We start from the raw sequence: 70,682 nt of genomic DNA on the forward strand, positions 1-70,682 counted from the left end.
ATTGAACTAAGACCTTTACCTTGCCCAGAGCTCCTCTCTCTGGGTTTCTGGCCCCCTGAAAGATGAACACTTCCTCCCCCAAGGTTGGAAGAGCTCAGAAGGGTCAGCCCTTCCACTGTCCTGTGGCCTTCCCAGGAGGCCTCCCAGGACATGGAGGGCCTTTTCTTTCCTTGTAGTTGGTCAGCTGGCCAGGATTCTGAACAACTTCACCCCCCAACTCAGCAGAGTCTCTGGCTGCTTCAGAGCCTTATAAGATAAAATGCAGAGTGCATAAATAATGAAATGTCTCAGGGCCTGCTAGCTTCAGGCTGTCTGTGCCAGTACATTCCATATATTCATCTAATCTCAGCAGTTCTAAAAACGTTATAATACCATTTAATTAGCACCCCCCCAAATGAAATACTTAGGTATAAATCTAACAAAATATGTACAAGATCTATATGAGAACTACAAAATGCTGTTGAACAAAATCAAAGAAAAACTAAATGGGAAAGATACTCCATGTTCATGGATAGAAAGACTCAGTGTTGTCAAGATGTCAGTTCTTCCCAACTCTGTAGATTCAAAGCAATCCCAGTCAGAATACCAGCAAGTTATTTTGTGGCTATTGACAAACTGATTCTAAAGTTTATATGGAGAGGCAAAAGACCCAGAATAGCCAACACAGTATTGAAGAAGAACAAAGTTGCAGGACTAACATTACCCAACTTGAAGACTTAACTATAAAGTAACAGTGATTAAGACAGCATGGTATTGGTGTCAGAATAGACAAATAGATCAATGGAACAGAATAAAGAGCTCAGTAATAGACCCACATAAATATAGTTAACTGATCTTTGACAAAAGAACAAAGACAATACAATGGAACAAAGATAGTCTTCTCAGCAAATGGTCTTGGAAGAATAGAACATCCACGTGCAAAAAATGAACCTAGAAACAGACCTTACACGTTTTACCAAAATTAACTCAAAACTGATCCCAGACATAAATGTAAACGCAAAACTATAAAGCTCCTAGAAGATAAAATTGGAGAAAACCTACATGACCTTGGGTATGGGGATGACTTTTTAAATACAACACGAAAGGTTTGGTCTTGAAAGAAATCATTGATAAGCTGGGCTTCATTTAAAGTTAAAAATGTCTGCTCTCCAAAAGACAGTGTCAAGAGAATGAAGAGACAAGCCACAGTCCAGGAGAAGATATTTGCAAAAGACATGTCTGATAAGGAACTGTTGCCCAAAATATAGAAAGAACTCTTAAAACTCAACAATAAGAAAACAAACAGCTAGTTTAAAAATGGACCAAAGGCTTTAACAGACACTTCACCAAAGAAGATATATAGATGTCAGATAAGTGGAGGAAAAGATACTCCACATCATATGTCATGAGGGAAATGGGAATTCAAACAATGACACCACTATACACCTATTAGGATAGGCAAAATCCAGAACCCTGACAATACCAAATGCCAGTGAGAATGTGGAGCAAGAACTCTCACTCACTGTTGGTGGGAATGCAAAAATGGTACAGCCACTTTGGATGATTTTGGGGGTTTCTTACAAAACTAATTCTAACTATTCTTACCGTATGATCCAGCAATCACACTCCTCGGTATTTACCCAAAGTTGTTGAAAGCTTATGTCCACATGAAAACCTGCACCCAGATGTTTATAGGGGCTTTATTGAGAACTGTTTTTAAAACTTGGAAGAAACCAAGATGTCCCGTAGTAGGTGAAGCAGTAAATGGGTGCCTCCAAACCATGGGTTATTCAGTGCTAAGAGAAGTGAGCTATCAAGTCATAAAAAGATAGGGAGATAAGTTAAATACATATTGCTATGTGAAAGTAGCCAGTCTGGAAGGGTTATAGACTGTGTGATTACAACTGTATGACATTCTGGAAAAACCCAAACCATGGAGAGAGTACAAAGATCAGTGGTTGCCAGGGGCTGGGGGAGGGAGGGATGACAGAGCACAGAGGATTTCTTAGGGCAGTGAAACTACTCTGTAGGACACTATAATGGTGGACAACTGTCACGTTTGTCCAAAGGTATAGAATTTACAACCTCATGAGTAAACCCTAAACTGTGGACTCTGGGTGATTACGATATGTCAATAAGATTTATGAATTTGTGACAAATGTACCCTCTCTCGTGGGGGATGTTGATAGTGAGGACGGCTGTGTGGGGGGGGTATGGTAAACCTCTGCTTTCTGTTCAGTTTTGCTATGAACCTAAAACTGCTCTAAAAACCTGGTTAATTAAAAAAAAACCTAGTATATATTTGGCTCTAAGACACTGAGGTGTGGTTGCAATCATCATCTGCTCTGACTGTCCTTCGTTTGTGGCCCAGGTGTAGTAAGAAGAAAACTGAAGTGTGTCTTTATTACCTATAGTTGGATGGCTCCTTTCCTATTTCTGACTTTCCTTCTTTCCAGGTTCCCGTGAATCTTCCTGTTGATGGAATGCTCCTCTTGGGCAACCTTCTACCCACCCACTCAGTATCTAAATCAGACTCCTAACACTTTCCCTTGCCATCTGTCACCCCTCCTGATCTGTGTCTCCTTTAGTGGAATCATCGGTTCACACGTTAGTTCATGTGTACATGTGTTCGCCAGAGATCTGTTGAGAAACCCTTTGGCGTCAGGCTCTGTGCTAGGCACTGGGGGCCCGGCAGTGTGCAGGATGAGGCCCTGCTTTGGGGGAACCTATATTCTGCTGAAGGAGGCAGACATAAACAGCTCCTCAAACAAGGAGAAGGACTTGGATAGCGCTAAGGGTAGTGAAGAAGAGTAATAGGGAGAGAGGGGTGAGGCTCTGGGCTTATTCTCTTGGCTGTCCAGGGGAGGCCTCTCTGGAGAGACCCCTTTGTGTGCAGGTGTAGATGTCATGAAGGAGGCCTCATTATCCTCAGCTACCAGTCACAGGGGCAGACTGACCTTCTCCTTATCTTTTATATCTTCTGCTTGCTGTCCATTACAGTTGACAGCACTTCTGTTGAAAATGCATTATTCCTTGTTTACTACAATGTTCCTCTAACATCCCAGCCACCATTTGCCCCCTACTCCAGACTGAGCTCACCATCTTCCTGTGCTCCCCAAAGATGCACCTCTTGACTATATATATGTTTTTTTAATAGATGGCTCCAGAGTGGTAATGACTCAGGCCCTAGCAAAATGAACACAGAATTTTTTTTTTTAAGATTTTTTATTTATTTATTTGAGAGAGAGAGAGCACAAGCAGGGAGAGGGACAGAGGGGGAGTGGCAGAGGGAGAGGGAGAAGCAGGATCCCCATTGAGCAGGGAGCCTGATACAGGGCTCGATCCCAGGATCCCGGGATCATGACCTGAGCCGAAGGCAGACGCTTAACCGACTGAGCCACCCAGGTGGCCCTGAACACAGATATTTTCAGGACTAAATTACTTTCACTGGCCTCAAGACATTTTTTCATATATCTGTGTTTTTTCAAACACAATGCCCGGGGCGCCTGGGTGGCTCAGTCATTAAGCGTCTGCCTTCAGCTCAGGTCATGATCCCGGGGTCCTGGGATTGAGTCCCACATCGGACTCCCTCCTTAGGGGAGGCCTGCTTCTCCCTCTCCCTCTCCCACTCCTGCTGCTTGTGTTCCTGCTCTCGCTGTCTCTGTCTCTGTCAAATAAATAAATAAAATCTTCAAAAAAACAAAAAAACCCACAATGCCCAGTGCATAGCAAGTCAGGCAAAAAGCTCCATGATCTAGAACCAGGAAAAAAGCTTGCAAAGATTTCAGACAAATTGTAAGCAGCAGATGTAGACTGTTAACTAGCTAGACTAATTATGATTAACAAAATAAAAGCAGGCTTTAAGATACCTTTAGGAAACAGAAAATTATGAAAAACAATATAGCAGCTTTGAAAACAATCCAAATCACATTTCTAGAAATAAAAATGTGTACAATAACAACAACAAACTCAAACAAACAGGTTTAACAGCAGATTAGATAGAGCTGAGTATGTAATTAGGGAACTTAAGGGTAAAGTCTGAAAAAGCTAAACATAGTGCAGTACAGAGAAACAAAGGATGGAAAATAAAGGGTAAGTGACGTTGAGACACAATGATGAGGTCTGACACCTGTGAAAGGAGAAGGGAAGTTCATTTCCAGAAATTTCCAGGCATTTCAACACGTTTAGTCTCCAGCTGTGCAATAAATACAAAAAACACTTGACTTAGTTGTGAAGAAGCTAAATCTAATTCTTTAAAATAAAATTTAAGAGGTCTTATTTAGCATTTTATGTGCTGTGGATTTTTGAGATGGAGAATTCAAGTTGGCAGCCAGGTCATTGTGCAGATCCAAGTAGGCAGAACTTAGGGGTCATGACTATAGAATACAGCCATCGGGGGGCCCCGGTTGTCCTGTCACTGTGATTTCAGCAAGCAGATAAACTCAAGGAAAACATCTGCTTGGACTCTCATGGAATCCTCACTCGCTAACTGATGGCCTTTGTGACAGTTGATGCTGCACCTCACTGTCCGTCAGACAGTTAAGATGGCTTCCCTTTGGGCTGTGGTGAGGGTAGAAAAAGATCTCTCAGTACGGCCCCTAGAACAGAGCATGTCCCGTGCTGGGGACTCTGCGGCCATGAGCAGTGACAGCAGAATCCCAAGTTTGTGTGTAAGGTGAACATGCAAAAATCACTAAGAAACATCTGAGCAGGAGATGAGGCAGAGAAAACAGAATATAAAGTCCAGATATCAAAACAAGTACACATGGGCCTTCATATGATGAAGGGGCAATTCAGTCAATGCCGGGAAATGATCCTTCCGAGCCACCGGCTAGCCAGCTGGAAGAAACGAAGTTTGGATCTACATCAAAATCTTGTGTCGAGGGATCAAATATTTTAATCTAGAAATGAGAACCTAGGGTTGCCTGGGTGGCTCAGTTGGTTAAGCAGCTGCCTTCGGCTCAGGTCATGATCCCGGGGTCCTGGGATGGAGCACCACCTCGGGGACTCCCAGCTCAGTGGGGAGCCTGCTTCTCCCTCACCCTCTGCCTTTCCCTCCCCCTGCTTGTGCACGTGCTCTCTCTCTGTCAAATAAATAAATAAAATCTTTAAAAAATAATAATAAATAAATAAATAAATAAAATGAGAACCTGGGGGGGAAGGAGAGGAAGGCTTTTCCAAGCAAGACAAAACTCAAAAGCTGCAAATAGAAAAATCAGATATGTTTTTTAATTGTACAAAGGGGAAAAGTCCGTACTCAAAAATGGGAAAAAATTTTTATTACCTATGATAAGGGACTGATTAATACAGAATCGTAAAAGCTGTCATATACAATTTAGAACTGCATAGCAATGTGTATAGTAAGTTTCCATTAGTGTGAAAGGGGGGGCTTCATACCATATTTAGGTGTGTAAGAGTGTCCTCTCCATCCTCAGCTCCTTGTTATTTGGGTTACTTTGCATTTGAGTGTGTTTTAAAGGGAGACCCATTTTATTTTATTTTATTTTATTTTTAAAGATTTTATTTATTTATTTATTTGAGAGAAAGAGAGACAGAGAAACAGCATGAGAGGAGAGAGGGTCAAAGGGAGAAGCAGGCTCCCCGCTGAGCCGGGAGCCCAACGTGGGACTCGATCCCAGGACTCCGGGATCATGACCTGAGCCGAAGGCAGTTGCTTAACCAAATGAGCCTCCCAGGCGCCCAGGAGACCCATTTTAAATGGCAGTGCTTTCCCAAGTAAATAATAAGGTGAAAATCAAGAACAGTAAACATTATCCTAGAAAGCCCTTAAGATGAAACAAGCATGCACAAGCCATCCAGGTGTGTTTTGGCAAACTTTTATCAAAAGTACAGGTAACACAGCTCAGCAGTTCCACTTCTAGGAATTTGTTTCATTTATTATTTTAAAGTAGGCTCTGTGCCCAGTGTGGGGCTTGAACTCACAACCCTGAGATCAAGAGTCACGTGCTCCACCAGCTGAGCCAGCCAGGCCCCCAACACTGAGTATTTGTTGTTGTTGTTGTTTTATTCATTTCACATGAGTGAAATGTTCTATGTGAAAGATTTTTGTCACAGTGTTAGTCCTAACAAGAAGTGGAAAAGAGGGCACCTGGGTGGCTCAGTCGTTAAGCGTCTGCCTTCGGCTCAGGTCATGATCCCAGGGTCCTGGGCTCGAGTCCCACATCGGGCTCCCTGCTCGGCGGGAAGCCTGCTTCTCCCTCTCCCACTCCCCCTGCTTGTGTTCCTGCTCTCACTATCTCTCTCTCTGTCAAATAAATAAATAAAATCTTTAAAAAAAAAAAAAAGTGGAAAAGAATCAAATGTCTGTAGTAAGGAGCTTGCTAGATAAATCATGGTCCATGAACACTGTCAGATCCTTTGCGTCTGTTGAAAGAATATGGAAGCACTCTGTTTACACAAGTGACAGACTTTCCAAGATATCTTGACAAGCAAGATATGGGGCAGGGTGAGAGTGTGCTCCAGTTTGTTAAAGCGTGTGTGTGTCGCGGGGCATAGATTCTTATTTGGTTGGGTATGTATAAAGAAATTCTGGGGGCACCTGGGTGTCGCAGTCATTAAGCATCTGCCTTTGGCTCAGGTCATGATCCCAGGGTCCTGGGATCAAGCCCCGCATCGGGCTCCCTGCTCCATGGGAAGCCTGCTTCTCCCTCTCCCACTCCCCCTGCTTTGTGTTCCCTCTCTCGCTGTGTCTCTCTCTGTCAAATAAATAAATAAAGTCTTTAAAAAAAAAAAGACATTCTGGAAGGACACCCAAGAAATCAATAATTCTGGTTTTCTGTAAGGCAAAAAGGATATGGGGGTAAGGGGGTGATCATCACAATATACCTTTTAATACACTTTTTAAAAAAATTGGACTATAGAAGTGTATTATCTAGTCAACAAATTATTTCTCACAGCTACTACAAATTAAAAAGACTAACAAGAGAAAAATTGGCAATTTATATGACTAGATGATCGTTCCTGAAAAAGAAATATACACAAACCACAAATGGCCTTTAAACCTATGAAAATATGCCCAAGCAATCACTTTAATGAAAGAAGCAAATAGAATAATACTAAGACCTTTTATCCCCTAGCCACAGATAAGCATAGATCAAGGAGCTGGATGATATGATGCTTTAGGAATTGTATGGACACATAGGCATTCTCCTATGCTGCTGGTGGGCATGTGAACTGCTGTAACTTCTCTGGAAATAACTATTAAATCCAGAATTCGCAAACCCTCTGATTCACTAATTCACTTCCAGGCGTTCATTTTAAATCCACCTCAATATTTATGCCAAGGTGGATGCACAAAGGTATTCATTGCAGCATTGTTAATAGTGCAAAAGACTAAAAATAACCCAAACTGCCCTCTACACCTATTTTATTTTATTTTATTTTATTTTATTTTTTATTTTTTTATTTATTTGAGAGAGAGAGAATGAAAGACAGAGAGCACGAGAGGGAAGAGGGTCAGAGGGAGAAGCAGACCCCCCGCCGAGCAGGGAGCCTGATGTGGGACTCGATCCTGGGACTCCAGGATCATGACCTGAGCCGAAGGCAGTCGCTTAACCAACTGAGCCACCCAGGCGCCCCCCTCTACACCTATTTTAAAAATACGTCCATCCAACAGTCAAAGCCTGGGTGTGTTTATGTAGGAAGCTTTCTAAGATGTTCTAGCACAAAAGGTAAGTTGTGGAACACCATGTACAATCTATCTTTTGTGTCAGAAGGCTGGCGGAAATATACGCAGGTTTGCATATGCAGAGACTGGCTCGGAGGGCGGGGAGTGACAGTGGCTGTCTCTGGGGAGGGAACCCCGGGCCTCAGGTGAGGGAAGAGCTGCGAAGATGAGCCAATGGCCCAGAAAGCCCAGGGACCCATGAGGGAATTGAGGGGGCGCTATGTTGTGTCAGTTTCAGGTGCGCACCCTAGAGATTCAGCAATTCTACACATTACTGTTAGCGCTCACCTCAGCTAGTTACCATCTGCCACCATACAAAGGTATTACCATATTAAACTGTACCTTCATCCCTGTGACTCACCTATATTACAAGTAGAAGTTGGTGCCTCTTCATCTCCTTCACCTAGGTCCCCTGCCCCTCCACCCCCACGCCCCTCTGGCAACCACCAGTTTGTTCTCTGTATTTATGAGTCCGTTTCTGTTTTTGTTTGTTCGTTTGTTTTTTAGATTCCACATAGACGTGAAATCATATGGGATTTGTTTTTCTCTAACTTAGCTTCATTGAGCATATATACACTGTAAGTCCATCCATGTTGTCACAAATAGCAAGATTTCAATCTCTGTTATAGCTGAGTGTATCCTGTTGTACATACATACACCACATCTTCTTTATCCATTCCTCTACCCATCAACACTTAGGTTGCTTCCATATCTCATAGTGCATATTTATTTTAAAAAATTTTAACGTAATGTGGGTTTATAGTATGCTCATGCAAATGCAGCAGTGTTTTTGTTTTCATGTGTTTCCTTCTTGCCTTCTTATATGCATAAACGTCCACTTTTGTTCCTGCATTTTCACTTAACATGCATTTAATGTATGTTTTCCATGTATATTACAAGCAATATATAATCTTTTTAAAAAGATTTATTTATTTTAGAGGAGGAGAGAGAGAGTGTGTGCGCAAGCGAGCACAAGGGCAAGGGCAGGGGGGAGAGAGAGAGAGAAGCCTCAAGCAGACTCCCTACTGAGCAGGGAGCCCAATGCAGGGCTCGATCCCAGGACCCTGAGATCATGACCTGAGCGGAAGGTAGATGCTTAGCTGACTGAGCCACCCAGGCGCCATAGTAGTATATAATCTTGATAACAATCATTTTAAGTTCCTGAGTAGAGTTCCAAGTGTTTAAACAGTAATTTATTTAAATAGTCATTCTGCCTTTTATTAACCTCATAGATTGCTTTACATTTTTCACTGTTAATATACATAGCATTTCCTCCTTAGAAAAAAGATAGTGTACATCAGAAATGGAAATTATGTCTTTTTTTAAGATTTTATTTATTTGTTTGAGAGACAGAGAGTGAACGAGAGAGAGACAGAGGGTGAAAGAGAAGCAGACTCCCACTGAGCAGGGAGCCCGATGACGTGTGGCTCGATCCCCGGACCCTGAGATCATGACCTGAGCCGCAGGCAGACACTTAACTGACTGAGCCACCTGGTCACCCTGTCTTTTTTTATTTTTAAATAATGGAGGCTGCTGGGGGGAATTTGAGTAGCCATATTTGTTATAAACCTGCTGAGGTAGGGAATGGGGTTGGGATACAGGCGATGAGAGCAAAATCAAAACAAACCCTAACTTAACCAAGGAAGGGAAAACCTTATACACTGAAAACTATAAAACATTGCTGAAAGGAATTAAGGAAGTGACCAATAAATGAAAAGACATCTGTTGTTTGCAGATTGGAGGTTTAATATCATTAAGCTATCAATACCACCGAAAACAGTCTACAGATTCAGTGCAAGCCCTATCAAAATCTTGGTGATGTTTTTTTGCAGAAATAGAAAAATCCAACCTAGGGGTGCCTGGGTGGCTCAGTTGGTCTGAAGTGTCTGCCTTCAGTTCAGGTCATGATCTCTGGGTCCTGGGATCAAGCCCCACATCAGGCTCTCTGCTCAGCGGGGAGTCTGCTTCTCCCTCACCCTCTGCCCCTCCCTCCCCCACCTCGTCTTCTCTCTCTCTCTCAAATAAAATCTTAAAAAAAAAAAAAATCCAACCTAAAATTCCTGTGGAATCCGAAGGGACTCTGAGTAGCCAAAACAATCTTGAAAAAGAAAAAGTTGGAAGGCTCACACTTCCTGATTTTGAAACTTATCATAAAGCTACAGTAATCCAGGGGTACTGGCATAAAGCCAGATTCCGTATATATCCATGGAATATACCTGAGAGCCCAAAAAGAAACCCTTGCATATATGGTCAAATGATCTTTAACATGGGTGCCAAGACCATTCAATGGGGAAAGGATGGTCTCTTCAACATGTTGGGAAAACTGGACATCCACATCAAAAGAATGTAGTTAGGCTCTTCCCTAGCATCATATACAAAAAACTAACTCATAATGGGTCAAGGACCTTAATGTAAGTCCTAAAACTGTAAAACTCCTAATAGGAAACATAGGAGAAAAACTTCATAACACTAGATTTGGTAATTTCTTGGACATGACACCAAAAGCATAAGCAACAACAGCAACAAAAATAGATAAATGAGACTATATCAAACTTAAAAACTGTTCATCATAGGACACAATTAGCAGAGTGAATAAAGCAACCTATGGAATCAGGGAATATATTTGCAAACAATACGTCTGATAAGGAACTAATATCCAGAATACTTAAAGAACCCATACAACTCAGCAACAACAAAACCAGACTATAAAATGTGCAAAGAACTCGAACAGACATTTCTCCAAAGATGATACACAGATGGCCAACAAGCACACGTGATGCTCAACATCACTAAGAATTAGAAAAATGCAAATCACACCACAGTGAGATACCCATTAGGATGGCCACTATATAAAAATTTAAAAAGCAAAAACAAAACATGTTGGTGAGGATGTGGAGAAATTGAAATACTTGTACACTGTTACTAGGAATATAAAATGGGGCAGCCACTATGGGAAACTGCATGGTGTTTCCTTAAAAACTTAAAAATAGAATTACCATATGACCCAGCAACCTCTATTTCTTTTTTTTTTTAATTTTTTATTGTTATGTTAATCACCATACATTACATCATTAGTTTTAGATGTAGTGTTCCATGATTCATTGTTTCTGCATAACACCTAGTGCTCCATGCAGAACGTACCCTCTTTAATACCCATCACCAGGCTAACCCATCCTCCCACCCCCCTCCCCTCTAGAACCCTCAGTTTGTTTTTCAGAGTCCATTGTCTCTCATGGTTCGTCTCCCCCTCCGATTTCCCCCCCTTCATTCTTCCCCTCCTGCTGTCTTCTTCTTCTTTTTTTTTTTCTTAACATATATTACATTATTTGTTTCAGAGGCACAGATCTGAGATTCAACAGTCTTGCACAATTCACAGCGCTTACCAGAGCACATACCCTCCCCAGTGTCTATCACCCAGTCACCCCATCCCTCCCACCCCAGCCTCCACTCCAGCAACCCTCAGTTTGTTTCCTGAGATTAAGAATTCCTATATCAGTGAGGTCATATGATACATGTTTTGCTCTTTTTGACTTATTTCGCTCAGCATAATACCCTCCAGTTCCATCCACGTCGTTGGAAATGGCAAGATCTCATTCCTTTTGATGGCTGCATAATATTCCATTGTATATATATACCACATCTTCTTTATCCATTCATCTGTCGATGGACATCTTGGCTCTTTCCACGGTTTGGCTATTGTGGACATTGCTGCTATAAACATCGGGGTGCACGTACCCCTTCGGATCCCTACATTTGTATCTTTGGGGTAAATACCCAGTAGTGCAATTGCTGGATCGCATGGTAGCTCTATGTTCAACTTTTTGAGGAACCTCCATACTGTTTTCCAGAGTGGCTGCACCAGCTTGCATTCCCACCAACAGTGTGGGAGGGTTCCCCTTTTATTCCCCGCCAACATCTGTCCTTTCCTGACTTGTTAATTTTAGCCATTCTGACTGGTGTGAGGTGGTATCTCATTGAGGCTTTGATTTGGATTTCCCTGATGCCGAGCGATGTTGAGCACTTTTTCATGTGTCTGTTGGCCATTTGGATGTCTTCTTTGGAAAAATGTCTGTTCATGTCTTCTGCCCATTTCTTGATTGGATTCTTTGTTCTTTGGGTGTTGAGTTTGATAAGTTCTTTATAGATTTTGGATACTAGCCCTTTATCTGATATGTCATTTGCAAATATCTTCTCCCATTCTGTCGGTTGTCTTTTGGTTTTGTGGAGTGTTTCTTTTGCTGTGCAAAAGCTTTTTATCTTAATGAAGTCCCAATAGTTCATTTTTTTTTTTTTTAAGATTTTATTTATTTATTTGAGAGAGAGAATGAGATAGAGAGAGCATGAGAGGGGGGAGGGTCAGAGGGAGAAGCAGACTCCCTGCTGAGCAGGGAGCCCGATGCAGGACTCGATCCCGGGACTCCAGGATCATGACCTGAGCTGAAGGCAGTCGCTTAACGAACTGAGCCACCCAGGCGCCCCCCAATAGTTCATTTTTGCCCTTGCTTCCCTTGCCTTTGGCTATGTTTCTAGGAAGAAGTTCCTGCGGCTGAGGTCGAAGAGGTTGCTACCTGTGTTCTACTTAAGGATTTTGATGGACTCCTGTCTCACATTTAGGTCTTTCAACCATTTGGAGTCTATTTTTGTGTGTGGTGTAAGGAAATGGTCCAGTTTCATTCTTCTGCATGTGGCTGTCCAATTTTCCCAACACCATTTGTTGAAGAGACTGTCTTTTTTCCATTGGACATTCTTTCCTGCTTTGTCGAAGATTAGTTGACCACAGAGTTGAGGGTCCATTTCTGGGCTCTCTATTCTGTTCCATTGATCTATGTGTCTGTTTTTGTGCCAGTACCATACTGTCTTGATGATGACAGCTTTGTAATAGAGCTGGAAGTCCGGAATTGTGATGCCGCCAGCTTTGCTTTTCTTTTTCAACATTCCTGTGGCTATTCGGGGTCTTTTCTGGTTCCATACAAATTTTAGGATTATTTGTTCCATTTCTTTGAAAAAAGGGGATGGTATTTTGATGGGGATTGCATTGAATGTGTAGATTGCTCTAGGTAGCATTGACATCTTCACAATATTTGTTCTTCCAATCCATGAGCATGGAACGTTTTTCCATTTCTTTGTGTCTTCCTCAATTTCTTTCATGAGTATTTTATAGTTTTCTGAGTACAGATCCTTTGCCTCTTTGGTTAGATTTATTCCTAGGTATCTTATGGTTTTGGGTGCAATTGTAAATGGGATCGACTCCTTAATTTCTCTTTCTTCTGTCTTCTTGTTGGTGTATAGGAATGCCACTGATTTCTGTGCATTGATTTTATATCCTGCCACTTGACTGAATTCCTGTATGAGTTCTAGCAGTTTTGGGGTGGAGTCTTTGGGATTTTCCACATAAAGTATCATATCATCTGCAAAGAGTGAGAGTTTGACTTCTTCTTTGCCGATTTGGATGCCTTTGATTTCTTTTTGTTGTCTCATTGCTGTGGCTAGGACTTCTAATACTATGTTGAATAGCAGTGGTGATAGTGGATATCCCTGCCCCGTTCCTGACCTTAGGGAGAAAGCTCTCAGTTTTTCCCACTGAGAATGATATTCGCTGTAGGTTTTTCATAGATGGCTTTTATGATATTGAGGTATGTACCCTCTATCCCTATACTCTGAAGAGTTTTGATTAAGAAAGGATGCTGTACTTTGTCAAATGCTTTTTCTGCATCCATTGAGAGGATCATATGATTCTTGTTCTTTCTTTTGTTAATGTATTGTATCACGTTGATTGATTTGCGGATGTTGAACCAACCTTGCAGCCCAGGGATAAATCCCACTTGGTCGTGGTGAATAATCCTTTTAATGTACTGTTGGATCCTATTGGCTAGTATTTTGGTGAGAATTTTTGCATCCATGTTCATCAGGGATATTGGTCTGTAATTCTCCTTTTTGATGGGGTCTTTGTCTGGTTTTGGGATCAAGGTAATGGTGGCCTCATAAAATGAGTTTGGAAGTTTTCCTTCCATTTCTATTTTTTGGAACAGTTTCAGAAGAATGGGTATTAATTCTTCTTTAAATGTTTGGTAGAATTCCCCTGGGAAGCCATCTGGCCCTGGGCTTTTGTTTGTTGGGAGATTTTTGATGACTGCTTCAATTTCCTTAGTGGTTATAGGTCTATTCAGGTTTTCTGTTTCTTCCTGGTTCGGTTTTGGTAGTTGATACATCTCTAGGAATGCATCCATTTCTTCTAGGTTATCTAATTTGCTGGCATAGAGTTGCTCATAATATGTTTTTATAATTGTTTGTATTTCTTTGGTGTTGGTTGTGATCTCTCCTCTTTCATTCATGATTTTGTTGATTTGGGTCATTTCTCTTTTCTTTTTGATAAGTCTGGCCAGGGATTTATCAATCTTGTTAATTCTTTCAAAGAACCAGCTCCTAGTTTCGTTGATCTGTTCTACTGTTCTTTTAGTTTCTATTTTATTGATGTCTGCTCTGCTCTTTATTATTTCTCTTCTCCTGCTGGGTTTAGGCTTTATTTGCTGTCCTTTCTCTAGCTCCTTTAGGTGTAGGGTTAGGTTGTGTATTTGAGACCTTTCTTGTTTCTTGAGAAAGGCTTGTATTGCCAAATACTTTCCTCTTAGGACTGCCTTTGCTGCATCCCAAAGATTTTGAATAGTTGTGTTTTCATTTTCATTGGTTTCCATGAATTTTTTTAATTCTTCTTTAATTTCCTGGTTGACCCATTCATTCTTTAGTAGGATGCTCTTTAGCCTCCATGTATTTGAGTTCTTTCCAACTTTCCTCTTGTGATTGAGTTCTAGTTTCAAAGCATTGTGGTCTGAAAATATGCAGGGAATGATCCCAATCTTTTGGTACCGGTTGAGACCTGATTTGTGACCTACGATGTGATCTATTCTGCAGAATGTTCCATGGGCACTAGAGAAGAATGTGTATTCCATTGCTTTGGGATGGAATGTTCTGAATATGTCTGTGAAGTCCATTTGGTCCAGTGTGTCATTTAAAGTCTTTATTTCCTTGTTGATCTTTTGCTTAGATGATCTGTCCATTTCAGTGAGGGGGGTGTTAAAGTCCCCCACTATTATTGTATTGTTGTCAATGTGTTTCTTTGCTTTTGTTATTAATTGCTAATTGGCTGCTCCCATGTTAGGGGCATAGATATTTACAATTGTTAGATCTTCTTGTTGGATAGACCCTTTAAGTAGAATATAGTGTCCTTCCTCATCTCTTATTATAGTTTTTGGTTTAAAATCTAATTTGTCTGATATAAGCATTGCCACCCCAGCTTTCTTTTGGTGTCCATTAGCATGGTAAATGGTTTTCCACCCCCTCACTTTCAATCTGGGGGTGTCTTTGGGTCTAAAGTGAGTCTCTTGCAGACAGCATATAGATGGGTCTTGTTTTTTAATCCAATCTGATAGCCTGTATCTTTTGATTGGGGCATTTAGCCCATTTACATTCAGGGTAACTATTGAAAGATAGGAATTTAGTGCCATTGTATTGCCTGTAAGGTGACTGTTACTGTATATTGTCTCTGTTCCTTTCTGGTCTATGTTGCTTTTAGGCTCTCCCTTTGCTTAGAGGACCCCTTTCAATATTTCTTGTAGGGCTGGTTTTGTGTTTGCAAATTCCTTTAGTTTTTGTTTGTCCTGGAAGCTTTTTATCTCTCCTTCTATTTTCAATGACAGCCTAGCTGGATATAGTATTCTTGGCTGCATATTTTTCTCATTTAGTGCTCTGAATATATCCTGCCAGTCCTTTCTGGCCTGCCAGGTCTCTGTGGATAGGTCTGGTGCCATTCTAATGTTTCTACCATTGTAGGTTACAGATCTCTTCTCCCAAGCTGCTTTCAGGATTTTCTCTTTGTCTCTGAGACTCGTAAGTTTTACTATTAGGTGTCGGGGTGTTGACCTATTTTTATTGATTTTGAGAGGGGTTCTCTGTGCTTCCTGGATTTTGATGCCTGTTTCCTTCCCCAAATTAGGGAAGTTCTCTGCTATAATTTGCTCCAATATACCTTCTGCCCCTCTCTCTCTTTCTTCTTCTTCTGGGATCCCAATTATTCTAATGTTGTTTTGTCTTATGGTATCACTTATCTCTCGAATTCTGCCCTCGTGATCCAGTAGTTGTTTATCTCTCTTTTTCTCAGCTTCTTTATTTTCCATCATTTGGTCTTCTATATGACTGATTCTCTCTTCTGCCTCATTTATCCTAGCAGTTAGTGCCCCCATATTTGATTGCACCTCATTAATAGCCTTTTTGATTTTGACTTGGTTAGATTTTAGTTCTTTTATTTCTCCAGAAGGGTTTCTCTAATAACTTCCATGCTTTTTTCAAGCCCAGCTAGTATCTTTAAAGTGATGATTCTGAACTCTAGATCCGACATCGTACTAATGTCCGTATTGAGTAGGTCCCTGGCAGTCGGTACTACCTCTTGTTCTTTTTGTTGAGGTGATTTTTTCCGTCTTTTCATTTTGTCCAGAGGAGAATAGATTAATGAGAGAACAAAATGCTAACAGGGTAACAACGTCCCCAGAAAATATACTCTAAACAAATCAGAAAAGACCTGAAGCAGGGGGAAAAGAAAGGGAAAGAGAGAAAAAAGAAAAAGAAAAAGATAAAGATAAAAACAAACAAAAACAGAACAAAACAAAAAAAACCAGAATATGAACAAATATGATCAGGCTGGTACATAGATCAGTGCCACACACTAGATTTTGCGTGTATTTTGGTCTGTTAGAAGAAAGTGCCTCCCAAAATTTTAAAGAAAGAAAAACTTATATATGTACAAAAATAAGGGTTGATATGATGAAGGGATAGAATATGACTGTAAAGATGAAAATTGTAAAAAATTTTATAAAAGGAATTGATAAGAAGTTGTTTGAAACAAGAAAAAAGAGGATTTAAAAAAAAAAAAGGGAGAGAATGTGATCAGGCAGGAGTGTAGAAAAAAACCATACACTAGAGATTTAGGGTATATTTTGATCTGTTAGAAGAAACTACCTCAAAATTTTAAAGAGAGAACAACTTATATGTATATGCCAAAAATACGGGTAACTACTATGAAGGGATAGAATATGACTCGAAAAATGAAAAATAAAAATGTTTTTTAAAAAAGGGATTGATAAGATGTTGGTTGAAAAAGGGAAAAAGAAAAATTAAAAAAAAAAAAAGACAGTTAAAAAAAAAATAGTAACTTTGAAAGACTCAGGAATCATGGTAAAAAAGCCATGAATTCTATGTGCAGTATTCCCCTAGCGCTGGAGTTCTGCCGTTCTCACTGATCGGTAAACTTGGTCTTGGCCGGCTGTTCTCGCTGATCTTCTGGGGGAGGGGCCTGTTGCCGTGGTTCCCAAATGTCTTTGCCGGAGGCGGAATTGCCCCGCCCTTGCCGGTCCGGGCTAAGTAATCCGCTCGGGTTTGCTCTCCGGAGCTTTTGTTCCCTGCAAGCTTTCCGTACAGCTTTGGAGGCGGAGAGTGAAAATGGCGGCCTCCCAGTCTCTGCCCCGGAGGAGCCGAGAACTCGGGGTCCCGCTCCTCAGCGAGCCCCCAGAGAAAAGCAGTCAATCACTCCCGTCTCCCCAGTCTCCGGCCGCACTCCGTGCTCCCCCGGCCTGTGACCGCGCGTTTCTGTCTCTGGCACCCGACCCCGGGTGGAGTCTCCAAACCCAGCAGATCCCCGCGGTGCGCTCCCGCACCTCTCCTCCCGGGGGAAGAAGGTGAGTCTCCCCGGATCTGCCGCTTGTTGGGTCCCTGCTGGAGGAGCAGTGGCCCGACTGTGCCGCGGATCACGGTTTATGACAACCCCGAGCTGAGAGCCCGCGCCTCGGCTCCGTCTCTGCAGCCGGCTTCCCTGCTCCGATACCTGGGAGCTCTGCCGCACTCAGGCACCCCCGGTCTTTCTGTGACCCCGAGGGTCCTGAGACCACACTGTCCCATGAAGTTTCCACCCCCTGCTTAGCCACTGGAGCGACGTCCCTCAGCGGAGCCGACTTCTACAAGTTCCGAGTTTGTGCTCCGCGGCTCTATCACTTGCCAGAAGCGGCCGACGGAGGCCCCTCCCCCGCCGTCTATCCTCCCGAATATCGCCTGGGATTCACTTCTCCGCACGTCCTACCTTCCAGAAAGTGGTCGCTTCTCTGTTCAGAGAGTTGTTGCTCTTCTTTTCTTCGATCTCCTGTTGAGTTCGTAGGTGTTCAGAATGGTTTGATCCTTATCCAGCTGAATTCCTGAGACCACCAGCAACCTCTATTTCTGGGTATGTACCCAAAATCATTGAAAACAGGGTCCCGAAGAGATGTACATCCATGTTCATAGCAGCATTATTCACACTAGTCAAGAGGTGGAAATAACCCAAGTGTTCATCAACAAATAAATGGATAAACAAAATGTGGAATGTACATATAATGGGATATTAGTCAGCCTTAAAAAAGAATGAAATGCTCTCATATGCTACAACATGGATGCACCCTGAGGACTTTATTCTCAGTGAAATAGGCTAGTCATAAAAAGACAAATAGTGTATGTTCCACTTGGGTGAAGTTCTTTTCTTTCTTTTTTCTTTATTTTATTTTTCTTTATTTGAGAGAGAGTGAGCACAAGCAGGGGGAGCAGCAGAGGGAGAGGGAGAAGCTGGCTCCCTGCTGAGCAGGGATCCCAGGACCCTGGGATCATGACGAGCCAAAGGCAGATGCTTAATCAGCTGAGCCACCCAGGCACCCCTTCAGTGAAGTTTCTAAAGTAGTTGAATTCATAGAAACTAAGTAGGATGGTGGTTTCCAAGAGCTGGGGGTGGGGGAAGGGGAGTTGATATTAATGCGGACAGAGTTTCAGGTTTGTAAGACAAAAAGGTCTTAAGATCTGTTGCACAACAATGTGAATATACTTAACACCCCCGAACTGTGCACTTAAATGTAAATTATTATTAAATGTAAATTTTTAAATTTGGAAAAGATAGTAAATTTTATGTTATGCATTTTTTTTTACCACAATCAAAAAGAAAATGAAAACAGAACAGGACATAAAAGCTCAATCTCCAAAATCAGGTGAGCTAGACAAAGGTGAGACTCTTGGTCAATGAGACCAAGCTCCACCTTAATGAACTGATGCACTTGCTTAATGTCACTGTGCGGAGCAGCTGGAGAGTGGCTTCTGAGTGTTGCTGGAGAGCTGCCCAGAGGTGGCGTCTGAACTGAAATGTGCCATACTCCAAGTCCTGGGAACTGTGGAGACCCTGTCTTCTGACCTCCCTGATTTAGGACACAGTGGGGGGACGAGTGACCTGGAAGAGTAAAGCCAAACTGTCCGCAGGACATGTGTCTCCAGACTCCCTGGATGGGGCCACACAGGAGCTCCTTAGGAGGCAAAGATGATGGTGGAGGAGGGTCAGGGTAAAGGCCCTTCTGACAGCCCACAGGGTGATGGGTATCCTGGGACTGGGGGAGGGGACTGGTTGGGGCCTCTGGGCTTTTCAGGAGAGGAGAAACAGGAACAGAGAAGAACTGTGGAGCCCGCGCGGACTCTGGGAGTGGGAGTGGGTCTCCGGTAGAATCCTACCAACCTGGAACACTCTTTCTACAAAGGTGACCAACTGCCCTTGGAGCCTTAACTTGCCCTTGGCAGCCTGAGGCCACTATGACTGCCATGTATTCCAAAGAGCAACAAAAACCTGATGGATGTCTGGGATGTAAGTCTATAGAGAGCGGCTTGGGTGTCTTCTGGGAAGCTTTCTTCAAACACCTGCCAGACTCCCACCCTGGCACCCCCGGCCTCCCTGTGAACAAAAGGACCTGCAGACCTGTGACCCTGACCATGGGGTTGGGGGCACTGTCCTTGCTCCATTTCCCCCAAATCAAGCCCTGAAGTGAAGGAGGAAACAAGAGGTGGAGGACCGTGCTGGGCTGTGCAAACCACAGGGGCAGCAGGACTGTCCTGGAGGAAGCAAGGAGCCTTATGACCTTGGCCCTGCGGCGTTGACCTCCAGCTTGGACCCTGCTAGGACTCGGCTTTGACGTTTAGAAGGTTCAGGGCATGCTTATCTTTGTAGCCATTTCCCCTTGTGAGACATTAAATTGGCGGCTGAGGCTGCCAACCCTTAAGGGACACAGTGTCCACGGCTCCTGGGTGGCTCAGGCAGTTAAGCCTCTGCCTTTGGCTCAGGTCAGGATCCCAGGGTCCTGGGAATCCCTGCTCAGCGGGGAGCCTGCTTCTCCCTCTCCCTCTGCCGCTCCCCCTGCTGTGCTCTCTCTCAAATAAATAAATACAATCTTTAAAAAAAGGGGGGGACACAGTGTCCTCCGTGGGGAACAAACCCTGCTCATTTCTCCTGGCCCCCTGTCGGCCGGGCGGAGGGAGCATCCCTCCTGGGATGCAGGCCCAGAGCTCGTGGGCGCCGCCCCGCGCACCTAACTGGTCCGCACCTGCCGGATCTGCAGGCACCTGGCCCGCCAGCACCCGCCCGGCCCGCGCCCGGCCCGCACTTCCGTCTGGCCCCGTCTGCTCGCCCTTTGCTCTCCTTCCCCGCCGCCGGCCGCTCCGAGGGTGCATCTCTGTCGTCGCCGGGCCCCTCGAGGCTCGCTCCGGCGCCAGAGAGCTGCACCTGGAAGATGCGCCCGGGGACTGCTGGTGAGTGCGACCCCCACCGCAGGAGGAGGGCGAGGGGACTCCGGCAGGGGAGAGCCGCCCCCTCGCCCTTCCTGGGAGGCCCCCACCCCCCGCGCGAGCCCGAGGGCGGGGCAGGTGCTGGGGCCGGGTCTTCCCCTAGCCCTGGGATCAGAAATGTGGAAAGCGGCTCGGGCGCGGGCCAGTGCGCTGGGTTTCCCGTGCAGATAGTCCCACACCGTCTCCCGGCTCCGTGAGTCTGATGCTTTGCCTGGAAAGTGGGTAGCAGGTGCGCGCAGGCAGAGCTCCAAGCGGAGGGGGCTCCGTCCACGGGGGAGGGCATGTGCCTGCCGGGATGCCCCCCCCCCGTCCCGACCTCATGCGCCGCCCGCAAAGGGCTGCCAGCTGAGAAGTAGGGGCCCTTGTGGGCTCCACCTGGTGCCGCTCTGGCAGGAGTCGGGGGTCACTAGCCACAGGTCAAACTGACCAGCCCAGGAAGTTATGAAGAGTGAGGGACAGTGAGGCAGCCTTTTTAAGTCGGGGGGGGGGGGGGGGGAGGGGGTGGGAGGTGGGGACGGATGAATGTGGAATGCCCCATTGACACTGATAAAATTTCTGCTAGCATCTCTTTATAAGGCCGTTTTTATGTTTTCGAAACATCAAATTACTTGAGAAGGCTTGGGAAAAATAGGAAAAAGGGAAGAAGAAACAAAAGTCATTCCACCAGTCATGTCGCCTCTCAAAGCCTGCCTTCCTGGCGGCGACCTCCATCAGTGGTCACTTGCCTGCCTGCCTCGCCTTATAGGGCGCTCTGGGGGTCCGGGTTAACCTGCCCACCTTTGTGCTTCCTGTTTCCTCCCTATAATCTGAGGAATCTGGATTCCTCCTGGAGCAAGGCAGCATACCTTGTACAAAAATGGGAACTTCAGAAATGGAAGTTCTCTGGGCTTCTTTAGTGGCCTCTCCCCCTCCCCGGAGGGCAGCTTGTCTGCCTGGAGGTGGTAGACTAAACCATCCTCTTTTGTTGGGGCACACCCTTCCAGCTGTGTGGTCATACTCCAGAAAGTTCTAAACAGCACCTTTGCTGCTTCATTTCCAAAGTTTGGAAAGACAGATTTTCAGATTTTTCTTTATTGTGTGAAATAGTCATGTTCTCTAAAAAACTGTTTGTTTATGAACAGCAGTGTTTTTGGTAACTTGTGTGGATTGTAGGATAAATGGGTGGAAATATATGTCTCTTTTGGGGGGAGAAAACATCTCCCTTGGGGCATTACTTTCATGATAGCTATTTTGGAAGATTTTTTTTTTCATTATTTCTATATTCTTATAGCATTTTGCTGGCTACTTGGTGGAAAATGCTGAATATTCTTAGACTGCTTTCCCCTACCTACACATTTTTCACACATGGCCCTTGTGAGTCGTTCATGGCCCATGTGGTCCTTTTGCATAAAGCTTTGACATAACGTCAGATCTGTATTTATATGGACGTGTGTGCGTAAGAGAGAGTCGCCTGCAGAAGCTCAGAACCATGTTACTTTGGATTTTGTGAGCTCAGGATTTGGCAACATTCTCAGATGCAGCATTTTCCTGGATACTTTGGTCAAGCCCTTGGGTGTGTCCCAGGTAGAAAGTTCACGGGAGGGACGTTCAGATGGAATGGATGAAGTAAGTTAAGCTGCCACCACCCTTCACCTATGGGGCAGCTGCCTGATAGTGGTCATCCTAACTCCTCAAAATAGGGCGTTGGTGTGTGAAACTTACCAGGCAGGTTACCTTCCAGACCTACTATGGGGTTCAGGTGTGACATTTCCCAGCCTTTCTGCCAAAAAGCCTCAGTCAAAAGGACAGTGACAACAGTGGACACTGAGACAGGCAGAGCCTGAAGCCACAAAGCAGCCAAGTCCCGAGGAGGGTGAGTAGGGCTCATCCACCCTCAGCCCTCTCTCACTCCCCCCTCCCCGAGGCAAGAGGTGCAGGTGAGGCTGCCTCCAGGGTGAGGGGATTTGGGTTCATGTTGGCGAGGCTGCTAGTGACAAACAGCTTCCTCATCGTACTTTATGTTGAAGGAGATCCCACCAGAGAAAGTGTGTTCTTAGGGGTTCAGAGTTGCCTTCTTCAGGGTCCCCAGGTTGGAGGGGTAGGGGGTGCCCTGAGATCCCCTTACCCGTAGCCTGGCTTAGTGTAAATTGGTTTTAGGACTGCTGCCTTCTCCAGTGTAAGTGAAGGGTCCGGGCCAACCTGAGACCCCAAGAATCTGAGGTGGGGATGAGGGTAGGACACACGCAGGCACACATACAGGATGAGTGGGGGGTCTCTGAAGAGGAATTTCACTGACTCCCTGTCCTGCTCGGAACTGGCCTTTGCTCTAACCCTCCCATGTGACACTTGCTGGTTGGAAGCCCATAGGAGGACATGTGTGTCAGCTGCCGCTGATGACTTAATTACTTTACAAGAAAAGACCAGATCCTGGTTACAGGATCACAGAAGGTTCCTGAACTCAGCATACTTCCTCCCCGCCCTTAGCTCCCCTTGGAAGCTGCTGGACCCCCTCCCACACAGGGCCAGGGAGCCATCTTAGCTGAAGTCTGGCTCCCACCTTTCCCAAATGAGTCCTCACCTGTGCCCCGCTCGGGCGCGGGGTTCTTCTCTGCCGCCCAGGGTCTAAGCCTATTTCACAAACTGCTCCGGGTCCTACCTGGTGTGCACTCATCCCAGGGACTGACGTAGGTGTCCAGCCCCGAGACTGGCTGAGCGTTGTCCAGGCTGCCAGGCCTGCTCTCCCCCGGCAGCTGGATACTTCCGTGACTGTAAGGCCTGCCCACCGGCTGCCGGTCTAGCTCCCTGCTGGCGGGGGCCACCAGACTGTTGTGGTGGGCTGGTCCCAGTCTCTGCTGCCTGATGTGCCCTCCCGCCTGGAGGTGGTTCTGGCTCTAGGTCTTGGCTTCTCTCGGCCAGCCCCAGAAACCAGCTGCCCCCAGCCGGAACGTCACTGGCTCCCCCTCACCTGAAGCACGGGTACTTTACAGCCTTCCTGGGAGCGCTGGAAAGTGGCCAGGTTTGGGAGCTTACTGCCTTGCAGGGCAGGCCAGCCACAGTTTATAGTTGTGCCTACAAGGACGCTTGGGCCGTTTAGTCATTCCTCGTGGTCCTCCCTGTCACTTCCGTTCGGGTGTCCTTGTTCAGCCGGGGACAGAATCCTGTCTCCCTTCCGTGTAGCTGCCCTTTACACATGTGGAAGGTAGCATCGTGTTCTGTTTCGGTGTCCTCCAAGCTAAACAGCAGCTGTGCTCAAAGACCTCACACGAGACGTGGTGACTAGAAGGTCCTGCAAAGAGTCTCTGGTTTGCCAATTGTCCTCTTTAAATATGACACTTGGACAAAATGGTCCAGCTGTGATCTGATACACGCAGGACACAGTGGACTACTGTTGCCTTTGAGCCAGACGCTGTTGGTGCTGACTCCGTTTCCAGCAGTCATTCCACACTGCTCACTCGGCGTGCATCCAGCAGAATTTTCTGGAATCTCTGTGACCCATGTCTTGGTGTGTGGGCACAATCCTGGAGGGGGACGACCCTTGGTGTGCAATGCCAACAAGGCATGTGAAGGGCTGACGTGAGGGTATGTGGGAGTCTGCGCCGAGGTAGGGGGAGCCGTGGAGGAAGAGAGAGAAGGCCGGAGGTCACGGAGGAGAGCAGAGGGACAGACTCAGGCAAAGGTACGTGGCAGGACAGGGCCGAGGCTCCAGTGGATCGGTGTGACCCAGCACAGAGCAAACAGAGGAGTTGCAGGAATAGAGTCAGCCATGCCCATGGCTCTCACTTTGTTTCCTGTGGCTGGTTTTCTCAGCTTTGAGGTGTCCTTTGGCCCTGCAAACTTCAGTGGCCACCCTGTCCCACCCCTGCATAACCTTCTAACAACTTTAGGGGCCGCATGGTTTGGAAAATAGAAGAACATCCTGGATGTGGAAGTGCACACTTGAAAAAGACCCAACTCGTCCCAGTGAAACCTAAGCGTCCCACCCTATTCCATCAGCGCCACCCCCTGAGCTCACCAGTCGCCCCCAAGCACAAGCACATGGACTGAAGGACACATCCCCTGTGGACGGTCCAGAGATCTGGAGCACCAGCCCAATGAGGAGGCTTCTGGGTGGAAGACTAGGAGGGCCCCAGCCTTAGAGTTCTGGGCCTCTGCTCCCTGGGGTCACGGTTCATCACTGTCCTCTGACATCTGTGTGTTAACTACCAGAAAGGTGCCCAGCCTCAAGCTTTGGGAGTCCAGAGTTCTTGAGTCTTATTATGTCATTGGTCACATAACCAGCTCAGGTTCCCTTTCATCTTCCTCCTGGAGGTCAGACTGCCAGCCCTCCAATCACATGGCCAGCCCGTCCCTTAAAACTATCTAAGGACCTGAGGACACTCCTCCACCCCTGTCACCTCTTGAGCCTAGACTCAGATGTGGTCGAAAGGAGCCTCTTATGAATAACAGCAGACGCTCCTAACAGATAGGAGATAGCAAGGGTTTTAGGCTCTCTGTGCCAGGAACTGGGACAAAGCTGAGATACAGTCTTTATTACATCCCCTCTGATAAGTCCACGCGTTGTCTGGAGCACAGCGGGGTGTGGAGTTTTTACTCACTGCCAGCGAGAGGGAAGAGTTAACGATGGTGGTGGCCTGGCAGGGAGGAGGCAGTAGAGATGAAGAAAAGTCTATGGAGGTGAGATTTATGGTTTTGGTAAACCCAACGAGACTGGCTGATGGATTCCATCAGGGCTGGGAGGGGAAGTGTGAAATAAAGGAAGAATCCCAGGTATCTGGCACCTGACCCCAGCCCATCCTGACCCCACGTCTGGCCCATCCACTGAGATCCACAGGAGCAAATCTGGGGAGCGGAGGAAAAATGAAGGGTTTTCCTCTGGGACATCCCAGGGTACTGACAGGTTGGCAATTGGGCAGCCCTGTCAGGAACTAGAGGATTGTCTGGGCGAGCTAATCCTGGGATCCGGAGGAGAGGCCCAGGCTGTGCCCTGGGAGGGAAAGCCAGCAGAGAAGGCCAGGACGTGCCCACAAAGTGGGAGCCCTGTCAGGAGTGTGGGTGTCAGCCAGGGAGGACATGCACAGGGGTGCCTGTCATCGGGGGACGGGGCACTGGAAGCACCGAGGACTTGGGAGGCTTTGACCAGCACAGCTGCCCTGAGCCATGGAGTGGGAGGGGAGGCCTGGAGGCTATAGGAGGGGTTGGTTATTTCCAGGTGCTTGGCCCGAGTGCGTACCCGAGTGAGGCAACCACAGGACATTGTGGGGTCAGGTGTGAGGTCCCTCTCCTCCCCTCCCTTCTCTTTCCTCCCTCTCCTTTCTCTTCTCCCTCCCTCCCTCCCTCCTTTCCTTCCTTTTCTTAGTTCTTAGGACTGGACCTATGAACACATATTTAAATGCTGATGGAGAAATTCCTGTTGTCCTCTTGTGCTGGGCCTGCAGCCATTCTTGCCTTGTGGCCCTTGTGGTGATCCTGAATCGAGTCCCGATCTGTGAGCTATTTAAGGGGGTAAAATCAGAAAGGTCTGGTGGCAGGTTGTCTGTGAAGGGATGGGGAGCTGTCCCCTAGGCCTCCTGTGACCTAGGAGTAATGCCTTTTCCTTAAAAAATTGGGAGGAAGGTACCAGAGCCAATCGACCCGAAAGATTACCTCCAAGGATTTGCTGCTTCTGCAAAACTTGGGTTTCCCTGCAGGCCAGTCTGTGATGATAATGACAGGTTCGGTGGCTTTTCCCAGGGTCATGGGGACCCTTTGCATGTTCACAGGGCGCCAGGTGCTATCCTCAGCATAAACAAAACAGACCCTGCCCTCTGGACTTTGCAGTCCACTTCCAAAAGCCTCCTCACAAAGGAATGAGTCACTTTTGGTCTGTGTCAGGCATGTTGGGTCACGAGGCCACTAATGAATCACTGATGTTAGCATCCGAGGAAGCTCTAAAACCCAGACCAACAGCAAATATAAAAACTTGGCATAGAAAGCATTCATCTCTTGTTTCTATTATCTGTCGCTGTAACCTCAAATGCGTAGTCTTAGCAATGCCAGCTAAGCCATCGTGGCTTCATTACAGCCACCGCGGGCCCTTACCCACCTGCCACTTCCCCGGGACGAACCCCTCAGAGCGCCCTGCAGACGCTGATGCAGGAAGTGGGGTTAGGATGGCACCTGTCCCCTGGGCATCCACAGTGGTGACTTGTCTGTCCCCAGGCACTTTGAAGACGGCGTTCTTCTTCTTCGCCTCCGTATGCGCCTGGTATTCCGGGTACCTGCTCGCAGAGCTCATTCCAGAGGTATCCCTGACCAGTGCTGTTTATAGCATCTGGAGCATCGCCGAGAAGCCCCGCCTCAAGGGTGAGTACCACAGCTCAGCTGCGGGGTGTGCGGGTTCTGGCCTCAGCTCTGCCCCAGCTGGCCATTTTATGTTGATGATGATGATGATGGTGATGATCACGAAAGTGAAGAGGAGGGGAAGGGTGGAGGAGCGGGAGGAGGAGGAGGAGTTCCCACACCTTTCCAAGGTAGATACCCCTGCTTATCCCCCCATGAGACCCCAAGGCAAATTATGATGTTAGGAGAACAAAGAAACTTCATTTCCAAGATGTGTTAAATAAAAATATGCATTTGGAATACAACTTAATTTGGGAATGAAGTGAAATCACAAAATCTTCATTAGAATCTCCATTGGAAAATAGGTGGGACACTCAAGGAGTAATCTATACCCCTTTTTGGAATCTCATTGTAAATAGGTATGCTGGCATATTTTTAATACAGAAAAGATTATAGAAAATTAATTTGCACAAATATAAAGAACTGGGTGATGATTTGGACACTGCATTCCTCCGTACCTGTGGAGTACCCAGGGTAATGGTAATCCCTGGCTTTGGGCAGGGTTCAAGGATGAGCGTAGCTGCTGCCATCAGCATGGGAACCTCTGTTACTCTTGGCTCAGCAGAGTGACTCTGACACCCTCCTGGGAGTGTTTGTTCTAAACGTCCCAGTGACTCCTCACGTCTGGTCCGATGTGAAATGAAGGAGCATGTTGACGTGTGAGATCAGTGTTGGGCATGGAGAGAAAGGGGCTGAGGAACCAGAGACACATACCGAGCACTTGTCCCCATGGCTGAGCCGCCTGGACTGAGCCCACCTGCGCTTGGCCCTGATGTACCACCCTCATCTTGGGCTTTCACCCTAATCCATGGGTTGCTTTTCCACTTCATAAACTGTTCTCTTATTTTTTTTTAAAAAAAAGATTTTATTTATTTATTTATTTGCCAGAGAGAGCACACGTGTGCACAAGCAGGGGGATCAGTAGGCAGAGGGAGAAGCAGGCTCCCCACTGAGCAGGGAACCCAATGCGGGACTCGATCCCAGGACCCTGGGATCATGACCCGAGCCAAAGGCAGACGCCTCACTGACTGAGTCACCCAGGCATCCCTAAACTATTCCCTTAAAATGACCCAACTCCCTGTGTGGCCTCGGAGGCCCTACAATTCTGGCTTTGGGTTTTCTGAAGTTAATTCTTACCCTGCGAGTCTGTGCTCCCCTGGGTGCATGCCATCCTCACGTTGTATGCTGCCCCCCGACCCCTGCCCTGCCGTCTCTACGAGATTGTAAATCTGAGCTCATTCCGAGTCCCCTGATTCTCCCTGGGTTTCTAGACCTGCCCCCTCTCTTCCTTCTCCGGACCCTTGGCTGTTGTTTGGAGTCCACGTGCCGACCGCTCCGGGTCATCCTATTCCTCATACTGAATGAGAGGACTTCACATCAGTCTAGCTCCTTCATGAAAGAGGCTTGCTCGCCTGGAAGGACAGAGAACCCCGTGGCTCCCTCTCTCCCCACAGGCCTCAGTGTCCCTCCACCCTTCCCCCCCACTGGCATGGGCCAAGGCTGCTCAGGTTTTATTTTCTCCTGCCCCATCTCCCCATTTTCCATGCCAGTCCTCCCCAACCCCTCTGAGGTGTTTCAGGACATCTTTATGTTTGAATACCTCATCGCAGAACCAGCTGTCCTATTTTATGGACGTGTATCTTGGTGCCAAAAGGTGCTGCCCTCTCAGTGGGGCGCAGGGGGCTGTTCGGGGCAGGCTGCAACTGTGAACACCAGGCCTTTGTCCCCGTGCCCCGCCCCCTCTTCTGTAGCTCTCACATTTGTGCCTTGCCCGTTTTCTGTGAGATGGTTCTGTTCTTGTTGATTTGCAGGGAGTTTTTTGTATACGTCTGAAGCTGTCAATGCTTGTTCCCCACATGGCACGTATCACAGTCAGCGGTGATCTGTCCTAGCTTGCTTTCCATCTCTTGCATTCACCGTATGAGAGCTACTCTGTTCCCTGCCGTCCCTGTAGGGCTGAGGACGGCATGCGGTGTTCAGCAAGTACTTTGTCAATAAGTGTCTGTATAATGAGAATTTGTGCATCCGTGGACGAGTGAGTGGTTGGACTCCACATACACCCCCATACACAGCTGGTGACCCCAGGCCTCGAAGGTCGGTTTCAGGAGAGTGAGTAGAAGGAGAACCCTGTTGAAATTTTCTCCCGTATACTTCAGATGTGAGGTCATTGAATCATTTTCTTAGAAGCTCTGGTGAGACGGAACCGAGCCAACCAAATCAGCCCTGTCGAGCCACCTTCCTAGATTCTCAGCCAAGATGGAATGAGCTGACAACCGCTGAGCGGCTGCGTCGCAAGAAAAAGCCAGAAAAACTACGTTTAATTCTAATTTTGCCACTGACTCGTTGTCATTGCCTTTGGGATCCCTCCTGTGTCATGCGGAAGGGACACTGCCGGTGTCTCTATGTCTGAGGCTCTTTCTGGTTCCAAAATGAACCCTCCCTGGCAGGGTGCTGCGTCCTCCAGAGAACCACGCTAGCTGGTAGGGCCTTAACAACCTTACCTGGCTCCTGTTTCCATGCCCGCGCAGCAAGGGCACAGAAGCAGCCAGGCCACTGTCTCTGGGGGGACATGGGGACAGAGGTCCAGGGGAGGAGACACAGCACCGCGCCCACACAGCTCTCTGTGGGGTTCGGCATCCTTCCACATTGGCACCACCCAGCCAGACGAACTGGTGTGCTGACAGTCTGTCCCACTTCACCGTCCTCGGGACACCCAAGAAATCATGATCACTGACTGTCCAAGAGACCAGCACTCTTCGGGTGTCTTCTGGGCTTTTATTTCTGCAGACTGGACTTTAATCTCATCTAGAACAATGAGGCAAGTTGACATGGCTGAAATGTGACCGAACACACTCCAGTAGCACCCTTCTTGTTTGCCTGGCACACACAGCAGGAACACATTTCTGGAATCACCTTCCTCATTTAAAGGGGTGAGGGCAGTCATGGTTCCCAAATCAGGAAGTATTTCAGAAAGACAGATTCCTGGACTCCACTCCAGGAAATTAAGAATCTATGGGTTCAACATGGAGCCTAAGAACCTATTTTTGTTTTAGTGAATGTAAGGATAAGAAATAAGGTAAAAGGGCGCCTGGGTGGCTCAGTTGGTTAAGCGACTGCCTTCGGCTCAGGTCATGATCCTGGAGTCCCGGGATCGAGTCCCACATCGGGCTCCCTGCTCGGCAGGGAGTCTGCTTCTCCCTCTGACCCTCCCCCCTCTCATGTGTTCTCTGTCATTCTCTCTCTCTCAAATAAATAAATAAAATCTTTAAAAAAAAAAAGAAATAAGGTAAGACTTCCCTCAGCAAGAGAATGATTTCTAAGGCTGAAGTTCACAGCAGGAGGCCCGCCATGTTGGAGCCACATGGCCGATCAGGGCCCTGGGTCTTACTTAAACCAACAGGCAGGCTCTTCAGGAGACAGGGAAGCAGGATACTGACGAGCAGGCCCGCTGTTCCTCCTGGCTGGGCATCAGCTCCTACATATTCATGTGGGCTTTACTGTTCAATCTTGGGGAAAGAAATTTCAGGAAAATGTGCCGAGGACCTAGATGTAGCACAGTATCTGGTACTTAACAGATATTTTTGGAACAAATATCTGGGAATTAGGGAGTGAATCTGGTGGGGAACATGGTGGGGAAGAGGCAGGGTTTGGAAAGACTCTGTCTTCTGAGAAGATGTGTCTACACCTCCACACCCCCACCCCGAATAAAGAATATGATCTTCTTTCTTTGGTCCCATAATGACAGTGTGGGTTTCTAGGGAATGGGTAGAAGGTTAAACGAGCCTTTTTGAAATGCACAGACTACCCAACTGTTCCCAGGCACTGCGAGAAAATACCACCTCCATGTCATCCCTGGTCACTAGATCCACGTTGTCCTTGGAGAATCTGATGAAAATCAAGTGCCTCCCTTGTGGAAAATGCACCTGTGCATACCCACATGAACGGCACCCGCATTTTGCTGGGGCCTCTGAGTGGCAGGGCTGTAGGTTTGGAAGACCTGCCCTCGGCACTCCTGGCAAGGCATGGGCTCCGGCGCCCGGGGATGCTGGCTGCCATGTGGACAGCAGGGCCTTTGCCTGGACTGCTGCTGACCGCACAGGATGAGGAGGTGATGGGAGATTATCCATATGAGCCTCCCAGGGATGGCGGCACTGGGAAACTCCAGCTTCAGGCCTTTGGGAGAATTTCCAGGGTAAGGGTGGGAGAGATGGGCAGGCTGAGTCTTGTCCAGTACTGTGCTTGCTCTGCTGGACTGGTCACTTTTTTCCTGTCTCTGAGCCCCAGCCAGGTGGAGCAGAGGGGTCACCAGCAGGAGGGAGAATAGGTAATAGCTCAGGTTGGGACCCAGCCCACACTGCCCCACTAGTCCCTATGTTTCCTCCTGACCTGCTTCACCCAGGTCCCTCTCCCACGTAGGGTCCTGGCTCCTGGCTTTAAAACAAAGCAAAATACCTTTTCCTGTTACCCTCGACACTTTGGTATTAATCTGCTGTGGTTCTGTCTCTAAATTACCATATCCTGTGGGGGTCAGGAAGTACGATGTGCCCTCATGGCCTTATCTCTTGAGATCTGTTGGGTACATGGGGGACCATCCACCTCTGCCAGTCAACACGTCACACCTGTCAGCATGCCCAGCACATTCAGGACAGATTTAGGTCCTTTTCATCATTAGGTTGAGAGGCTCACGTGGCCAGTACAGTCCTACAGCCTGTGATGATGGCGAAAGGACCCGCAAACAATGTCCTTCTCTGAGAGCAGAGGGTGGGTTCCATTTGGGGAACAGCAGGGTCCACCCAGAAGTGAGCGAGTCTGTGTGCTTGTTAAGGGGATAGCGTTCCCTACAGTAAGGCAATGCAGGTAACAGGTAGAATAAATGTGGATCCATCCCACTTTAATAGGGGCGCCTCGGTGGCTCAGTCGCTTAAGCGACCGACTCTTGATTTCAGCTCAGGTCATGATCTCAGGGTCCTGGGATGGAGCCCCGCATCAGGCTCAGAGTCTGCTTCTCTTCCTCTTCCTCTGCTCCTCCCCCTGTTTGCACACATGTGCTCTCTCTCTCTCTTTCTCTCAAATAATGAGTAAGTCAATTTTTAAAAGAAAAGTATTTGCTCTAGATTGGCTATATACACAGGATGTCCACAAGTCAGGAAACAGGACATATCTACTTTTTTCTTTTTTTTTTTTTTAGATTTTATTTGAGTGAGAGAGAGAGAGAGCACACAAGCAGGGAGAGCTGCAGGTAGAGGGAGAGGGAGAAGCAAGCTCCTTGCCCAGCAGGGAGCCTGATACCTGGCTCGATCCAGGACCCTGGGATCATGACCTGAGCCGAAGGCAGACGCCCAACCAACTGAGCCACCCAGGCGCCCCAGAACATATCTAACAGTATGTTACATTTTCAAATATTATGCTCAATGTGTTTTTAGGTAAATTACCTCTACATTTAAAGTAATGGGTATTATTATTAAATTTTTTAAAAGGGTGCCTGGGTGGCTCAGTTGGTTGAGCGACTGCCTTCGGCTCAGGTCATGATCCTGGAGTTCCAGGATCGAGTCCCACATCGGGCTCCCTGCTCAGCTGGGGGGTCTGCTTCTCCCTCTGACCCTCCTCCCTCTCATGTGTTCTCTCTCATTCTCTCAAATAAATAAATAAAATCTTTAAAAAAATTTTTTTTAATAAAGAGCTAAAAATACTGTAGTGCCCCAAATCCAGAGACACTGAGAATATACTGTATTTATAGCACTTTTTCATGTTAATGGTTGGACCCCTTGCTTTAAATTCAGGAATCTGGAGATTGAGAAAAAACATAGGGAATATATTACTTGAAAATTTATGTGAGTAACATACTGCTTAAGTATGTTTAATCTGTGTTTGCCAACTTTGCAGATGCTCTCTGTATGCATAGAAAAGTCCGGAAGAAAATATGCCAAAGAGTAAAACAGTTAAGATTCTTTAGAGTGAAGATATGTAGGATTTTTTTCCCTTCATTTTGCGTTTCTATTACTTCTGATTTTCTTCTGCAGACATTAAATTAGGAAAAGTAAAATCCCATGGGCCTTTCTTGTTTAAAAAAATAGACTAATGGGAAGAAAAACTGGCAAAGGTGGACCAGAGCTACAGCCTTTGGTGTTCAGGAAGCCTCACCGTCCCTCGTGGCTTTTGCATGGGGCTCGGGGCAGGGACAGGGTTCAGAGTCTCTGACGTTGGGAGATTTCTCCTCTGAGGGGCAGATATCCACTTAGTCGGTCAACAAACACTGGGGCAGCTGGGTGTACCGCACGCCACCTTGGGGCTGGTGCCGCCATCCCTGCCCTCGTGGGGCAAGGGAACTATAGGATACTGGAGCGCTGAGTGTCAAGAAAAAGAAAAGAGGACAGCGCGGGAGCTCAGCCTCGGGGGTGGGGCCGGTGAGGAGGAGGGGGGTGATGTGAAGGGTGGGAAGGGGTGCGTGCTCCCTGGAGAACTCTGTGTGCCCTACCCCTCCCCGGGGCCCCCAGACTGGGTGCACACCGGCTTCCCTGTGCTTACCCAGAAGCTCTGCCCCACCCGCTCAGCAGGGCAGCACGCCGGGCCTTCCCAGTGTCTGTGTGCACCCCGACTCCCCCCAGCAGGGCCTTCCAGGCCTCACCACTCGGCCAGCTGTACCTCACAGCCGTGTGCCCTACAGCAGAGAAGTGCAGCCCCCGTCTCCAGTGAGACGGGGCGAGCCAGAGCACTGCCTGCGTCTTTGCACTGGGGACTTGGGATTCAAACCTGAACTGAGCCCCCGTGGGGGGATCCGTGGTCAGTGACAGACAGCCACCGCTACCTTGGGGTGAGCAGGGAGGCGCACGCGGTGGTGATGGCCACAAAGCACCCAGCAGGCGGAGGGGTGGCCTCGGGCAGGTCCCCAGTCCTCCCCAGTTGCTGAGCCCTGTAGTGTGGGGGTGCTGGGGAGCCCTCTCCCTGGCCCGCTCATCGCACGCCCCACAGAGGAGCCCAGTGCCTCAGGCTCAAGTGAAAGGAAAGGGGTCCGCCACGGCCAGAGTGGGGTCTGGGCGTGTGTGCGCGCGCGTGCGTGTTTCAGGGTGTATAAATGCAGAAGCTGGATAGATGTTCCATACGTGGCTGTTTCTTTGCTCGCCAGCACTCTCAGACCCAAGGGAGCTCTCTTTAATTGTGATACGAAATGCACGTGTGCCGAGAACGTCAGGGGGCTGACCCTTCCGAAACTGTGATGCTCACTCCACATCCCCTCCCTTCTGCATGTTTGTTATTGTTAGACAAACGCAGATGAAATCAACTGTATCTTTAGGGGGATTTCTGACGCTGCTGCTGAGAAGTTGGTGACCCCTTCTCCCCTCCCGTAGGGACTTGCCAGCGTGAAGTCCCGGGATAGGAGGCCCGCCGTTCACGGTCGGGCAGTGGGTTCCTCTGATAAGTCCTTGCATGATGCTGACGCCTCCATTCTTGTTTGCTGCAGCCCCAGCCCCTAAAAGGCAGAAATGTGACCACTGGACCCCGTGCCCCTCGAACACCTACGCCTACCGCTTGCTCAGCGGGGGCGGCAAGGACAAGTATGCCAAAATCTGCTTTGAAGATGAGCTGTGAGTACCCGTGTTGAAGAAGAAAACATAGCTGTCCCACTCGATTCTTCCCCTTCTCCGGGGTGGGCCAGCCACTACGTCTGCCCTCGGGAGGGAGAGGCATGGCCCTGATCCCGGGCAAAGGCCGGGAGCCTTGGGGGGGACTGAGCATGCTCCCGGGCAGAGGCCGGGAGCCTCGAGGGGGATTGAGCATGCTCCCTAGGCCTTCCCTGGGGAGGACAAGCTGCCCCCCGGGGCTGGGTGTATCCCTGCGTGGAACTTTCCTTTGACTGCAGGAGAAACAAATATGTTGTGCTTTGCTTTGAACGTGTGTCCTGACCCTTCCAAGTCACAGAAACACCAAAATTCAGCAGACGCAGGGTCGCTTCCATTTTATTGTATGAGCCTCACCATCAAGGAGTAAAGCAGGGGCTCTTTCTCTCGGCAGCCCGCACCTCCTTGTTCCAGGTCTGTGTGACTGGCTGACCTAAATAAATCCCGGCACCTGGGACTGCCCTGGCCTAATGTTTGCACTTGCTTGGGCAGCCACACCAAAGTGCCACAGACCGGATGCTCAAACAACAGACATTCATTCTCTGGGTAGGTCTGGAGGCTGGCCGCCCAAGGTCAAGGTTGGGTGGGGTTGCTTCCCTCTGAGGGCGGTGAGGGAGAGTCGGTCCCAGGCCGGCTGCCTGTGTGCTCACGTGGTCTTCCCTCTGCACGTGTCTGTGTCCTAATTCCCCCTTTAAAAAGGCCACCAGTCATAGGGATTAGAGCCGACCCTAAGGACCTCATTTTCACTTAGTCACCTCTTTAAAGGCCCTGCCTCCAAATAAGGTCACGTTCCGGGGATCTAGGTGTTAGGACATCAGCATACGGATTTTGAGAGACCATAGTTCAATCCATACCACCTGGCCTGAGGATGCTTAGGCCATACAGTAATTACTACAAAGGAGACCGAGCGCCGGCTGTTCCCAGCACTGGGGAGGAAGTCTTTCCCTGTGATGCACCCCTTTTCCCCAAACTGGGTGCACCTTCCTTTCTCGTCGGCTGGATCACCGCGGTAGCCCTCGGCCCTCGCTGCCCGTCCCTCGCTGCCACCGTCCTTGTCCTCCCAAGGAGTGTGTGGCACACTGGGGCGCGAGCTGCGCTGGGCTCAGCTTCCCCTCCTTGCCTGGTCCCAGCTCATCCCGTCCGTACTGGCAGGTGAGTGGAAACCACACTCCCTTCTGCGGGTCCATCGCTTACCAAAGGCCTACTTCACTCAGCCAGGGAGTTTCTGGGTAGACATTCCTCTGCACGCACCCCCGGGTGGGGCACTCGGTGGGCCAGTAATTCCAAGAAACGTGGCTCTGCTGCTGTAGCAGCTTGCGTCCACACTTCAGGGTCCCCCACCTCAGCCCCGCTGACACTGCGGGCCAGCGACTCTGTGTCGTGGGGGGATGCTGGACAGTGTGGGGGTAGCAGCATCCCGGCGTCCTTCCGCTGGATACCGCGGGCCACCCCGTCCAGCTGTGACAACCACACATGTCTCTGGGCACTGGCATATGTCTCCCGGGTGGTCACATCATTCCCTTCGCCACCAAGAACTGTAACACCTGGAGAAAGCAAACAGATTTTCCAGCATCCGTGGTGAATGCCAAATGGTAATTTTGTGTGGGGCCGTGGAGTTTGAGAGGTGAGTGTACCCTTGAATGGGATTGTCAGTGAGGTCCGTGGATGAGACAAGGTGGGGATTCAGCTCGAAAACTGAGCAGGATCCCATGGGAAAGAAGCGGGGAGACCTGGGGGCAGGCGGGGACAGTGGGATGGGGACGCTCATCCAGAATCACGTCGCCGGAACGGGAGTTGTTCCAAGTCAGACCGCAGAGCGGGGTTTCCACTGCTCCATGGTGCCCGAAGCCTTCCCTGACCATTCAGAGCAAGAGCATCGTGCTTACCTAGTGCAGCCTAACGCACATATACATCAGCTTCGTGTGACTTCCTGTGAGGTGTGCCATTTGTCACCCCCGCCGTGCAGACAAGGAAACGGATTCACAGACAGGTTCAGTAACTAGCCCCCCAGCACACAGCTAGTCAGCGGCAGCGCCACTGGCGTCCAGGGATGTGCTGCGTAGACCGACTTGAACCCGGTTAGCTAATGGAGCAGCTCACTGTATGAGCATGTGGGATCCACATGCAGCTTGCCTGCTCTCAAACAGTGTTCCAGATGGTCTTTAGAAACAGTGTGGTATAAAGCAGGGGAGACTCAAATAACAGCAGGTTAAAAGGAACAGAGGAGTGAACATGAGCAGAGACCTAAGGAGAGCGATTCGCTTGGGTTAGCACTGTGTTTCGTTGTAATCAACTCATGGAGTAAAAAGTGCTGGGTTGTGGTGATCTCATCATCTTATAAAGAAAAGATATGTTTATGTAGAAAGATAAGCAGTTTTCTGCCGCTCATTTCCTTTGCACAACCAGCCCTCCCTGGGGACAGCCACCTTCCGTCTCTCTTTCCTTCCTTCCCCGTCTCCACGGAGCAGGCTCATGCTCCCACTTCTTGGTTTTCTGTGTTAGGCATTATCTATGGACCGGCCCCTCGGTAGGTGAGCAATCTCCCGTCATTGACGCTCCTGTCTTCAGTTATCGTACTGACTGTGCCGCTTTAGTTTGATCAAGATCCAGCGTTTGCATTATTAAGACCACGAAAAGAAAATCCAAAGGGCTTTACTTGATGTGAGTGTTTTATCTCCTGAGGAACAGTTGGGAGAACAGTGGTCAGAAAGTCCAGACCTCAGCAGTCACAGCTCCGCATACGAAGCAGGAATAAGCGCACTGTTTTCTAGTGTGATTTGTTACGGGAGACGTACATTCATTACCTGTTCATACTGAAAAGTCACACTGACATGGGAAAGCTTAATTTTAAGGTAAGAGTCAGCATTTCAGTTATGTGACTGTGAGTGTTCGGTGACATAGTCAAATGGTGGCCTCCAGGTTTATTTGCTTTTTTTTTTAACATGGCTAAGTGAAGGTTCTGTGTGGCTGAAGCATGTTGTGTATGATGGTTGTGCACCGTTGATTTTTGTTTGTTGTTGGCTTGCTTGGTTTTCCGTGTATTTACATCAGTTTAATCCCTAAGCATTCCTCCAGTGAAAATAAATCTAATGTCACCTCAGATACTCATCAGGCTCATCTTCGGGAGCCTTCTGGCCCACTCGGGTCCGCAGGCTGGCTGTTGGGGCACCGTGCGGCTGTTGCCTGGCATTCCTGTCCACTGTCATCCTGGAGTAACCTGGTATCCCTCTCTGGAGTTGGAGCTCCTCTTTCTGGGTTACAGCACCTTCCACTCTCCTAGACTCCTCCTTTGTTTTGCTGAAGACAGGGCGATCAGACATCATCTGGGTGGGGTCCCCAGTCAGATATGGAGGATGATCAACTATCAGAGGGAAGGGGATCTGGATAAACTGACTTACCAGAGTTCTTCTAAAACTGGCCACTGCAGAGGTGAACACAGAAGTCCAAAAGTCAGGCCTAGTTAAAGAAGGAGCTCAGGGGAGCCCAAGGGGAGTTTGGTGAAGGAGAGAATCTGTGTGAGCACAGAGGGACACCAAGCAGGTCCATTCCTGGAAGATGCAGGCTCTGCTGCGGGCCATCGTGGATTCCAGATGCCCTTGTGGCCTTGCTGAAGCCTCCTGAGACTGCATGGCAGCCTAAAGCACGTCCAGCCAGGCTTTGTCCCCCTCTCCTTTGCTTAGGGTCACACTAGTACTGTGGTCTGACAGCTCTCCCCACTTAACCAAGCCCCTTCCCCATCTCCTCTTGTAGGCATTTCCCTGGACACAGATTCTTGTGCATTTTATCCTGTTCTGATATCTGCTCCTCAGAGGACTCAGATTAGCACAGTAAGAATGATTGTTTCCCCACAGTCTGTCCAGCACAGCATGTTGACAGACACTTTGATCTCTGCCATTCTGAGAGATGAAAATTGAAGTCTCTGATTAGGTTTTTACCTTCATTGCTTTTGCTGAGTGAATTGAGGATCTTTTATGCTAAGAGCCTTTGTATTTATTTTCTGTAAACTATCTGTTTATATCTCTTGCCCATTTTCACCTCTCTCACTGGCCTTTTCTTACTGATTTACAAGATTCCTTCTATATTAGTTAGGCTTTTTTGTGTGTTGTAAAAATCTTCTCCATATTTTATCTTTTCAGTTATTAGAATGGTATTTTTAAATATGCTTATGCCCTAGTTAATATATGAGCTTTAACAAAGCAAAAAAAAAAAAAATACAAACCATATAGCGAAAGCAAAATCTTTAAATTTTAAAAAGCAACAAAAACAGAAAGCAACCCAAGTATGGTGATATCACAAAGAACGAATATATCTCACATAAAAGTGGTCTGAAAGCTGCCAATGAAGGGAGAACAACTCTTAGATTAGATCACAGCACATAAACTCCCAATAATACTGCAGATAAAACACACACACATACCAGAGAATTGAGGTCACGGGGCAAACCGATGCCCTGAAAATGGGACAGACAGGTAGATTCACAGAATCACACCTCAGCTAGAGCCAACATCAGGCAGGAATCCTTCAGAGGCAACTGACTAGTTGCTAGAGACTGAGTTTGGACTATTTTGAGAGATTAAAACTCCTAGAGGAGCCCCTACACTTTCCTGAGTTTTTCTGCCAGGAAGCCCGCCAGGCTCTCAGAGTGAAGATCAAAGAAAAATCCCCTCATGCTTTTGTCAGGGGGAAGGGAGAGTAGCCATTCTGAAATATGCCCACAGTGTTCTGTTCTCCTTAACAATGGCCCCGCCTTCAAGGGAAATTGTTTTACCAGATACTAACTGGCCTGTGGGAGGGAAATACCCAGCATCAGCTCCTTCTCACCTTCCTGTCTCACCTAAGGAGTCAAAAAAAAATATGGCCGGGGCGCCTGGGTGGCTCAGTCGTTAAGCGTCTGCCTTCGGCTCAGGTCATGGTCCCAGGGTCCTGGGATCGAGCCCTGCATCGGGCTCCCCGCTCGTCAGGAAGCCTGCTTCTCCCTCTCCCACTCCCCCTGCTTGTGTTCCCTCTCTCGCTGTCTCTCTATCTGTCAAATAAATAAATAAAATCTTAAAAAAAAAAAAAGAAAAAATATGTCCACCTGTGAGGGCCACCGCCTAGCGGCACAGGCTCAGCAAAAGACTGAGACCCAATCTTAGGACTGCAGAACATTTCCTCATCCCCCACATCTTACCACCACATAAATAAAGCTCCTTAAAAATAACAGGGGGTCACAGCTCAAAAGAACCACAAGGCTAAACCCAATTTTAAAGAGAGTCTGTAGGATACTCAGACATAGGGGAGAAATTTTAATCGTTGACACCTGTAGCCACAGTAAATAACAAACACAGCGCACTCCTAGCCAGATGAACATAAAGATTCACAGTACATTTTATTTACCTCTGTTCCTTTTAACTGGCATACCATGTCTGGCTTTCAACAAAAATAACAAGGCATACTAAAGGCAAACAGCACAGTTTGAAGAGATAGGGCAAGCATTAGAACTTACCTCCAATATGGCAGAAATTTTATAGTTAGCAGACCAGGAATTTGAAACAATAATGATTAATATGCCAGAGGCTCCAATAGAAAAGGTGGATGGAATACAAGAACAGCTGAGTAATGCAAGCAGGGAGATGAAATTCCTCAGAAAGAATCAAAAGGAAATAGTGGAAATTGAAAAGACTGTAACAGAAAAGGAAAACACCTTTGATGGGCTCATCAGTAGACCAGATACAACCAAGGAAAGGATCAGTGAGCTTGAGGATATGTCAATAGAAATTCCCAAACTGAAAGAGGAAGAAAAGGAAAAAAAGACTAAAGGAAAAAACAAAGACAGAACAGAATATCCAAGAACAGTAAGACAAGTACAAAAGATATAATGTGTAATAGGGAACCAGAAGAAGGGAGAGAGAAAGGAACAGAAATATTTGAAGTAGTGTTGCTGAAGATGTTCCAAAATTATTAACAGACACCAAACCACAGATCCAGGGAGCTTAATGATACTAAGTAAGATAAATACCAAAAAAATCTACACCTAAGTATGTTATATTCAAACTACAGAGGACCAAAGGCAAGGAGCAAATCTTGTAAGAAGCCAGAGGCAAACAAACCAAAATGAAAAAACAGCTTACCTATAAAGAAAGAAGGATAAGAGTTACATTGGGCTTTTTTTGTTTTTCAGAAACCATGCAAACAAAAAGAAAATGGGATGAAAGCAAAGGGTTGTACCTGTGAGATTCCCATCAGTGTATGAGAGTTGATCCACCATCATACTTACCAACACTTGTATGGTCAGTCTTTCTAATCTTGGGCATCCTAATAGGGGTACGGTGGTATCTGACTGAGGTTTTAGTTTGCATTTTTCTAATAACTAATGATAGTGCACCTCTTTTTTATGTGTTTATTTGCTATATGTATATCTTATTTAATGAAGTATCTATTTAAGTCTGTGGTCATTTTCATTTGGTTGTTTTCTTATTATTGAGATTTCTTTATATATGCTGTATACAAGTCCTTCATCGAATACATGATTTACAAATATTTTCTCCCTGTTTGTGGCTTGTCTTTTTCTTCTCTTAACTGTGTTTGTCAAAGAGCAGAAATTCCTAATTTTAATGAAGTCCAGTTTACCAGTTTTTTATTTTAGGATCATACTTTCTGTGTCATATCTTAGATCTTTTTGCCTAACTCAAGGTCACAGAAATTTTCTTCTATGTTTTCTTTTAGAAATTTGATAGTTTTAGATTTTTCATTTCATATCCTGTGAGATACCCATTTGGGGTTAATTTTTGTGTATGGTGTGAAATTTGGATTGAAGTAATTTTTTAATGTGGATATCCAATTGTTCTAGCACCATTTATTCAAAATACTATCTTACTCTAGTGATTTTCCTTTGCACCATTAGCAAAAATCAAGTGACCATACATGTGTGTATCTAATTCGGGATTCTCCATTCTCTTCTATTTATATGTCTTTTTACTATATACAATGTCTTGATAAATGTAGCTTTGCAGTAATTCTTGAAGCTCAATAACATAATTTCTTCAGTTTTGTTTTTCATTTTCAAAATTATTTTCACTATTCTAGATTCTTTCCATATCCATAGAATTTTAGAATCAGCTTATAAATTTCTACACAAAAGCCTGTTGGCTTTTGATTGGGATTGCGTTGGAACTCTAGATCAATTTGGGGAAAATTGACATCTTAACAATATTGAATCTTTTACTCAATAAACATAGTTAGCTCTCCGTTTACTTAAATTTTCTTTAACTTGATTCAGAGATGTTTTTATGGCATTCAGTGTACACATCTTGAAGCTCTTTTATTATATTTATCTCTTAAGTATTTCATTTTTGATGCTGTAGTATATTTTTAAAAATTTTAATTTCCAACTGTTCATTGCTAGTATATACAAATAGAATTGATTTTTGTATAATGATCTTATATCCCACAACCTTGCTAAGCTCACTTATTAGTTCTAGTAGTTTTGCTTTTACATTGGATTTTCTACATAGATGGTAATGGTCAGCTAACCACCCCCCCCCCCAATAAAAGGCAGTTTTACCACTTTCTAATCTGCATGCCTTTGCTTTCTTTTTTTGCCTGATTGCACTGGATAGAACCTCCATTATAATGCTGAATGGAAATGATGAGAGTAGACATCATTGCCTTTTTCCTTGTCTTGGAGAGAGAGCATTCCATCATTCATCATTAAGTATGATGTTAACTAGGGATTTTTCACAGAAGCCCTTTATCAGGTTGAAGAAATTCCTTCTATTTCAAGGTTTCTGAGAGTTTTTAATCAGTGATGGGTATTGGATTTTGTCAGATGTTTTTTCTACATCTCTTGAGGTGATTATATGGTTTGTCTTTTTTAGTCTGCAAATATGGTGAATTACATTTTTGAATGTTAAATCAATCTTGCATTTCTGAGATAAATCCCACTTGCTTGTGATACAGTATCCTTTTTATATATTGTTGCATTCAGTTTGCTAAAATTTTGTTAAGAATTTTTGTATCCGTGTTCATGAGAGATATTGGTCTGTGGTTTTCTTGTGGTTTTTTTTTTTCCTCTGGTTTTGGTATCAGGGTGGAATGTGTTGGTGAGTATTCTCTTCAATAGTCTGGGAGAGTTTGTAAAGAATTGGTATTATTTATTTAAGGGTTTGGTGCAATTCCCCAGTGAAGCCTTCTGGCCTAGAGTTTTCTTTATGAGAAGATTTTTAACTACAAATTTCACTTTCTTTGATAAATACAGAGCTACTCAAGTTACCTGTTTCTTCTTGAGTGAGCCACATTATTTTGGGGTACATAAAGGAAAACTGCTGTACTCTGAGTGCATTTGTACTCTGGTCATCAAATGTGTGGTAATTTTTCCCCACATCAAGCAATTATCTGCAACACCAGCTTGGGGGGGGTGGGAATCTACAATTCAATTCAATTCTGATATATCTACTTGAAGATGGCCTCAGACCCTACAGGTTAAGGGCTTAGTCTCACAAGACATTCCCACCGCCCCATTCCGACTTCAGATGCCAATCACAAGTCCCAGATTATCAGTATACTTCTGACTGACTGCCTGTAAATCAGAGTTCCCATGCCCCCCTCCTTGGGTTTGGTAATTTGCTAGAATGGTTCACAGGACTCAGAGCAACACGTTTACCAGTTTGTTGTAAAAGAATATAATAAGGAATACAGACATATACTTGAATATACTTATATGTAAGTGTACTCATACATGTATATATACATATATAAAAAACATATACATGAATGTATATTAATTATGCATACACAATTTGCTTATTTTTGATGTAAAAACAAACCCCAGAAGGATAAACCAGAAACTAAAATAAATTAATGGACATGGGAACAGGGGATGAGGAGAACAAAGTGGAGGGTATAGAGAAGATTTCTTTGGGTATGATTTTATTCTGTCCACATAATGGTGATTTTTGAACCATGTGATGTATTGCATATTCAAAAATTAAATAAAATCCAAAAAAAAACAAAGAAACTCTAGAATTGAAAATAAGCTGAAATAAGTCCACACATACATCAAATGTGTAATATAATCACATGTCTGTTGGTGCACACGTGCATATATTTCAGTTGGATATTATTTTGGGGGATTGCACAACTATCCTCAACTTCCATGATCTCCAAGAGGGACTTGTAAGACTCAGGAACAGCTAATATTTACAGATAAGATTTATTACAGCAAAAGATACAGAACAAAAGCCTCTGTATGATCTGCTGGTGGTGAATTGTCTCAGTTTTCATTTCTCTGAAATACCTTTATTTCATCATCATTGCTGAAAGATATTTTTCCAGGTTGTGTTTCAACCCATTCAGATGCTGTTCCATTGTCTTCTGGCTTCCATTGTTTCTCTTGAGAGTCAGCTAACAATTGAATTGCTGAGGCGATGAAAGTAACAAGTAACTGCCTTTTTCCCCCTCTCCGATTATCTTTAAGATTTTTCCCTTGCCTTTGGTTTTCAGCACTTGTACCCTGCTGTGTCTGTTGTTATTGCTTTATCTTCTTTGGGGTTCGTTGTGCTTCTTAAATATGTATGAATCAAAGTCCTTCATCACATTGAACAAATTCTCTATCATTGCATCTTCTGCCCCATTTACCTTCTCCTGATCGATCATCTGAGACCCCTGACAAACATATGTCAGATCTTATTATTATATTCTCTATAGCTTTCAGTCTGTTTTGTATTTTCCATCTTTGTATCTTTCTTTCATTGTAGGCAGAGCTGTTTTCCTCTGAACTGTTGCTCACCAGATCTTCTACGGTGCCTGATCTGCTGTGAAACCCCTCCATTAACTACTGATTGTAGTTGTTACATTAATTTAGATTTAGAGCTTCATTTTGTACTTCTTCTAATCTTCATTTTTTCATAGTTTCCAGCTTGAAATGTTTTGCTTTTATTTATTGTCTTCATTAGCATATTAAGTATAGTTATTTCGAAATCCTTTGGATAATCTGTTTGGAGCCCTTATGAGTCTGTCACTATTATCTATTATTTTCTGCTGGTTTCACTGGTACTTGTTTATGTCGGCATCTTTTCTCATATGCCAGGTGACATTTGATAGCATGATAGAGCATGTATTTGAGAAATTGTGGGTTTTTTTAAAAAAAAAAAGATTTTATTTATTTGAGAGAGAGAGAGCATGAGTGGGGGAAGGGGCAGAGGGAGAAGCAGACTCCTCACTGAGCAGGGAGCCCCATGCGGGGCTTGATCCCAAGACCCTGGGATCATGACCTGAGCCAAAGGCAGACGCTCAACTGACTGAACCACCAAGGCACCCTCTTCATTTTTTTTTAATTGAGGTATTAGATGGTATCTTCTTTTTCTGAGGATTTTTGCTTGCTTATACCAGGAACTTGGAATCATGACCAGAATAGAATGATCTGAATAAATGTTAAGGACTGAGATTTTGGGGGACCCACCCGGTTGACTTAAAATTTGGCTGCGGTTATTCAAGTTCTGATCTATTTCTGGTTCATTCTTATTTTTAAGATTCAACCATTTTTGACCCCAACCCAAATAAGATTGGAGGATGTAACATGGCCTTCTCTTTGGTGGGCCCTGTCTTCCAACTTTTGTCCCCCAGGCCTCACCTCACGTGGTTGTCAAAAGTGCTACTCATCTCCTTTGATACTTTTTCTGGAATTAGCAAATGCTTCTGAGGCAAAGTAGCTTTACTTGCTGGGCTCACCCACTTGAAACTTAAGTGTCCCCCCACATTCTGGCTTCAGAGCTCTTTATTTCCTGTTAGGTCTCCAATATAGTCAAATAGATACTCTTTAAATCCCATTTTTAAATTTTCCTCTATGAGAAGTTAGGTTCAGATTACCCCCACTTTCCATTATCATAAATGGAAGTTTCTTTTTCTCTTTCAAGATATTATAGAATATTCTCTAAAATTGTCAAAAAGCTACCCTTCTGGGCGCCTGGGTGGCTCAGTCGTTAAGCGTCTGCCTTCGGCTCAGGTCATGGTCCCAGGGTCCTGGGATCGAGCCCCACATTGGGCTCCCTGCTCAGCGGAGAGCCTGCTTCTCCCTCTCCCTCTGCCTGCTGCTCACCCTGCTTGTGCTCTCTCTCTCTCACTATCTCTCTCTGTGTCAAATAAATAAATAAAAAATCTTTAAAAAAAAAAAAAAAAAAAAAAGCTACCCTTCTGAAAAGGACTTAGACTAGAAAGCCCCCAGGGGAGTTTAGATAAATGTGTCAAGAGCAGAATATTATAGTGCTGTATTCACTACTCCCAAGCATGGGAAAAGGAGGAAAACTTTCAAATTCTATTTGTGATGCCAGCATATCACTGACTCTAAAACTTGACAGAGGGAGGGTGCCTGGGTGGGTCAGTCGTTAAGCGTCTGTCTTCAGCTCAGGTCATGATCTCAGGGTCCTGGGATCAGGCTCCCTGCTCAGCGGGGAATCTGCTTCTCCTTCTGCCCCTCCCCCTGCTTAAGATCTCTCTCTCGTTCTCCCTCTATCAAATAAATAAATAAAATCTTAAAAAAAAGAAAAACTTGACCAAGGGTGCACGCACACACACACAGAATTCTAGGATCTTCAGTAATAAATACCATCTCCAGGAAAGTCAGTCTTCATACTGGTTTTAGGGCACAGTTCATTTGAAGTTGATCCTATTCTCCAATTTAAAAATGGAAATTAAGTGAAGTAATAGAAAGTATTTATTTGAGGAGCTAAGCTGGGTTACATTTTGTGGCTGGATTAAAGGATCACCAAGAGTCCAGCAAGGCCTCCATCAGTACGAGGCAAGAGGGTGTATACGTGGGGAGCAGACTTGGGTCAGATCCGTGCCCAGCTGATCCACCTCTTACGACTTCCTATCTGTAAGGTGGAAAAATGAATGCTCAGGAGGTAGTTGAGGATTCAGTGAGGAAATGTTTGTAAAGAGCCTGTGCTCAACAAATCCTAGATTTTCCCCTCCCTGGCCATTTGTCTAGATTGTAGGATTAAGGGCAGTTTCCAGGTTCCCCGAGGGACTTGAGTCTATAGAACCTTGGGGGTGGGTATGTGCGGAGCGAGGATGGGGGTGATTCTCAAGGGAGCTGAGCCAAGGCCCGTGCGTATCTTCAAGGAAATGGTAAGTGCCAATGGCTGGGGCAGTGGTTCTGCCACGAGAAGAGCTTATGGAACAGGGAGCCCTACTCATTGCTTCGTGAGAAAGGGATTCTTTGACTGACTCTTATTTTCATTTCAGGCTCATGGGAGAAAAGACTAGAAATGTTGGAAGAGGGATAAATATTGCCATTGTCAACTGTGAGTTATTAAATGTTCTCTTTCAAACTTCTCTAAAAGTTCCGTGATTGCATTTTCAAAGATACGTTGGGTTTTTGAGGATTTTTGCGAATGATCTAGTCTAGGCTTATTTTTTAAAGCATTTTAAAATTATTTGATTATTTTTATAATACCTCACTTTACAGATTGTGGTTCCTGGAAAAACAAAAAAAAAGAGTCCGAGGCTCCTGGCTGGCTCAGAGGAACGTAGGACTCTTAATCTCAGGGTCCTGGGTTCGAGCCCCATGTTGGGTATAGAGATTACTAAAAACAAATGAACTTAAAAAAAAAAAAAGTCAAATATAAATAGGCTTTTAAAAAACCAAAAAAGAACCAGCAGAAGGCAGGGGTCAAATCAGATAAGCAGGCTGTGGGGCACAGACCATCCTGGAGTCACCCTTGGATTCCTGGTGACCCTGCAGAGGTCACCCCACCTTTGTGAGAAAAGCCAACTAGGGCCTCGGGGGAGCAAAGCTTGGCTTCCTCTTAGGCCTGGGGAAGCACGCTGTCACAGTTGCCACTGGGGGTCCGTGACCATGAGACCTGTCAGAGGTTTGGGGAAAGGGTTCTGTGTGCCATATCTGGGAGCACGCAGAGCACGCAGTCCCCTGACCTTGGGGCTGTGGGACAGAGACAAAACACACCCACTCTGAGAATCCCGCTGGAAAACCTAAAGTACGAAGCAGAGGAAGCTGAGGGGGCGCTCTGGGGTTCCCGTAGGAGAGGCAGGGGCAGCAGGAAAGAGTGGAGGGTCCAACTAGCTGGAAGCCGTGGGAAGGAAGTTCTAGAGCAGCTGATCAGCCGGCCTCCTGGACACAGGAGCGTGCCGTTTGAGCAGCTCGGTGCCACAGATGGACCCCAAGTCCAGTGAACGTTCTTTTAAAAACTATTTCTTTTATTTTCAGATATGACTGGGAAAGCAATAGCAACACAGTATTTTGATATGTTTGGAGGTGGTAAGAAAACTCTTCTCATGAATTACAAGCATGAAGATAAACAAAAGTGTCAAACATTTTTATTTTGTCTACTAAAAAAGTTGCCAGAAGCTCATAGGAGTATTCTAGAACAGTCTTACACAAGCCCTCCTTGTCTGTAATTGAGGTCGTATGATCGAGTTTGAAGGCGTTATCTAGAAAATGTCTTCTCTGGTCACACTTGTCCTGGGCCTTTTATTTGTGTTCCTTCATCAGATAATAAGAGAAAACATTTTTTTAAATCAAATATATGTAAAATAATGTGATCAGCATGCAGCCCTGAACATCATCGTTGTTCCTGTCCTGTTCATGTGCCCCCCTGCGCTCAGCGCACACGTCCCCGGGACGCACAGTGCACGTTCTCCTTCCACGGTCTCTCCAGTCTGGGCACTGGGCTTGAGCACAGAGGTCAGTCAGGATATAGGAGCCCCTTCTATTTTTATTGAGCCGTGAGAATTATTTAAAACAAGGCTTTATAAAGAGAACAGTAATAAATGTCTGGACGCACTTGATGGGAACTGTGCAATAAATGCCCCAGTGGGAAATAATGGGGTTTGAGATTAGCCTTCCTTTTGTTGCCGTGAGGCACAGATTCGTCTCTTAGCAAAGACTTGCCGTGCTCAGTCTGGTCTGCAAGTCTGATTTCTCACCCCCATTCTGCACGTTAGTGCCCCGGGACCACTCTGTTGTGGTCATTGCAGAGAACGCCACACCTGTGCTGGCCACATTGTCTCTGGCCTTGAGTTAGATTCATAGAATCTCCATGAGCTGCTCGTGCCCCTCACCTCTGCTGGTCCCACCGTGGAGCCCAGTGGCCACTCACTAGTGGAGATGAGCTCCAGGCATTGGAGGATCCAGAGAGGACACGGCGGCTAAGCGCAGAGGAGGGACAGTGTCCCGGGCAAGCGAACAAGGAAGACCCTAAAACCGGTTTGCATTGACCCAACAGATAACTCTGGACCGATGACGAACTTTATTCAGAGCGCACCTCCAAAGTCCCTGCTCTTCATGGTGACCCAAGATGACGGTGCGAGTAGGTGAGTGTGGACCGATTTGTCACAGTGGGGGGACGGGGGAAGCCGGCTGGCGGAGAGCACCAGGCCTGTCAGGGCCCCTGAGGAGCATCCTCTAGGAAAGAATGCAAATCTAAGGAGCAAGATGCTTTCCTAAGGAGAAGGAATGGGAGCCCATGACAAAGCAGACTGTGTTTCTAAAAAAAAAACCTGAGTAGCCAGCAGAGTACATAAGTCCTAGAAGCTAAGGAACATTCTCAGGTAGCAAGACAGAACCGCCACAGACCATAATTAGGACAGAAAAGCTAAACCCAGTGTGGGACTTACAGAAATAGGAAAGGAAATTGAGAAGAATTCTCTATAAGAATGGCAATCGAATGAAAAGGAAACACACACACACACAACTTCCTGAGGGAGAAGTTGGTTTGGCTCCTGTGTTGCTCGGAAGTTTGCTGTTCTGAGTAAACACGAGTGTGTTCACGGCCAAACTTCCAAGGATCTCAGAGTACTTCTGTGCCCTGTGAGTTTCAAGGTGGCTCGTGAATGTGGCATTCCCCAAATTTATTTGACCTCAGATCCTGTTTTTAATAGAGCATCTTACCAGACAGAAGTTATCTGATACGCGCTTGGAAAAATTCCGATTTAACTCAGGAATATCTGAGCTCTCTTTTTTTTTTTTTTCTTTTCCTTTCTGCCCTCCTTCCTTTGCTTACTGTAAGTTGCCCACTTTTACAATGGTAGCGTTGTTTTAGATTTTTGTTTTCTTTTTTGATACTGACCTTTCTGAAAATGAAAGGGACCATTTTGACCTGTCCTTTCATCTTTCAGCAACTTCTGTCTGCCTCCTTTTGTGGTCAGTGAACCGAAGGGGCAGCAAAGACCCAAAATTATGTTGGCTGAACATGAGGATGTGATTGGATCCCAAGACACGGGGATTTGAGAATTGAGAATTAAAACTCTGTGCCCCAAACTGAAGCTTAAAGAGTCCCTGATGTCATCACATGATTAACTAGAAATTTGCCATCCTCCCACTGTATGCCCCAGGAGGAGGTGGGTTGTTCTAGAAGCCTCTTTCCTAGGACATCCGCAGTGTGACCCACCGGAGTCTCCGCCTGCGACATTTACATGCCCTCCCCCTCTCCCCCCAGGCTGAAGGAGGATGCCAAGAAGGTCATAGAAGCACTTGGAAGTAAACAAATCAGGAACATTCGGTTCAGGTCGAGCTGGGTATTTCTCACAGGAAAAGGCTTTGAGCTTCCTGCAGACATTCAGAGAGAAAATGTGAGTGCTTTTTAAATGTCACTTCCCACAAGTGGTTAGTAGAGGACGCCCTGTGATTTGAAAGGTTGTAGGTCTCTGATGGCTCCCTGCCTCCAAGACATTCCTGTGCAAAATGCGTGCCTCACAGGGCCTCGCGGAGCCGGCTGCCCGGGTTTGAGCCCTTGCTTCTCTCATGGTAATGTGCCTGAGACTCTGCATTCCTGAGTCCTGGGCGAATCATGGTAGGTGCCTGATACGTCATTGTAAGTAAAATCATCATAACGGCCTTGTAGACCTTGCCCATCAGGAAGAGGCACTTGACTGAAGTTCACACTTTCCAAATCTGTTTAAAAGTAGAAGATTCTTTTTTTTTCCTAAAGATTTTACTTATTTATTCGAGAGAGAGAGAGAGCACAAGCAAGGGGAAGGGGCAGAGGGAGAAGCAGACTCCCCGCCGAGGAGGGAGCCTGACGCGGGACCCATCCCCAGGACCCCGGGACCATGACCCGAGCTGAAGACAGAGGCTCAACTGACTGAGCCACCGAGGCGCCCAAAAGTAGGTGATTAATGGGCTGTTGGTCCCGCCTTCCTGTCATGGGGCAGCCAACACAGGCTGCGGCAAGCCGCTCGGCCCCTCGCCTCTGTTCAGAGCCCGGTAACAGCGCCGGGTAATGGGGCTGACCCAGCCTGTACGCTCGGGCGCCACACGCACCGGACAGAGCTCGCATTGTTGCCCTAGCTCAGTGCACGATCGATGATAAGCGCCCGCCATCATGTCCTCTTTATGGAAGAATGGTAAAGAGCTAGAGAATCGAGTTCTAGTGAATTAACTTGGTCGCCTGTGGAAATTCCAACTGAGCACTGGCAAATGTTGTTGGAGTCACAAGCTGGCACCTCTGGGGACGGTCACACAGCCTCTTTGGGAGACGCGGCTCTTTAGGAGACAGGACAGCTTCCAGAGAGGAAGGATTAGCAGCACGGCCATGGAGTGGAGTCACCGACTCTTCGCAGGAGAAGGGTGTCCCTTCCAGGAACCAGAAACTCGAAGGGACCTGAGCAGAGTCCTGGAACCCAGAGCAACTTTGCAGGCCACCTGAGCTAGAATCGCAGGGTGGGGCCTGGCTGGTGATTCTGATGCACAGGAAGGGTTGGACTGATTGCACTGATGGAGTCCCAATCCCATGGGCACATCCCAGCTTCCCCCTGACATCACCTTCCAGCCACTCTGCTCCTTCTCCAGCTGTGTTACCCTGTGCCCTCCCCCCTTCCCCCCCCCCCCCCCGCCCAGCTCCCTCGGCCTCTCCCCACCTGCCCTGGGTCAGGGACCTGGCCCGAGCGCAGGCCAGGCCCTGTAGGAAGTGCTGCCCTCATCACTGAGTGTGTCCATGGTATCAGAAAGGCCTGGAGTGAAGCTTGAATCCCTTTTACTCAGCGTTAACCTGAGTGCAGTGAGTGGTTTTGGTGGGAGCTATTAGTGGCTTGGGGGCACAAAAGGGTTTGCTCAGATGCTGTTGAGGCCTGAGCTGGGGGCCAGGGCCTCAGGACGATCTCACCCAAAGCTCGAGTCAAGTACTAATGGAGGAATCATTATGCCTTCCTGTTTTGGGTATGCAGACTTGCTGTGTGGACTTCCCCAGGGGTGGTGTGGGGCTGTGTGGGGCAGGCCTCCCAGGCCCTCGCTGGTCCCCGGCCACTATCACCTCCATCCCGCTGCTGTTCCCAGAGCTGGCTTCCCAAGCACAGCCCACAGGTCATTCCCACGTTCAGAAGCCTTCACCAGCCCCACTCACCCACTGAACTGAATTGTAAAATGTAAGAGACTTGTTTTTTTCCACACTACTTTGTGACCTGAGGGGTCCATGTGGCGTTGTTCCGCATTCCCGTCCTAACTTAAAGGGAAACTGTCCCCATGACCAGAGCCCCTGATGTCCTGCAAGTGAAGGAGGAGGATGTCCTCAAATTCCTTGCAGCAGGAACCCACTTGAGTGGCACCAACACTGACTTGCAAATGGAGCAGTACATCTACAGAAGGAAAAGTGAAGGCATCCACATCATGAATCTGAGGAGAACCTGAGAGAAGCTTCCGTTGGCAGCTCATGTCATTGTTGTCATTGAAAACCTGGCTGATGTCAGTGTCCTATCATCCATGAATCCTGGCTAGTGAGCTGGGCTGCAGTGTGCTGTTGCCGTCCGCCTCCCCCCGGAACCCTCACTGACTAACCAGATCCAGGCAGCCTTCCGGGAGCCCAGACTCTGGTGGTTACTGATCGCAGGGCTGGCCACCAGCCTGTCACAGAGGTGCCTTACGTTCACCTTCCCACCGTCGCTCTGTGGAGCAGAGACTACCCCCTGCACGACGTGGACATCGCCATCCCTTGCGACAACAATGGAGCCCACTCAGGGGGTCCGATGTGAGGGATGCTGGCCCGGGAAGTTCTGCTCACGCCTGGCACCATTTCCTGGGTACACGCATGGGAGGTCGGGCCTGATCTTTGCTTCCACAGAGATCCTGACGAGATTGCAGTAGACGAGCAGGCCGCTGCCAAAAAGGCCGCGACCCAGGAGGGATTTCAGAGTGGACTGCTCCAGCTCCGGACTGAGTTCACTGCTACTCAGCCTGAAATCACAGACTTGTCGAAGACGAGTGGGTGCGCTCTGTGCCTAGTCAGCAGCTCCCTCCTGAAGACTCAGCCGGCCACAGAAGACTGGTCTGCAGGCTCCCACGCTTGGGCCACTGAATGGGTAGGAGCAACCACTGAGTGGTCTGAAGCTGCTCTTCCACAAAGGCAAACAAAATGGAAATAAGGTTGATGGAAAATAAACAGTTTCTAAAAAAAATAATAAAAATAAAATGTAAGAGACTTTAAGGCTGATTCCAGCTTTATAAAGGGGGAGGAATCCGAGACTCACAAACTAAGAAATAAAGGAGGATAGAAGTCTGAAGCAGCGTAACCTGGGTTTGGACCTGGACACCGTCGCCCTGAGCTTTGTGACCTGAGGACTATGATGTCACATGCCTGAGCCTCCTTGTCTTCACGCTGAACTGTGGGTGGTCAGCCTGCCCCGCTTGGTGTACTCAGCACGGGGTCATCATTAGCATCACCTCCAGCATGGTCTCCATCCTGGTCCCTGGCGATCTGGAACCAGAGCTAAGACCCCTGATTTGCAGCCCAGCCAGTCCCCTCCTACTCTTATTTCCATGCTGCGTATGCTCCACACACCAGCGAACCCATTACCGCTGCACTCTGCTCTCCTCCACACATCACAGAGCTTTCCCATGTGGGGCCTTTGGGGAGTGAGTCATGTTTTCAACAAGTGTCACTGAGTGTCACTGAGACAACTGGATATCCACATGCTGAAGAACAAATTGGGACCCCTACCTCACACCATATACAAAAACTCAGTCAAATAACTAGATGTAAAAGCTAGAACTACTAAACCCTCAGAAGAAAACGTGACCTTGGGTTAGACAGCAGTTTCTTTGATATGACACGAAAAGCACAAACAACGGAAGAAAGCACAAGTACCGTCCACAAAGTGAAAAGGTAACCACAGAATGGGAGAAAATATGTGCAGATGAAGGACTTGTATCCAGAATATATAAAGAACTCTTACAGCTCAATAATAAAAAGACAACCCAGTTTTAAAATGGACAAAGGATCTGACTAATCAGCTTTTCAAAGACATATAGATGGCCAATAAGCATATGAAAAGATGCTCATCATTAGCCATTAGGAAACTGCAAATAAAAACCCCAGTGAGATACCACCTCACACTCACTGGGATGGCTGTAACACACAAGATGTAATAAGAAGTGTGGACGAGGATGTGGAGAAATTAGACCCCTCATACACTGCTGGAGGAAATGTGATACACAGCTGCTTTGGGAAACGTTCTGGCAAGTCCTCAAAAAGTTAGATAAACAGTTACCAGATAACCCAGCAATCCTACTTATAAATATCTACCTGAGAGAATGAAAACATATGTCCACCCAAACACTTGTACATGAATGTGCATAGCAGTATTATCCATAATAGCCAAAAAAATGGAAAACAAGCCAAATGTCTGATTAATGGATTGAAAATGTATAATAAAATATGGTATAGCCATTCACTGGAATATTATGCAGCCACATAAAGAGGTGACATGCCAATCCAAGCTACAATACCGGCGAACCTTCAAAATATGCTAAGTGAAGAAAACCAAACACAAAAAACACACATATTAGTATGATTCCATTTGTATGAAATTTCCAGAATAGGCAAAATCCATAGAGACAGAAAGTAGATGAGTGGCTGCCTAGGGCTGCGGACAGTGGGGAGTGCCTGCTTGTTCAGGTGATGAGAATGTTCTAAAATCATGGTGATGGTGGCGTATCTCTGTGAATACAGTAGAGACCACTGAATTGCATGCTTTAAATGGGTAAATTTTATAGTATGTGAATTACATCTTAGTAAAGCTGTTATATAAAAAGGAATGTAAAATTAGAATTCCACAGTTCCATAACAATGCAAATTATCCTTCTTACGTGTCAGGTTAAGGTGCTCTGTTATCTGTGAAAGAAGCAAAGATGTGAAGGACTTAAGCCCAGTCAGTATGAACACACATTTGCTGAGCAAGGGACGCTACAGTTTCCCTGAAAAAAAAAAAAAATACAGCCCTACATCCAGAGAATTAAAAATTAAACATTTGAGCTATGTCGTCCAATATGGCGGCTTCTAGCCAAATTTGGATTTACGTTTACATTTATCTAAATAAAATAGAATTTAAAATTCAGTTCATCAGTCACACTAGCCAACATTTTAAGTCCTCACGAATCCGACGTGGCTGGTGGCTGCTGTGCTGGACAGCATGGATGATAGAACATCTGTGTCGTTGCGGAAAGTTCTAGAGCTTCATTAACACCTGGTTCAAATATTATTAAGAAAAAAAAATCAAGTGCCCAGAGTAGGTTAGAGCAAATCCCGTTCTAGGCAGTGATTCTCTTTATATGACTTTGCTCGTAACTGACACGTTAAATATTTGTTGAATCGATGAGTGGATAAATACAATTCTTTTCTTTTCTTCACACAGATCAACCACTCTGATAGTGCGAGGAACAGGTACTCTGGCTGGCCCGCAGAGGTGCAGATAGAAGGCTGCATACCGAAACAACCGAGCTAACGTTGCACACGGCCTTAATAAACGTGTGATGTGTAGACCCATGCGGTGTGGCCTGGCCCAAGAATCGTAGCCAACAGTCAACATTTGATGAGTTTTTGAGGTTTGTCTTCAAGCGAGCAGTATTTGCTGGTTGTATCCAGTCTTGGCACACAGTACGTTTATGCCAGAATGTCTCTAAGTGAAGGCATTCGTGAGCAGGAAGACTGGAATGGATGGGAATGGTGAGGGAAGGAAGGGATGTGGCCTGGAAAGAGAGGTTGGGAGGAGCAAGCCCTGCTTGTTGGGCTGCGGAACTGCCGTAGGACCGGACCTACGGCCGGGGAGTCTGCAAACCACTGGCTAGGACTGTGGCTCAGGCCCCATTATGGACTAAACTATGTCCCTGCAAAAATTCCTAAGTTGAGATCCTAACCCCTGGAATCTCAGAATGTGACCGTATTTGGAAATAGAGTTGTTGTGGGTGTAGCATGTTAGGAGGAGTAGGGTGGACCACGAGCCAGGGTGATCGTGTCCTTATGCAAAGGGGGACGTGGACACAGAGCATGGAGGCAAAGGTCCGGGTGACGCTTCCACAAGCCAGGAAGTCCCAGGGACACCAGCAAACCCCTACAAGCCTGGGGAGAGGCCTGGAGCAGATGCCCCCCCAGAACCCGTGGAGGGTGCACAGGCCGGCCAACACCTTGGACTTCTGGCCTCTAGACTGAGGGAGAGCAAATGTCGCTGTTTAAGCCGCCCATCTGTGGGGTTTGGTATGGCCGCCCCAGGGACATGCTTACGGTTCCCTTTGGGTTCTAAGCTCTGGCGCCCATAGACATTTCTGTACTAAAGAAAGGGGGAGGGAGTGTCTTTGTACTCTGGCCCGAATGACTGCATTTTCACAGCCCCATTGATCTTAGTTCACTGTCAGGGATGAGGCCTCAGGGCCTCCTGGCCAAGCACGTCCCAGAATCCTGTCCCGGGATGTGAGGCTCCCCCGCCCTGAGATAGTGCTGGGACCCCTCAGCCTCCGCTGGCACCTGCGGTGGCCCTCACGGGTACATCCCCACCTGGGGCGCGGGCCCCGGACCGTCCGTGTCCCGTTTGCTGCCCACAGGGCCCCGAGTGTGGACATGTCCCAGCCTCTGGGCGCCAGCATCCAGGAGGGCCCCGAGTCTGTTCTCACGGTGCCACCTGCCGACGCTCGGCTGCCAAGCTGACCGCCTGCCAAACAGCTTCCTGAAAACGTCCTCCCCAGTGGCGACCTTGGCCATATTCCCTTCATCAGGCTTGTGTTTTCTCCCCAAACTTTCATTTTATTCCATTAAATAGTATGGCCATCAGCAGAATGGCTTCCACAACATTAGCACATTTGAGATTTCAGGCCTGGGTCACTGCTGTGGGTCTTGTAGGCCCTGCCACCGCGTTTTCTTTCGGCAGCTCTTGTGGAACGTTCCTGAAAGCATCCGCTTCCCAGCCTGCATGGGCGAGTTCACAGCCGGGGGGCAATGCCAGCAGTGGGACGGCTGTGCCCACGCCGTCCTCCGCCCTGCGCTGGGGACTGCTCCCTCCCCTCAGAGCCCCGTGTCCCCCACCAGCCGCCTCGCTGTGTCCTCCCCTTACTGGGAAGCCCCTCTGGCCCCCTCTGCAGGAGGGGTCAGGGGTTCTGGGGTCTGGACCAACTAGGAGGCGTGGGGATGAGGCATTTGGAGAGTGTGAGGGTGGTCAGTGAGGCGGGGGCAGCGGGGACTGGGGGTGGGGGGCCCAGCTGGAGCTCAGAGGACCCGTATATACTGTAAGGTGGATGCGTGTCCTCATGCACCTGCCCAGACCCTCAGAATGCACATCACCGAGCGTGAACTTGACATGAACTGCGGACTCTGGGTGATGATGCATCAGTGCAGGTTTGTCGCCTGGGACAAAGGTACCTCTCTGGTGGGCATGTCCATCATGGGGGAGGCTGTGCATGTGCAGGGGCAGCGGGAAATGGGAAATGTCTGTAACTTCCTCTCAATTTTGCTTTGAACCCACAACTGCAGTAAAATAGAGTCTAGTAAAAAAAAAAAAAAAGCTGCCAATGACACGGAGGTGGGCAACCAGCTCTGAGCATCCTGTTGGTCCAGCCCCCATCAGGGCAAGCCGAGCCCCCATCCCCAGGGCAGAGCAGGGGTGAGCTCTCCTGGGAGGAGTGCAGACCCTGCCCCTCCCTGTGGCAGGTTCAAGGATGGCAGCTGGGGAGGCTGGAAGTAGCTGCCCCTTCCAGGGAGGACACCAGGGCCTCAAGCCTCTGCCTCCCTGAAGTGGGGGCTTCCCCCCCCCATTCCCACTTACCTCAGCGTTTCCATTACCAAGATGCCTTGGACTTTGAACACCACAAAACTGAGAACAGAGCTTGTTCCTGACCGAGAAAAGGGTGTCACCGGCTGGGATGCTCCAGCCCCTTAAAGGACTCTGTCCCACCCAGCTCACACTGCCCGGCCTAGGGCCAGTCCCCTAGGGACAGCACCATGCTTGAGAGCCGACATGACGTCCCATGTGCCCAGCGCACCTGCTGCAGACCCTCCACTACTCCTCGCGCCCATCCTGGGGTGCGGGCACCATTGTTAACCCACTGGAGAGTGAGGAGGCAGTGGGCTCTGACCTCACAGTGCCCCCTGCTACGGCACCCCACTGGAACACACATCCCTCAAACCCCTGCCGATCCTCGATCCTCGGGCTCCACAGCTCCCTCCAGCTCATCAATCCAAGTAGTTTCCATGGTCTTATTTGCACAGCCGAGAATGCCAACTTGGAAGGAAAGGGCCATCGGAGGGTGGGTGGGAGGGCGCCGGGACCCTTTGAACACACTGGCTGCCATCCCACAGAGGCTCAGCAGGCCAGCTGGGGGTGCATCCTTATCCTCTCACCACCCCCACCCGCACCTCCAGCCCCAGCCCCCTGGAGCTGAGCAGAGAGCAGCAGGACAGCGGTGCTGCTGAGCATGCTCCCCCCTCGGCTGCGCATGTCACCAGCCGCCAGCCGCAAGGACCCCATCCTGGCAGTTAGAATGTGTGGGCACCCCTGCTCCCTCCTGGAGAGGCCGCTGGGATGGGGAGCACGCAGGAGGGGAAGCTCTTTGGACAGCAGACGGAGGTCCCCAGCTGCTCCTGCTGCCCCCACCTAAGATAGGGCCTCTCTGTCCGGCTTGTCCAGGGCCTTCAGGTGCCTTTCCTGGAGCTGTAGACACGCCCCGGGACTGCTAGAAAAGACATCGGTGGTCAAACAGAAAAGCATCACGCTGCAGATGAGCTGCTCAGCTCCCCGCCCCGGGGCTCTGGAGTAACAGTGCTCAGCATCAGACCCTGCAGGGCACAGATCTCCAAGACTGTCTCCCCAAGACCTCTCAAGGCCAGGGTTCTTTTTTTTTTTAAGATTTCATTTATTTGAGAGAGAGAGAGAGAGAGAGCATGAGCAGGGAGAAGAGGGAGAAGCAGGCTCCCCGCAAGCAGGGCACCTGATGCGGGACTCGATCCCAGGACCCTGGGATCATGACCTGAGCCGAAGGCAGATGCTTAACCAAATGAGCCACCCAGGTGCCCCTCAAGGCCAGGATTCTAAAGATATCTTTTAAACCTTTAAATTCCTTCTTTAAAGGAAAACGTGCCCACGAGGGCAGTAAGTAAAATGAATGAACATAGAAGTGCTTGGGTTTGCTTTTTTTTTTTTCATGATTTATATACAATGTTAGTTTTGATTTGGGGGAAGATCAGCCTGAGGCCTGCTTCCTCTTCCTTGTGCAGTGCTGGCATCCTGGGGTCCCCAACAGCTGTGCTCTGGTGACAGGCATACCTGACTCACCTCTACTCAGGCACAGAACAGGGGACCTGCAGGACCCCTGGGCGCATGCCTGCACTTTCGCAGGGGACATGACCGAGGACCAGCTGGGAGCCCCCTGCAGTCTGGCCTCTGTCCTCTTCCTGTCCCGGCAGAGAGCTCTCCCAGGGCAGGGACCCACCAGGAGCGTGAGGGTGTACACTGAACGAACGGGTCATTGCGGGAAGCTGCGGACTTCCCCCTTTGGGTCTGCGCGGGAAGAGGATGGCAATGGTCAGGTGTGATTCAGGCTTGCTGCTGCGGGACTTCTCAGAGCGTTCAGATCACAGAGGGGCGGGCGTGTGGGAGGCACCCGGGCGGGGGGATTAACCCGCTGAGTTAATCAGAATGACACCGAGCAAGACGGTCAGGTCCTCGGGCTCACTAGCCTCGTTCCGGATGCTTGGGAGCCACGTTGGCACCCCTTTGTAGTGGACAGCAAGGAACAGAACATTCCCATCATCACAGAATGTCCTGTAGGACCGTGCTGCTCTGAGTCGTTGGATCTCCAAATGGGGCCCGACACCAGCCTCCCCCAGAACTCGTCCTCTGCGATGCAGATTCTCCGGCCCCACCCCGGCCCCAGGCAGCAGCCCTCGCCACCCCACCATGTGTGCCCCAGCCCTCCCGGACAATCCTGCCCCAGCTGGAGGCTGAGGACCCCTGTATGAGTCACGGGCAGGGCAGGGGGCGGGGGAGGGTGTTGCTGTTTCCGTTTCATTTCTGTGGCTGGGATATCTGTTTCGTTTCTGCTAGTGCTGCTCATGGGGAGTGAGCCGCACAGCATATAAGAGGGAAGCGGAGAAGGACGGGATGACTCTCCCGGTGTGCGCTGAGGAGGCACGGAGGTAAGAGGGGGACCCCCCCGGCAGCCGTGCAGGGAGGGCTGCGTCACCATGTCTTTCTGCAACAGTTCTGCTACAGTTCGTGCTTTTTCAAAGGATTTCCCGGGAAACGTGGCTTATGCCAGAAGGCAGGAGGCAGAAAGACAAGTTTGTGAAGGTGCCCCACGGGAGATTTGGGAAGGCCTGGGTTGGTGCTGGCCCCCAGCCAGGCCTGCACGCCCGAGGTGCGTTCTAGAGGAGGTGGCTGGCCTGGAGGCACGGGGCAGCCCCCCATCCTGAAGCTGACCAAAGGCCCTGTGGCCACAAAGGGGTGGCTTCTGGGACGCCTCGCTCAGCATCCATGGTGCACACGCCTCTGGGGGTGGGGTGGGAGCTTTGCGCCCCCGTGATATTGTGAATTATAACGATACATTAACTCTCATCACCCGGCTATATATTACAGTAATGTAGTTAATAACGCTGTATTGCGTATTTGAAAGTTGCTTAGAAAGTAGATTTTTTTTTTAAGATTTTATTTATTTATTTGACAGAGAGGGCAAGAGAGCACAAGCTGGGGAACATTAGAGGGAGAGGGAGAAGCAGGCTCCCCGCCAAACAGGGAGCCGGATGCGGGGGCTCAATCCCAGGATGCTGGGATCGTGACCTGAGCCGAAGGCCGACGCTTAACCATCTCAGCCACCCAGGCGCCTATAGAAAGTAGATATTAAAAGTCCTTATCAGAAGAAAAATGTCACAATGTATCGAGACAGACGTTAACTACATTTATTGCAGTGATCATTTTGCAATATATACAAATATCAGAAAAAAATATATATGTATATAATTTTATCTTCATCCTGTTCCTGGCACAGAGCTCCTAAAACCCTTGGGATTTCCCAAATGGAGAGAGCATTGTCTTGTGTTATGTTAATAAGGTGACTTTGGAAAGCATCCTAGGGTAGGGCTGGCCTGTGATTATTGTTGAAACTTTCAGTCCCGCCCCCTGACCTCCAGGGAGGGAGAGCGGCTGGAGGTTGAAGCAATTCCGTCTGTGCAATGAAACCACTATAAAAACCCAAAAGGAGAAGGTTTGGAGCGCTTCCAGGCTGGTGAACACGGGGGACTGTGGGGAGCGTGGTCCCTGGAGGGCACAGAAGCTCCGCCCCCTTCCCCCCCACCCCCGGACCTCGCCCTGGGCATCTCTTCCATCTGGCTGTTCCTGAGTCACATTCTTTTATAATAAACCGGTAATCTAGTAAGTTCTCTGAGTTCCGTGAGCCACTCTAGCAAATTATTGGAACCCCAGGTGGCGGTGGTTGGAACCTCCGATCTGTAGCCAGTGGGTCCGAAGCATTTGACACCTGTGGCTGGCGTCTGCGGGGGGCCGGGTGGGGGTGCGGTGTGCGCGGGAGCAATCTGCCGGACCCAGCCCTTAGCCTGTGGCGTCGGATGCTATTTTTGGGTAGATTGTGAAAGAATTGAGTTAATCGGAAGAAAACCCACACGGTGGAACTGGTGTCAGACTTCGAGCCCCCAAGCCTGGTCTCGGGGCTTCGGTGGCACCGGGCCCCCTCAGTGGCGCGCTGGAAGGACAGGGCACCTGCTAGCATTTGGCAGTCCCCGTGGCACTATGGAGTGTAATACGGCGCCTTCGAAGTGTTACTTCGAGAGAGACACTGAGGCCAGGTCCTCCCAGCAAACAGGCATTTGCAGGGAACAGATGAGCATAAACCACGGAGTGCTCGCATCTCAGGGCCACCGAAACAAAGTGACACGCGCTCGGTGCCTTGAATAGTAGAAACTTCTCGTCTCCCAGCTCTGGAGGCTGGAGGTCTGAGATCCAGGTGTCGGCAGGGCAGGTCCCTCCTCGCCTCTCCCAGCTTCTGGCCGGTGCCAGCAAACCTGGCATTATTTGGGGAAGCTATCTCAGGGTGCGGTGGGTGTTCCCGGGTCGTGCCAGCGGCCGCAGGGTCACCCACGACACGAGCAATTCCGGCAGGCTTCCCAGCACAGTCGGAGGTTCGGCTCCCCCCGCCGCTCACACCGAGCCCCGGGGTTCAGCCAAGGACCGAGCGGAAGTGTAGACGCGCATCTGTGAGTAATAACAACTTCCTGCCTGTTTCCTGGAAACTGCCGAGTTCCCGGTGAACCCGATTTTTGCCCTTGTATTCTGCTTTCAGGAGAAACAAAATTTCTTGATTAGCGTGAAAGAAGCAAACTATCCCCACAGGTCTGAGTGGTCGTACAGACTCGGCCCAATCGTGGCAATTTTAGAATAACCCTGAAGGCGCAGCAAGATGCCAGGTCCAAGGAGGACAAATGAGAAATGGATGCCGCGCTCTCCCCTCTGCGCGCAGAGCCTGTGCGGCTGCCGAGCTCCTCGCAGAGCCCGCGCCCGGGCGGGGGATGGGCGCAGGGCGCTGGGGTCCGGGCCCTCCCGCCTACTGGGCGCCCCTGGGGCGGGGCGGAGCCCGAGCAAAGGCTCCAGTAGAATCAAAAGCGGGAGAACAGACCCTGGGGGAGCGAGGGGCTGGTCTTCAAGATTGAGATCCCAAATCTATCCTCATGGATGGTGGCCCTCTGTGAAGTGTTTTCTTTTCTTTCTTTTTTTTTTAAGGTTTTATTTTATTTATTCATTTCGGAGAGAGAGAGCACGAGTGGGGGGCGGGGCACGGGGAGCAGGGGGCGGGACGGGTGGGGGGAGGGCAGAGGGGGCGGGGAGGAAGGCGGGGGGGGGACCGGGAGGGGCAGGGGGAGGGGCAAAGTTTCTCCTGAGCCCGCAGGGTCTCAGTTGCCTTCAGCTCAAGATAACCCTCCTGCCAAGCGGCCCCTTCACCCCTGACCAAAAGAAATACCGGAGAGTTCTATCGATTACTTGTTGCTGTGAGGTCCAAACAACTCAGTACCAGCAGGTTGTGTGGTGTCCATCAGGTGTCTCTGTGTGCCCCTGAGAAATCTTAAATAAGCCACGAGTGCCCCTGCAAGTTTGCGGAGGCTCCCCAGGGTGCCCCGACGCACAGTTTGGGAACCATCACCTGACGATTCTGCGTAATGCCTTTTCTTCTCCTGCATGTCACTCAGGGGCCTACCTGTGATGTAGGTAACCTCGTCACAACTTGAGGGTGCCTTCAACAGAGGGGGCACTGTCTCCATGGACCCAGCGCAAGGGATGGTGAGATGAGGTCACTCTGTCGGGTCCCTCTCGAGTCCGGACTGGGTGGACGGTGGACGGTGGACAGAGGCTCCGGGAGAGTCCATTTCGAGGGTGGCAGGGTCGGAGACGAGCTCAGGCCACCCTTCTGAGCTTGTCCTGTCTGTGGCCTGGGCAGGCACACGGGTCTGGGTTTTGTGACTCGTCCTCGGGTCAGCCACACCCCCACTCTGTCTCATGCTGGGAAGGAGACAAGCAGCAGCGTCCATCCCACGAGGATCCCCTGGAGCTGATCAGGGACGCAGGCAGAGGCCCAGGGACGATGTAGAACAACTCCGTCCGTTCCCTGTCCGCTGTCCCTTGGTCCAGATGGCACCTCCTCCAGGCGAGGGAGCCGTCGCCTCCGGTGGGCCTCCTCCTGTCCTCGGTCACGGCCCCCCCTGCGTCCCACCCTTTACCTACCCTTGGGGCCTCTTCTTCCTCTGGGTTGCTGGCTCGGCCCCTGCAAGGTCTAGTTGGGAGTGGGGGCCGGCAGGGTCCCACTCGGGTGCTTTCGCAGCCGATGAGAGGGAGGGAAGGAAGGAAGCCCTCTCTCCGGGGGCGGCCTCGCTGATCCCCGAGCACGACCGGCCATCTTTCCCCTGCCCATGCGTCTCCCCCCTGGCACGTCTTCCTGTCCCTCCTGTCTCCTCCTATCCTGTGTGCCACCATTTATGATCTCTATCTTACCAAAGACGAATCTGTGCTCCTGACTTGATCGGATCCTGCTGCCCCATCCCGCCACGCAGTCCCAGGAGTGGGTATTTCTCCACGCTCACTTCCCCGGGGCTTCTCTGCGGCACGGCTGTGTCTTCAGCTGCGACCCCTCCTTCCGGGGCCTGCAAGCTCCCACCAGGAAAGGCGGAGAATGTATGGCCCTAAAGACCATCTCTCACATGCACCGCTGTAAATTGCTTGTAAAACGGTTACCCGAAACTGGGTTCGCCTCTTGCTGGCGTCGCGAGCCAAAGGGCACGACCAACCAAGCCCAAGAATAGGACAAGGAAGGTGGTACTTGGAACAAGCAAAGAACACCGGGGATATTTCCCGAAGCAGTGTCTCCTCAAACAACAGAACTGGGGAAGGTTTACGTGCATATTCATGTCGGGGTTTGGGCAATGGGGGACACAGTGCGGACTTGGGGCAAAAGCCATCTTAAGGGACAGAGTCCGGGTCCTAGGTGATGGAAGGCACAGGGCCAGCCAGAGTGACACCATCAGTTCTCTGGGTCCAGTTGGTCCGGAATCTGTGTGCTCACGGGGGTTAGATCCTGCAGTGATGCTCAAGAGTGTGTTGGGCCAATCTTTTACTTTTGAACAAGCCCTGGGAGTTTTATCACCGATTGATTGTCCCCGATACCATTAGGCTATCTCCTGGCCTGATGGTAGCTGTTTGTTCTTCCATTCTTTTTTTCCCTTAAAATCCTTAACTACTGGGCTCTATTCTTCTGCAGTTTCAACATATCCCAGGAGGTTCTGCAAGAAATATGCTTTGGGCAAGTGCAGGTCAGGCCCAGAATCCAGGATGGCCCGGGCCTAAAATGACCTTTCTTATGTCAAGAAAGTTGTATCTCGTCTTTCTTTTTCTGGGGACCCCTAATTCTCTCTTCTTGCAAAATCTTAAAACAAGAATAAGGCCTGATAAGACTCTGCGGACGAGAGCCAAAAAGCATGGCAAGGCCCACGACCCTACGACTCCCCCTGATTCACTTTCGAGCCTCCTTGCCGCCAAGGGGGAGAGGACACAGACCGATTGTGTCCTTTACTCTTTGACAAAAGGGAGCCCTTGATTTGCTGGGAGAGCAAACTCCTCAGCTTGGCTCTCTGCGAAGTAATTTATTGTGTGTTTATATCATGGAGGTTACTATAACTTACATGATTTCCTTATTTAAGGAGATTCAACAAGTCCACAGATTTGTTCTTGAGGTCTCCCCCGGGTCTGCGTGCAGGGGTGCGTGGTGTGGGGTTGGGCGAGGCGGGGCTGGCAAAGGTCCGGCCTGGGAGGAGACTGCCTGGGGACAGTGGGCCACTCTGCCATCCTGTGTCTTTACAGAGCTTGTCGGGCAGACGCGGTGCTGAGCAACGGGGAGCACTCCCACCAGCTCTGACTCAGTGACGGCTAATGTCTAAGGCCCACGCTTCTTGGCCATACCAGAGGCGCAAGATGTTTTGTCCCCAACGGCAACCAAAAAAAGAACTGAATTTCTTCCACCAGCAGCCCCCGCCACCCGGCGAGGCAGCAGGACACATGATGTGTCCCCCGAACGGTCAGGTCAGAGGGCAGGATCCAGCTTATCTCACCAAGGAGTTCCACTTGCTGACACTGAACCCTCAGCAGCCAGGAGGAAGCAGGGGCCAACAGAAGGCAAAGGTAAGTCACGCAGAGGGACTTCAGGAAGGGTACGTTCCAGCCGCCGGCCAGAGGTGAGTGCCCCAATCACAGCCATAAACCCACAAGTCTGGTCCAGTCCCAGCAGGAAAGCCGGTGCCCCGCAGTCTCCCAGGCACCTGCAGCAAGCCCCAGGGATCCGATCTCTGAGGCAGCAAGCCTGGGGCTTCTGTTCCCTCCCTCCCAGGGGAGATTTCCTGCAGCTGCTGTGGTCACTGCCACCATTGCTAACCCACCCCACTCCCCACCCCACCCCTGCTCGGCAGCCCAGGGCCTGGCTCCTGTCCTCCCTCTGGCCAGGAGCTCCCACCCCTGCGTGCTTTCTCCCTGCTCAGTGAGACACCTCCCAGCCAGCTGGCCCCACATCGGCAGAAGCAAAGCCTCTGCAGGAAGAGAACACGGGCACCTCCCGGAGGCCCTCCCACCTCCTGTCTGCACCCCAACATCAGTGGAGGCACACATTCTGCCCTAAATTCCCGGTGATGATGGGAATCCTGCCTCTTCCAGGGCCCCGAGCGCAGCCTGGCTCGCCAGTACGAGGAGAAGGTGCGCCCCTGCATCGACCTCATCGACTCCCTGCGGGCGCTGGGCGTGGAGCAGGACCTGGCCCTGCCCGCCATCGCCGTCATCGGGGACCAGAGCTCGGGCAAGAGCTCCGTGCTGGAGGCTCTGTCGGGGGTCGCCCTCCCCAGAGGCAGCGGTAAGCACCCTGGCCAGCTTTGCTCCGCAGCCTGCTGGGCCACCCGCGGGCCACAGAGCATCCCTGGGGGGCCGGCAGCTTCAGAGACAGGCCCTGGGAGGCTTAGGTCTGCAGCGCAAGGCCTGGGCTGGCTGGCGGAGGTGGGGAGGGGGATCCCCTGCGGCCCCCGGGTTTCTGACCCCCTTTCACATCAGTAGCTCTCCCTGGGCCTGGGTCAGTCGAGGCCCAGGGAGCTTGCGTGTTTTTCCAGTGGTCTCTGTAAAGAGTGTAGAAACATTTCTTTGACCACGTTGAATTTCTAAGTCTCAGGGGACGTGTGAAAAATTTTCTCAACGTTTGGAAAAGCGATTAGCCAGGATCGTAGTGTGATAAGACACACTGTTTTCCTTGAAAAAAAAAATACTAAGTGTGTATAGAGTTAAAAGGCTGTTGTACGTTTATGATTTAATAAAATAAAGGGGAAAAGGAAGGGCAGAAAGAATTGGTGCCCTCCAGGTGGGTTGGAGGAGGCTCCATCCGGGTCCCTGGCCCTGAGCCCTCTCCTGCCAGTGCGGCCGTAGCCCAGAGCCGACCGGAACCCAGGGGTCGGGGGCCACCGATGCCATGTCACCTGGGCTGCCCCCGGGCACAGAGGAGGGTGTGGGGACCCCAGAGGGCTGTCCGGGTCCTGCACAGCCCCCATCAGCCGCTGCCGCACCAGGCACTCCGGCCTGTGCCCTCTCCTGGCCACTGGCAGCCTGGTCCTAGACTCCAGGGCGTCCTGTGAGGTCCCTGTCAGCCCAGCCGGGCACGTGATGCACGAGGGAGGAAGGGTCTGGAGTGTCGCTCCTCTGCTCTGCCCTGGGCTCCGCATTCTGGGGGGAAGTGCAGCATGGTGGAGGGTCCGGGGACCAGTGGCATGCCTGTGACTCTGGCGGGTCCCCAGGCTGGAGGAGGAGTTGATGCTGGCCGTTCTAGGGCCAGGAATATGGAGGACACATGCGGTGCTCGGGGCCTCGCCACAGGAACGCCCAGCCCCGAGAAGCAAGGGGCAGTTCCAGCCTTGAGTCCCGAGAATGCCCTTGAACCCCCTCCTTCGGATGTCCAGACTCTTGCCCTGGCTCTAGCTACCTTCTCCCCGCACCCTCCAACCCCAAGTGTGAGGGGCTTGGAGGGGGTGGGACAGGTCTCACCGCTCCACACGTCCATCTGTCCTCTGCCCTCTCCCCTCTGCGGCCGCCTGGACAAAGGCTGGTCCCACGGCCAAAGCCCGACTGAGACTCCAGCCCAGGCATCCTGGGGAGCCCTCAGATACACAGAGCCTCAACTCGGGCTTGTGTGGCTTCCAGAGCAGCACAGCAGGGACAGTGGCCCTGGTCGGCCTGGAGGCTCAGTGACCACAGAGCACAGGGCCCCCTGGGGGAGGGGGGCAGCTGCAATGCCTCTGTCCTAGGACCTGGGTACTTTCGTGCCACCCGATCCAGGCCCCCATCGCTCCCCAGCCCTGGAGAGGGGCTGAAATCTCAGACGGGGACTCTGGGGATGCCGGGGCAGCTCCTTGGGGGGTGAGGGGAAAGGGCACCCGCGAGCCCTTCTTTTCAAGGGAACTTAGAATGTTTGGGACACTGTCTCAGGGATTGTGACCAGGTGCCCGCTGGTGCTGAAGCTGAAGAAGGAGCCACACGAGAGCGCGTGGAGGGGGAAGATCAGCTACCTCAAGACGGAGCTCCAGCTCCAGGACCCCTCCCAGGTGGAGAAGGAGGTCCTCAAAGGTAGGAGGCCCCGGGGGTCTGCAGGTGCGGCTCTGGGGGCCGCTCCCTGGCCGTCCTGGCTCCTTCTCCGCCTCCTGGTCATCGGGCCTCTTCCTCCCAGGCTCTTCCGTGTGCTGGGCCTCCTGCCTCGCACGCCGTCCCCTCCTCTGGGAAGTGCCCCCGCAGAACGCCCCATCCCCGTCTGGGCCACGGCTTTGCAGATTATTAAAGCGGATTCGGAACATGGGGGGCTCCATGTGACTGATAGCAAACATAGCCTCTCTCCGTGACTTCCGGGCTCAGCTCCCCAGGAACCCCATGTCTGCAGGCCTCAAATGGCTCGGCAGAGGGATCTCCTGCAGAACGGAGAAGACCTGCTCCCGGTTCTTGTGCTCACCCCTGATGACCACCCCACCAGGCTGCTGGAGAGAGAAGGGTCCTCCAGCCCTGATGCTCCAGGACTCTCTTTCTCTTCCACGGTGGATCCGTGGCTAATTCCAAGCGGAGGAGGAGGAGGAAGGGAGGTGTTGAGGAGAGAGGCCACCCTGGGGGACAAGGCCAGGTGACGGGGGAGCATCGTCCTTATGTCTCCATGCTTCCCCTTGAGCCGGTGACCAGTGACCTCTGTGTCCTTGTCCTTGGCATGTGTGTCCCACGACGTTTACCATCGATACTGCCCCCTCCCCCTCACCTAGACCATCTAAGCTTCCTTTCATTCCTGGATTTCCCTGGCCCTCATCTGGTCTGCAGCAGCGACTCTGCCTGGGGGCTTGTTGGCACTGCAGAGCCTCAGGGGGACACCCCAGACCTGCCCAGTCAGAATCTGGACTTGAACCAGGCTCCAGAGTGGGTCCCCTGCGCTCAGAGTGCAGGGCCAGCTACGTGACTCAGGCGCTCAGTGCAAAGTCAGACTGCAAGACCCCCCCCACCCCGTTCAGAATTACCAAGAATTACAAGACCATGAAAGCAGATTAGTAAGCCAGGAGAGGGGCCCCTCTGAACATGGGGACAGCTCAGGCCCCACGCACATGAAGCGGGTCCTTGCTCTGAGATGTATGCACGAGACATCTTAGTCGGTCCCTGTTCTGGCTGTGACGTGAACAGCCTGTGGGAAGACTGTTTTTTTCCAGCTCACCTACAGGGGTGCTCCCAGGAAGGGACGAGATCCCCTTGGCATGTCTGGTGGCCCCTGCCTACCCGAGGGCATCTGGACATCACTGTGGGTGACAGGCAAGCGAGGTGCACGCACAGCCGGGCAGCTGGGCAGATGGTGGAAGTGCAGGGTGGGGGGGGAGGGGAGGAGAGACTGTCTCAGCTCCGCCCACACATCCTCCTTCCGGCCTTGAGATTTGCTCTGCGAAGCTCTCGTGGGGATCCCCGGGGCCCACATCTGCACGTCTGTCCTTCCTCCCCGCACCAGTCTTAGCTTGCGGATGTGATGGAGGCTCCCTGTCGATGGCACGGAGGGTCCGTCTTTACGGACACTTGGGTTTTCATGACAGTTGTGCGCACCTTCCAATTTCCGACCCAGCCCGGCCGTCCGCTGGCCACCCTCTAGGAGGACGGAGACCGTCCTGCCGCATCAGCAGAGCTCGAGGCCAGCTCAAAAAGAAAAAAGTCACACACCGTCACTTCCGCCATCTCTGTCTTTAGACAGAGGTCCCTACGCCCAGCCCCCCCCCGCGCAAGGGCTCACCTTTTGGAGGGGAGAGTATGGAAGAATTTGTGGACGTATTTGAAGCCGCTACAACACTCACTGGGAAATAGTAAAAAGCATAAAGAAAGAGAACAGAACCCATCCGTAATCCCACTGTGAGCATGTGGTATGCTTCCCGCCAGGCTTTCGGAGACTCTGTGTGTTCAACAGCTCCCCAAGGGGCCTCAGAGACCACTCCTCAGGCCTCTGTGAAGTGTTTCCTGAGCACCAGGGGCTCTCGGAGCCTCCTACAACTGCTTTTCCTCGGATGGGTCGTTAATCTGGACCCTGGGTTTCCCCTCTCTCGGCCTCCACAGCCCAGAACACCATAGCTGGGAACGGAGTTGGCATCAGCCATGAGCTCATTAGTCTGGAGATCACCTCCCCTGAGGTTCCGGATCTGACCCTCATTGACCTTCCCGGCATCACCAGGATACCTGTGGGAAACCAGCCCCAGGACATTGGACGGCAGGTGAGCTTTTCTGGAACTTGGGAATGGGCCAAGCTGAAGATGGGGAGACTTCTAGGTCTCTGCGGGCAGCCCCAGGGGCTCTGGAGCGCCTCCCCTGCCCTCGTTCTGAGTGGTTGGGGAGGAGACTGGGGGAGCAGTGCCCAGGGCACAGGGGGCAGAAGCTGTCACTCCCCGACGCTCTCCAGTGGCCCCATGTCCATCAGCATGAAAGCTGCCAACGTCCAGTGTGCTCTGGCCCCACTAGCTCATTGGCCACATCTCTCACTGTGCCCCGTTCCTCACCTGCGCCAGCCACACCCGAGTCCTCGACGGTCCTCGAGCACTCCAGCTTTGCACCTTCTCTTCCATCCCTCTGCCCAGATTTCCACATGGCACATTCCCCTACTTCCTTCAGAGCTCTCCCAAATGCCACCTTCTCCGGGATGCCCTCCCTGATGCCCAGTACCCCGCACCTGGTCCTTCCACTTCTATTCACCATCCCTGTTGAGTGTCTGCGTTTCCTCCTGGGACAAAAACCCCCGAGGGACATCGCCTGTGTGTTCAGTGCTGAATCTCTAGATCCTGGAAAGGACCTACCACCTGGGGGTGCCCGTAATGTTTGTTGCACGAACTGAAGGTGAAGAAGTGTGTTTCCCATAGTGGTTCCTACCCCAAGCCTGTTCTCCCCCCAGGGACGTCAGCAATGTCTGAGACATTTATGGTTGTCACAACTTGGGAAAGAGGGGCTGCTACCGGCATCTAGTGGGTGGAGACCAGAGATGCAGCTGGATTTTCTATAATGCACCAGCTGCCCCCGCCCCCAGCAAAGAGCTGTCCATCCCAGATTGTCCCACATGCTGA

The 70,682-nt window shown here is 49.1% G+C and overlaps 2 protein-coding genes across 2 annotated transcripts in view; both read left to right on the top strand.

Moving 5' to 3' along the window:
- The first annotated feature begins 26,460 nt into the window (after nt 1-26,460).
- FAM3B (FAM3 metabolism regulating signaling molecule B) lies at nt 26,461-55,014 on the top strand. Its single transcript, XM_032392536.1, has 7 exons — nt 26,461-26,653; nt 34,149-34,272; nt 46,528-46,586; nt 47,510-47,560; nt 48,528-48,615; nt 49,740-49,872; nt 54,925-55,014. Exons 1-7 carry the CDS (start codon nt 26,461-26,463, stop codon nt 55,012-55,014), a joined length of 738 nt encoding a protein of 245 aa, XP_032248427.1.
- Nucleotides 55,015-59,568: 4,554 nt separating this feature from the next.
- Nucleotides 59,569-70,682, top strand: part of MX2 (MX dynamin like GTPase 2) — a 32,445-nt gene continuing 21,331 nt past the window's right edge. The window contains exons 1-5 of the mRNA XM_032392507.1: nt 59,569-59,690; nt 64,909-65,226; nt 65,752-65,944; nt 67,558-67,695; nt 69,688-69,842. Of these exons, the coding sequence (XP_032248398.1) occupies nt 64,978-65,226; nt 65,752-65,944; nt 67,558-67,695; nt 69,688-69,842 (735 nt within the window). The 5' untranslated portion in view covers nt 59,569-59,690; nt 64,909-64,977. The remainder of the gene's footprint in view (nt 59,691-64,908; nt 65,227-65,751; nt 65,945-67,557; nt 67,696-69,687; nt 69,843-70,682) is intronic.

Source organism: Phoca vitulina, unplaced genomic scaffold (assembly GCF_004348235.1).
Source record: "Phoca vitulina isolate PV1807 unplaced genomic scaffold, GSC_HSeal_1.0 scaffold68, whole genome shotgun sequence".
NCBI classification, from domain to species: Eukaryota; Metazoa; Chordata; class Mammalia; order Carnivora; family Phocidae; genus Phoca; species Phoca vitulina.

Bases quoted from the DNA above. Each gene is read 5' to 3' on its own strand.
- FAM3B (XM_032392536.1), top strand. From the start codon at position 26,461: ATGGCACCTGTCCCCTGGGCATCCACAGTGGTGACTTGTCTGTCCCCA. The intron at 46,587-47,509 runs GTGAGTTATTAA...TTTTATTTTCAG, and splicing joins AAATATTGCCATTGTCAACT to ATATGACTGGGAAAGCAATA. The intron at 48,616-49,739 runs GTGAGTGTGGAC...CTCTCCCCCCAG, and splicing joins CAAGATGACGGTGCGAGTAG to GCTGAAGGAGGATGCCAAGA.